Below are 71,552 nucleotides of genomic sequence, written 5' to 3'. Positions count from 1 at the left end.
AGAGTCGCTAACAGCTGAATGTGGCTAACAGTGATTAGCTCGGGGCAGCACGGTGAACGCATTAAAATGGCAACAAAGGATCAATGGGCTCCTTCCTTTTGGATTGACTTTGGTAGTCGACTTGAATGGACTTTACTATGAGAGGAGCTGGTACCGAGGCCAGTTGGTAAGTCTTTAAAACACTCTTTTGATAAACTCCGAGTTTGAAAAAACAATGTGACTTTCAGTCTTTGTTGGAAAATTTGAGATATTTGCTGGATTTTAAAATACGATTTTTTTGTTTGATGTGTTTCCTGCTACATCGACTGGTGAGGCTTAAGAAGTTAGAGGATTACACGATTTTTGTTTACAATTATAAAATGATTTATGAAGGAACTCTTGGTGGAGTTCCACACGGTTCCTTGTTTGAGCCCTTTTGTGTTATGAGTGCCAACCTGATATGGATTTTTACTGCAAGGAAACTTTAACACAATAAACACAAACTGTGGTTTTGTAAGTGTTCCTCTAACCTTAATTTATACCCTTTCTTTGAAAGCCATTAACTCACAGTTCAACAAGAAACAGAACATCAGCGGTTAGGGTCGACTCGTATATTTAGAAAGCGCATTCTCAGATGTCAAAACAAGTAGAAATATAGACGGAATCATCAAAAGCCTTCAGATTTGTGCACCGTTGTATTTGATTCTTCTCATATTTTCCACTAGCAAGACCAAACATTATGATATATACATTATTTGCCGATGTGACACCACTGATGTTCCTCAGGGAGGCAGTTAAGGTGATGTAATCCAAACAAAACCTTGTTGCATAAGGAGAATGTCTCCCATAAATTTACAGTTCACAAGCTTCTTTACAAGACTGTTTTGGTTGTTTGTGCTCCATCAGACTGGATGGATTCATTGGAGACTGACAGTTTCAGTATGTGTTAGAGCAGCTGCAGGCAGGACTTTTATTGTCCTTTAATGTTTCACATATACGTTTTTAAAGAGTCGTTAAATAGCTGGTGGGTACCAGACACGAGCCACCCCAACACCTCCTGACTCCATTACATGGAATTGACAAACAACATTTTTCCAGGGAAACATTGAAATGTTGAGGGATCTTGATTTCTTGTTCCTGTAGCATCAGCCTTTATCACAATGACGTTGAATGGAATAAAGATGTTGAAGGTGAGAGCTCAGAAAGCAGCTGGTAAAGCAATGTGTGGTACTGACTGTCCCTGTCAACCTCCTCTAGATGTATGCTGGGTGATATGTGCGAAGAGGCAAAATATGTGAATTTTTTTATCGTGAAGTTGCCTAAATACAAGAATGAATAAATGCGCTATAATTAGTTGTATATTGTAGGAAATGTTGAGCAGTAGAGTAGGATTTGAATGACCCTGACAGCAAAATGAATAACAATGAAATTACCAACAACATACACCAGCGTCAGCATCACCATGACCAACGGAGAGGCATATGCAACCATAGCAACAGGTGCCAGACAACATTACACCCCATTGAAAGGTCAAGAACCTCATAAACCTGGTACTGCCCCCACTGAGGAGAAGGACCTGGGACTTATTATGTAAAGAATGCAGAGTTGGTCGAAGATATATCCAGAGCTTTCTGTGTAGCTGTAACTCGATACAAGTGACAAAAGTCTTATTTTAGAGGAAGGACGTTAAAAACCTTCGACCACCTTTTCATTTTCTGAAACAAATGACTTCTGATCAGTGGATGTGACTGCAGACTGTGAGGATTTACAGACCCTAAATGTAATCAAACACACAGCAGTCAACTATAGGCTACGGTGAAAAAATATTTTGTTGTCAGTGATAACTGGAGTTTATCAGTCTTTTTATAGACTGTTTAAAACATGGACATATGCTCTGTGATGTCGTATGAAGCCTGGTTGCTAAAACACGCATTGGTGACGCCGCCCACTTGTCAGTCAAAGCAGCCACATGATTAATTATTCCTTATTTTAAGCCTTATATTAGTTTAATTGTATGTTGTCATGGACAAGGAAATTAGCTCGATAGAGACCACAATCATTTTTGTTCCAGGCTGTAAACACGTTTACTTCTGCTGTAAAGTTGGCCATTTTAACATGGAGGTCTATGGGGATGGACTTGCTTTAAAACCTCAAGTGGCAATTCAAGGAACTGCAGTTTTTTCCACATTTGCAGCCCTGGAGGTTTCCGCTTGTCTTTTTGTTGTGTGTGTTTTTATTTAAGTGGAAAGGCCCAGCCTAACAAGAACATATATATATCTTGCAGACAGGAGCAAGAATCTAATAAAAGTATGGGTCGTTATGGGTTAGGGTTAAGATTAGTATGATGAAAATGCAATTGGAAAAAAGAAGCTTGCATCTCCCTTAATCACTGATTTTATGCACCACATGTCACATTTTGTCCCTCTCTTCAGCCACATTTTCCACTTCCTGACCCTCACATTGATCCACTCCCACTCTCACCCACCTGCTCACCTGTTTCCACTTTCCCTCATCAGCCCTGCAGCCTTTAAAGCAGCCTCTTTTTTTCCTCACTCAGTTGCCAGCTTGTCAATGTTGCTCTGTGCCATTGCTTTTGAGCCTCTGTTATCTCTTACCTGTTACCTGTCTCATTCCTGCCATCCCATGCACATATTCCTACTTCAAAACCAGCTGTGTTGCCTAGAAACACAGTGTTGTTGTGCACTACACAGAGCTACTCTAGTACTCTCTTATCATCCCTTCATGTAGGTCTATTAAGCTGTAGCTGATGTAGTCTGGCTGCGCTACGTGGAGTCAAGGTTTTGGCACTTAACAACTGGCTGTTAAACAGGATTGATGGAGCTGTCATCACATCACAACAGGAATTTCTCTGAAAGGAACTGTACTGTACAGACGTCAAGATGTCTTGTGAATTATTTTCGGCTGACAATCAGTAATGATAGAGTGACTTTCTCTGTGTCCTCTGGGACGTGGAGGTGATGTAAGCAGGGAGGGGAACTTTCACTTGGAATTTATAGCTCAACATACCTGGTCGTTTACCTGCTCCACCACATTGTGAACCCTACGGATGGGTTCATGATGTAGTATGGGGTCATAGTAGTTTAGACGTAATGTCCGTATTACCAAATGTCTTGGGGCTCTTGGGATATATTTCATGTAATATGTATGTACAATTTTAAATAAATAGTCTTTGTTTTATATATTTTGTATTTCACCTTATTTCACCTCTTACACACTTCGTAAAAGCTGCTCTGTAGTAATGGTATGGGTCCGTTCTCATTAATCAACTTGATGTGTCGAGTTCAAAACTATCAGACTTAAAACAAGCATAAAGGTCAGAAATCAAGATAAAAGAAATTAACTGGAAAGTGATTCACATGTAATTTATGACTTTGAAAGAGAGTTTTAAAAACATAAAAGCAAGTCTGTAATAAAAGAAAATCTTACGTGAGGATCTTTATATCAGCCAAATGGCAGGTATGCACATCCTGTCCAGATCTGTGTGTGTGGAGCCAACCGGCTCCTGAATCCCTCTGTTTCACACCGATCCACAGGGACAACTCACATCTGCAGCAGGCTCCCATATACAGCTTTAGGATCTGCCAGGTTTCTACTCTGGTTCCCATTCTGTGCTGGTCCAGCAGAAAGCAGAGCAAATCACACCAGGGTGAGGGGTTCAGTTCCCACTGGGGCAACTCAAACCAAAGACACCCGCACTGTACATGAATACCATGTGCTTCTGATAAATTGTTCGATACAAACATTCCCGTGTCTCTTGTGCGTAGTTTTGGAGTAGGTCAACAGTTGAACCTTCGACCTCACAATGATCCACAATGCACCTCCGAGAAGTGAAATCTGGAGCAGCCTGCTTTGTGTTTCTTCTCTGCATCCACACCACAATGTTAAATATCAACCTATCAGCCATTACAGGCTCTTTTTTTCCATTGTGAAACTGGTTGCAGTTTTTAGTAACTGGCCACATTCCCCAAAAGAATAGGGGGCAGTAATTCACCTTGTGTGCAGTTAAACATGCAATAAACCTCACAATGTCCTCAAAAATGTAACTGAGATTCTGCGGTTAAGTGACCGTTGCAGTGAATGGGACCCAGCAGAGCCTAGCTCCATCTATCAAACCAGCAAGAAATCCTCCCCGACTTAGCTGTGGAGCCAGTAGGCTGCATCTTCATCATTACACCCGACATTTCATTACATTGTGCATCTTCTCTGCTGAGCTGTTGGAGACTGTGCGCTCCGGCTGAATGAGTAATCTCCGCCAAGAAGGACTCTCCAGGGACCCGCCTAATGAATACAGAATCTCAGTTTGGATGTCCGGTCCTGCATTTGTGCCATGTTGTCCTCTCATGTTGGACTGACGGCAGACTGCACGCTTTAGTCACTCACTACCGCCTCCTGAGGCACGAGTGGTATTACAAGACAGACTGCATCAAAACAGTTACGTCTTCACATTCTGTTGGTAATGTTAATTCATTCATCTTAAACCACTTGTCCCTTTCAGGGTCGCAGGGGGCTGGAGCCGATCCCAGCTGACATCGGGCATGACGCGGGGTACACCCTGGACAGGACGCCAGTCACATAGAGACGAACAGAGACAGACATCCATTCACACCTACGGGCAATTTAGAGTCATCCATTAATCTAACACGTGCACGTCTTTTGGATTGTGGGAGGAAACCGGAGAACCCGGAGAAAACCCACGCAGACATGGGGAGAACATGCAAGCTCCACACAGAAGGGCCCCAGCCGGGATCCGAACCAGGAACGCTCTCGCTGTGAGGCGACAGTGCTGAAAGATTTTAAACTAAAAATCCATCCATATCTTACACTTTACCCCGTTAAAAGCATGGATTGATCTGGATAGAGTCCACTTTCAGGCATCTACGCAGTGTCAAAACATAGGTTTCTGATGTAGTATTTCTTAATGTTGGTTTTCTTGTCAGCCCTTTTCTGTCTAAAGACTTGTTGCTGGCTTCGTAGGTGCAGCTCACACTCTTAGACTCTCAGCTGCCCTCCTGGCAACAGTAAAGTTTGCTTTTGTTTTCAGAAGGATGATAAGGGTATTTTAGGGCAGCCTAGCTTCTCGGCGAGATTCCCCTGCCAGCTCATAGCTCTCTGTGTAGTGAGGTCACGCTTGATACGATCTATCCCTCTCGCGAATTTCAGTCAAAACAGCAATTAGCCGTGTTTTTACTCCCTACGCTACACTGTTGACTTACCGCGAAAGCATGTGCCTCCCCGCACAGGAACCCTGGTAACGTTCACATGTAATGTTTTTCTGACACACATTCTGCAGCTTTGGTGAAGCAGTTATGTTGCAATGAAAAGCAGGCACGTGTATACTCCCCCTCTAAGCCCTCATGAGACCCTACATCTGATGTTGATTAGGTTCGTACGTGCAAAATATCACAATGTAATGGCACCTACAGAGAAATATCTCCGTGCCAACTCGCATCCAACAGTATTTTACAATCCTGTCCCTTGTGATCTAAGTGACTGATGTGAAAGAACGGAGCATATTATAGCATTGTTTCCTCCAAACTGAAAGCCACAAAATATAATTGTGCGGTGATTTAGGGGACTCTTAGGTACAGAGCCATTTGAAGAAAAACATGTCAGTTCTTTGTTTTGACATTTTTACATCTAAATACCGCAAATTGCAGGAGCAGCTCAGACCTCCAGGAAAGTTCACTTGCATAATAGGAGAAAAGATTTATATTTACCGTGTGTGTTGGGACACAGAGGACTGTAGGAAATGTGACACAGAGAGACAAAGACACCTGTTAGAAAGACAGCACACTTAATATGGCACGGGTCACTTAAGCAGCATGTTCCATATGGATATTTCAGGTCTTATTTTGCATTTTTCGATTAAGACGTGTGATATACGGATATCATTCGTTTTTAGAGCATTCTTTGAACATTCATTATGGCCGACAGCGCGTTCTAAATATGTGTCTCACTTGGGGTTTTGACTTCATGGCATGACAATGCAAGGCTGAGGTGTAGATTAAAGTTTTTGTGCAAAAATCAAAACGCTGACCTTTTCAAGAGGGTTGTTGAAAGAGGGCGGAGATTTCCTTTCAACATGGGGAGGGGCTTCTGTGTTGCGTTTTGTTTTTTATGTCATGTGCTGTATATGTAAATGTGTATTGCACATTTCTGTAAGTGTATAAGTGCGTGCATGTGTGTGCGTGTGTGCGTATGTGTGTGGGTGTGGGTGTGTGTGTGTGTGTGTTTGTGTATGTGTGTGGGAGTGTGTGTGTGTGTGTGTGTGTGTATGTGTTTACACCATGTTCCCTCCATTGAATACATCATTTGGGTGTGAACTTGAACTTCACTGTGCATGCATATGGACAAAAGCCATGTGTGTCACCCCAAGGCTACACAGGTAAAAAGAAAAAAAAGAAGAAGAAAAAAGATGTGCAATCACAGTTTGTTTGTCCACTCTGAGGCGTTGAGGATGGTGGTGATGATTATCAGAGTCAACTGATGCTGATTAGTTAACAGTTTGCATGATTTCATGGCTCTGCCAGAACTAATGCACCACTTCATTGAGAGTGAATCCAGAAAACCAGACGCCAACGATCAATGAATGCACATTCAAATAAGAGAGCAGTCTTTCTTTACCTTTCTTTCTGCATGTTGCTTCACTGCTGTTAGTGAGTACACTGATAAAGCCCAATGATAAAACAACAACTATCAATGTTTTTTCCCTTTAGGCCTGTGCACACACAAGCGTGCTTTTATGAGTCACCTCGGGTTAAAGCTTACTACATCAGATAGGTAAAAATGCAGACTTTTCTTCTCATCAACAAAGGCTGGAGTCTCTATCAGATTCCTGCCTTTAGCACCCTTTTGAACACTTATTCCCATCCTCTCTGATCAGCTTACACACACTGTGCATGCATCGATAATATGCCCACAGAAATGATGGCACACACACACACATTTAGTCGATGTTTCCCTCAAACAAATCATTAACATGCAAATGTGCAGACGCAGGGACGCACAGAGATACATCCAGTCTCTTCTCTGCATCATGGGGTGAACTCAGGACGGCTTCCCTGCTGGTTTCCACATGCTGGTTTGCATGCTTTTGTATTTTTGTCCCTTTCATGTGTGGTGGAGGTGGGTGGGAGGGCACACAAGGCTGACCTTTGCTGGCATTAAAAGAAACGGTTTAGGCCAAACTTTCATCTAACCCTTTGTTATCAGCACCAACGCTCTCTCATCCATGTTCCCCATGAAATAGATGCCAGAATGCTTTGAAGATCCTTTTTTCCCCACTCTAACAGGGGAACCCCAGAAGATCCCTCGGGGAATCCCTTGATAAAAGGATCTTGAATTGTAAGGAACCTTTAAAAGGGTTAAGGTCCTCTGTTGCAGATCGAGATAAGGGGGATAGTGTTTATCTTTGTGTCTTTGGTCGGCTGTAAAGGGCGGGGGGCATAACGAAGTAAAAAAATGAGTTCTAACAGGACATAACATACTTTGAGTAGGATATCCTGCATTTGTATATATTTAAATCCAGTGCTTTTGGTAAATGGACTTGTACATATATACCGCCTTTCTAGTCTTCTGACTGCTCAAGGCGCCTTCACAGTGTTTGTCACATTCACCCGTTCACACAGACATTCACACTGATGGCAGTGGACATCTACAGACCATCTAATCTAATCATTCACACCACATTTACACACCCATGCACAGCATGAGGAGCATTTCGGGGTTCAGTGTCTTGCCCAAGGACACTTCGACATGTGGACCGGGGGAGGCGGGGATCAAACTGCCAATCTCTCACCTGTAAATAATCAGAATTTATGCATTTTCCCTGAATTTTTTACCTGCCATGCCGTACCAAACAGGTGTGTTGCTTCAGGTACCAGTGAAGTGATGAAATATGATCCAGGAGGTCCAGTTTGAGTGACAGATCTATAACTTACAGTACTTTAGAATACTATGAGACAGGATTGATTTGGCATGTAAGTTGTTGATAGACAGATTTTTTTATCCAATCACCAACCAGTATTTTCGACCCTTCCCAAAAGATCTCCAAACGAGAGTTCCCAGATGGATATGCTGAACAAATGAGAATCAATCCATCTGGCGGAGTCAGGTTCTAACCTCACTTTGCCTTTGTTAGTGGAAAAAGTGAAAGAGTTTAACCAGATTTAGGATGCACTGTGCAGCTTGCAACAGGTAGGAAGCATGAGGGGGGGGAGGAAATGGCGGGTTGGGGGGCTGCCATGACCTATGAGTAAAACTGAAGACATCAAGAACCACTGCTACCCCCGTTTCCAACATCAAGGCTTCAAAAGCACATCGTTCCCCTCCCGTCAACAACTACACCCCATGTCCCTCTCTGATGCTTCACATGTGAGACATGTTTGGTGGCAGGTCAAAGTTTTTTGCGTTGAAGAGATAAAGTGTTCACTTTTGTTCCTATTTATAGTTCACCGCATGTGTTCCTGTGGTCATTTTGATCAGAATGCAACACACCACGGACTGTTTCTTCTTCTTAAAAAGGTACTGCACATGACAGCTGTGTACATTTCCGGGGTAGATCTGTTGGGAGATCTGCTGTTTGTATGTACAGTATATACACCATTGGTTCGGACTGTCCTCCTGTGTGGGAGTCCGAATGCTTACAAGCGTGTGAAAGCATGTTTGTGTATGTTGTGCATCAGCAACATCTGGTGAGGTAACCAAGGACATCGCAGGGTTTAGAGTGCTCCAGGTACATTTCTGTGTCAGAAATAGACACTAAACTACAAACTGACAGGCGTGTCGTAATGCCTGATGTAACTCATTCTTGGACAGGCTAAGGGTGCAACAGAGTGGGACAGTCGGTAACTGCCCTGTTCAGTCAGTGTGTAATTTACACCACAAAAGCCATCCATCTCTCTTATTACCCCTTATTACCAACAAGACCGTTTGATGTGACACACACACACACACACACACACACACACACACACACACGCATACACACACACACACACACACACGCACACACACACACACACACACACACACACACACACACACACACACACACACACACACACACACACACACACACACACACACACACACACACACACACACACAATGTTATATAATAACAAAAAACCCAACCTATTTTACAGTGGAACCTCTGCACATATGCCAACACTTGAGGGTGAGAGTTTGCATTGATAGCAATTAAATAGATTACAGTATAAAGAGTCGTCTCTAATATGAGAAAGTATCAAATAACGAGGTAAACTATAGGCCGCAATTTCAGAATTTAAACTAAATAGAAATAGACAGGTTAATGATTCGAAAGCTTTATTTGCTATATGCTGCATTGACTATAAAGGCGTGTTTGTGTGTGCTCGAGTCCAAGGAGATGTGATTCAACAGCATGACCTCAGAGGAAGAACTTGGCAGGCATGTGGGGTATAATCGAAACTGTAGCGCGTGTGTGTGTGTGTGTGTGTGTGTGTGTGTGTTTTCCTTCTTATTACATGGTCATGGGTGGCCATTATATTCATGACCTTCAACCCCTTACGTAAGCTTCCTTGTTTACCCCACTCAGACCTTTTTTTTTTTACAGTTCCCTAGCACGGGTTTCCACTTTTGATTTGGCCAAAATAAAAGTGCACCTTTTGAACTGCTTCCCAAGAACTGACTCAGAGCTGGCTCTCAGGTGATACAACGCACCGTCTGGTAGCCATATTGGAGGTCACAGCTCTCGTGAAACAGTGGCTTTGTACAGCTACAGTATTTTGAGTTTTATAATGCACACATACCTATTGTTATGGGCTCTCAGCTCTGGGTATTAACCAAATGGTACAAGAATCTGATAAGGAGCACTCTTGAAAGTGGACAAATCCAGCTGGGAGGAAACCAGAGACCAATAATACATTGGGAGGATAATGCAGTATATCCCATGTGGCCTGGGAACGTCTTGGGATTTTCCAGGAGGACCTTGGGGATGTGACTTACTGTATTTGTGCCAAAAAAGACTCCTTAACAAAACATGTGAGCAGAGCATGAGGATTTTTGATGGAGCCGTGAACAGATTTTGCCTTGTTTCCTATTCCAATTTCCCTCCAAATTTTTGCTGGCACCTCTCACACCATGACTTGAAAGCCCGACCCAGAACACATCTATGTTCTGAACACCCACACTATATATTTTCCGTCGAAAATCGACTGTTGCATAAGGCTCGACACTAGAGTTCACAGCTCAAGTACTTTGAGAAGTTTAGTTCTTGGAGTGAGTGCTGCTGAGTTGGGCAGGGAGTGATACTGAGCGGAGCGGCCTACAGGCTCCCAAACAGCTCCGGGAGAGAGGAGCACAAAGTCTCACTCTTCCACTCCGCTCACAGACTCTGCTCCTCAATTATCTGTCTGCCTGATTTTTCTTTAAGTAAATGTTAACAAACTGAGAGTAGCACTGTTTAGCTAATGTAAATCTTTCTGAAATATGAGAAATTAAAAGAATAAAGTTTTATTTCCATGGTTTAACCGTTCTAATTTGTTAAGATAATTATATAATGAGAGTATTCTGCCTTTTTCTCACTCATTTCTTATGAGTTTGCATATAAAATCTACATCACGAGGTTAGCTCCAAATAAGGGAACTATTAATGCTACAGCATACAAAAACAGTTTAGATTAATAGTGTATAAGACACAATAATAATGGGTTGCTGAGCTGAGTTTAAACCGCTTCAGAATGACGCTGAGTCAAATTTCATGCCTGTTTTTCATTGCCTGAATTTGTCACGAGACCCGCTGCCAGGATTTCATTGACACTCGATCCGGCATGTTGTCATCATAGCCTTAAGGGTGATTTGGATATAAATACTGTATGTTATGTAATTTGTAATGTAACCCACCTGGAAGATTACAATTCATCCATATTATTAAGAAGACCCACGACCTTAAGGTCCCCCAGCTGGCTCTTATATTCAACATTGTGGATGACATCATGGTTGCATAACACTCATCAGTTTGGCTCAATGGCAACAAATGGGGGAAGGTGACTGGGTGACCAGCATCTCTGGGTTGGTTTGGACTGTTGATCCAGCACAATCAGAAAAAGGTTTCTGATCCAGGACTGTTGTTATACACACAAATGATACAAATAAATATATTTACATGAATCTAATATATGAACACGTTCTCACCTCCGACTCGTCATTTTTCAGTGTGCAGGGTTGTAGCAGTTATGGTAAGGCAACAAAACTGCTTGGTTAGGTTACTGAAAAGACTGTGGTGTTGGTTTAAATGAGCGACACAACTTAGATTCATGACGTTAATGAAGTTACATAACTTATGTAGGTACATATAATTTTGCCTAGTGAGGAGGGTTACTGGTAGCCTCGCGAGACCGTCCCGTGTGTGACTCAACGAGAAGCGACCGTTCAGTGATGAGCGCAGTTATCGAGCAAACCGCTCACTAATGCTTTTTTCTCTTGGATCCGTCTGTTGGAATATGGAGCTTTAGTTCGATGCAGTTAGCAAGTGGTACGCTTTGTTGATCTGATAAGTTGATTTGGCCCGTTTGTTGGTGATAAATGGTTTATCGGTAACCACTATTTTCGCCCCTCATCAAAAGATCTCCAAACGAGAGTTCCCAGATGGATATGCTGAGCAAATGCTAATCAATCCATCTGGCAGAGTCAGGTTAGGTTAATGGATGCATGTGGAAGAAAGTCTATATGAGTCTCGAGACAGCATGTGAGCTGTAGCTCACATACAAAGCGCTGCTGTTTGGATGTTGAAAGAATAAATGAAAGTGGAAGAAAGAGGTTTAAAATATCAGCTTAAATCACTGCAATGTAATTAACATATCTGTGAATTAATTCACTTTTTACAACTTTGACCCCTTTATATGCAGACTCTACTCTATGTGAATAACAGTTAACACATTATCAGATATGTTCAGCAGCTACCACAGTGAGGTGAACAATTTCCAGTTTTCATGGGCTTAATTTATCTCCCCAAACGATTTGATTTACAAATACCCTCAAATCTGATTATTATAATCATTGTAAGTGGCCGTAAGAGGCTTTGGCCCAATTCATTCCATATCTGACTGACAACAACAGAAAGAAAAAACGACTATTCAGAAGTATAATCTACCACGCTGACCCACTTTCTACTTTGTATTAGCTCATGCCCAGTGATTGTGGGGGCTGACAGAGTTCACCAGCTGTCATTCACCAGCCTATTTGATGGGATGCAGTTAAGATTATCAGCATGCTTGTGTGTGTGTGTGTGTGTGTGTGTGTGTGTGTGTGTGTGTGTGTGTGTGTGTGTGTGTGTGTGACTGTTTAATTATCACACACAAAATGTTTAAAACGTCCAAGGACTAAGCCGGAGGTTTTCAGAGCATGAGGCTCTAAACTGTTTCAGGGGACGCTCAGTGAATGTAATTGAAAATATTTTACATTTTCATTGTCAAACAAGCGACACGGTGATACGGTGGTTAGCGCTGTCGCCTCACAGCGAGAGGGTTCCAGGTTCGAATCCCGGCTGGGGCCCTTCTGTGTGGAGTCTGCATGTTCTCACCTGTGTCTACATGGGTTCTCCGGTTTCCTCCCACAGTCCAAAGACGTGCAGGTGTTCGGTTCATTGATGACTCTAAAATCACCCGTAGGTGTGAATGGTTGTCTGTCTCTGTTCGTCTCTATGTGCCCTGTGATAGACTGGCGTCCTGTCCAGGGTGTACCCCACCTCACGCTCGATGTCAGCTGCGATCAGCTCCAGCCCCCCGCGACCCCGACAGGGACAAGTGGTTGAAGATGAATGAATTAATTAATTATCAAACAAATCATATAGACAGTTTTTTCTAGAGTCAGAAACCAATAAATGCTTTAGGACATACATTTTTACGTTTTTGTTGTAGATTGAAGTTATGTCAATCAGCAATATTAAGCCATCTCGCCTCAAATAACATAATCAGGAAGTGTCCCTTCTGTACGTTTCTGTTTGCATTTCTAGCACATCTCAAGATCTATGCGTATGAAGCAAATTTGACCAATAATGGATAAAACAACAACAACACAGAGTCATCATTTTGTTGCTTGTAGTTGCCTGATGTTTGAGGAAATGAGGAAATGAATAATACGGAGATATGTAGTGGAGTCCATGTCCCCACAACTAACTTGGTTCACAACATGGATAAATATCAAGAAACACACATCTTTGACACTGGACTCACCAGAACTTCCTCATTTTCTGAATGACGCAATACCCAAGTTGAAGCAGCTGCAGGCCTTTTTTGTTTTTTAACACCTGGGACTAATACAGGAACACTTGTAAGAATGATTCTCACAGGGTGATACTGAGTCATCTATTACGGGGCCTCCACATGTGTGTCAGAGCTGAGTCACATCAGTCATAAGGATTTCAGAAACGCCTTGCAGTGTGTTGATGTTTATTTGAGGTGCCCTCAGCACTAAGTCTACTTTAAGGCTGCAGGAATGAAGGGAGGTTTCATGAAGGGAATCGACTGCAATCAGTGAGGTGTTTGTGCATCAAAATCACCTAAACTGTACTCTATTTTTTGTTTTTTGGTTCCTAGACCCTGCACCAAGTGAGAACCATGAATCAAGTAGGAGAAACATGCATGCAGAGAGGTCATCCAGGAACCAAGCCACCCACTTATCTGACCAGAGCACTCCCGCTTTGGTCCGACAAACCCAACATTCCTCTCACAACTTCCTCCCTTCGTCTGACAAAAACGAGACAAGTCCTGTCTGAATGTGGTGACGGTCAAAAACAAACCGTTCATTTGGTAAGCAGAGAAAAAGATGGATAGCAGAGCAAGAGAAACATGAAAATTCTATATATCTAGTATGAGGAAATTATCACTTCACACATACATTTGGGTATCTGGAGTGCCCACAGACTGTGTAACAAGACAACCCAGTCAGTTTTTAGTTTGGAACAGGCTCTGAGGTATGTTTTCTCTCATTTGGTCGGTGTGTCGAAGGTGTTACCTAATCAGCAGAGACATGCATGTGAATTTGTGGTTTTAAAAAGTAGAGATGCACTGATCCAATACCCTGATCCAATATTGGCTCCGATATTGACTAATTAGCTGGATCGGATATCGAATGGCTGAGGCCGATCCAGCATTCCGATCTGGTCATTTCTCTTTTATTAATATTAAACACAGCAATACGGTTACGGCGATCTAGTCACTTCAGTTCTATGTTTGGAACACTATGTCATCAAGCAGAGCATGCACAGCACGCACAGCACGCACAGCACGCACAGCACGCACAGCACGCACAGCACGCACAGCACGCACAGCAGCTAGTGATGAGCAAACACAGAGCAACATGGAACAAGTGGCGGACTGAGCCAGGTCTGCTATTTGGAAACATTTCAAACTTGATACACCAACAAGTCCTGCATGACTGCAACATGCGAGGGGTGGTGATAAAGTTGATTCAACGCCACCTATATAAGCACCTCCAAAAGCACCATGCTAAAGAGCACGCGGAGCCTGATGCTTTCACTCACATGGTAAGGTATACGGTTCATTCATTTAACGGTAGTATCGGATTGGTATCGGGTATCGGCCGATACGCTCAGCCCAGGTATCGGTATCAGATTGTATCAGAAAAAAACTGGATCGCATCTCTATAAAAAAGGCAATGCGCTTGCATAAACAACAGTCAGTTCAACGCACCGCCGCTTCAGTTTAAATGAATGTTTTGCTTCGTTATGTCCTGAACGCACCTCAGAAAACAGGAAAACATTCAGACATGGCATCTCTTCCTATGTCACACGCAGGCTCATTAGAATATATCCCACCCCATCTGAACATCCCCTCCCACGGCTTTGAGAACTACCTTTGCAAAGGTGCACCTTCTTTTTCTTGCCAAGCAATCTTATCAGCTTTTCAGAAGGGGGGGTAAAGAAACAGGAGGATGAATACAGGTATATTCAGACAGGAAGTATGAGAAACAACAACCTGGAAATGAGCATAAATAAACATCTTAGTCCGGAGAGGAACTGAGGAATGTAAACATGTGCACAGATGGCCTAGTTATGTTTCCAGGTATTGGGCCTTTGGGAAAGTTTTGAACATCGGTGTAGTGCGACTGATTGCAGATATTTCCTCATGAGCATTAAGCCAAGACCTCACCTGGCAAGTTGTGCCTGGACATGCAGCAGCCAATCAGCACCAGGGGACAAATCGCCGTTCCAGTGATGTAATTCTCCACGGCCCGTGGCTAGAATGTACGTAACTGCCGCACGGCTCGTTTTTTTTCCATCCAGCTCACGTGTGGCTGTGATGAGGCTCTCTGACAGCATCGCTTCCAGTTCAACATCTGCCATGTTGGATGTGATAGAAGCACATGCTGCGTGCATCAACTCCTGCTGCTTCCACATGAAATCAAATTGTGTTACAAAATGGAAAAATAAGAAAAAGATGACCCGATTCAGCATTCCGTGAAATAAATTAGAGAATATAAATATTCCGAAATAATAGCGCCACCTGTTTCCTCTCGGGGGAAAGAGCGGGAGAGTTGAGGAATGTTTTTCGAATACGAATCGAGGACCATTTGAAACAAGCAAAAACAAAATGCGAGGAGGAGAGCAAACCAGATGGAAAGGAAGACGTAGAGTGAAAGAGCTGTCAAGTTCAAAAAGCAATCCTGTCCAAGTTAAAAGCATCAAAGCGTCAAGTCCTGGCTGGGTTGAGGAAAGGTCGTCCTGTGAGGGGAGGCTGCCAACAAAGTCATAGGTTAAAGTTTGAAGTTTGGTGGAACAAGACAGCCCTGTCTCCTAAAATGATGTTCCCATAAACCAAAACTGTATTCTCAATCATGTTTCACAGGAACTGTATTTTGTCCCAGATTACGTTTGTCTAGAAAAACTTTGCCCCGGGAAACCACTGTTCATGTCCTGTGTGAAAAATTCAACAGTGACCTCTTTACGTAACATATTTAACCTACGTGTGTTACGTATCGTTGCAGTTGGGCAGAAACCTGGTGTGTCCAAATCTGTCTTTGTTCAGGAATGTGATGTTTTGCTGACAGTTGGTGGATCCAGTGGTGTTACAAGAGTCAGTCACAAGCTCTTTTTAATACGTTTCATTGTTTATAAAACCCACATACAAAGTGACCAATAGCACTTATCTACTGTATAAAGAAAAATACAAATATGGAGATACAAGGTTTCCGTCAGACAGCGATGATATGCTACTTAAATGACCTAAAAATGTACTTTTTTTCACCCAAACATCATCTTTTGCTAAACCTAATCAGGTAGTTGCCTAAACCTAACCACATGTTGTTTCCCTCGAAACATGATTGAGAAAGCGCTGCTGTGTGGGAATGTAATTAACTAAAGAAAAATTGTAACTGTGGACATTAAGCCCTTCTTAATTTAACTGATTTCGAAATGGAAAACTACTCCACCGTGTCGCCCTGGTTCGCGTCCCGGCTGGGCCCTTCTGTGTGGAGTTTGCATGTTGTCCCCGTGTCTGTGTGGGTTTTCTCCGGGTTCTCCGGTTTCCTCCCACGGTCCAAAGACGTGCAGGTGTTCGGTTAATGGATGACTCTAAAATTGCCCGTAGGTGTGAATGGTTGTCTGTCTCTGTTCGTCTCTATGTGTCCTGCGATAGACTGGCGTCCTGTCCAGGGTGTACCCCGTCTCACGCCCGATGTCAGCAGGGATCGGCTCCAGCCCCCCGCGACCCCGACAGGGACAAGCAGTTGAAGGTGAATGAATGAATGTATGAAATGGAAAAACTACATTATGAACTTCAGAGGAAGATTCATTCCAAAAACTGTATATTGAGTGCTCTTGAGGTGGACTGCTCGGTTGTAGAGCTTTTAGTGATGACACAAAGTGATGGGACGAGACAAAGAAAAACAGAGACAATAGAGTAAATGTTTTAAGTAACAGGCCTGGTTGTGCACCTGTTTAGCCTCAGAGCCAGAAGAGGGAATCAGTGGAGCTGAGATCAAGTGACTTTTATTTCTCCAGCAGCTGAACAAATGTAGCTTTTGGCTGAAAAGTTTCTAAACTTCCAACGTTTTTTGTTTTAATTTCTGTTTTCATTTAAATATAGAAAAGCAGATGTACAATCAACATAAGATAAGATCATCCTTTATTAGACAAACAGCAGAGGTGATAGTGCAAAAAGAAGTGAAAAGTAGTAAAGAGTTCAAATACAATAAGCGCACAGACGGCACAGTTGAATTCACAGTGTTACACATAGGAAATATTGATATTGCACAGGAGAGAGTTGTCAGTTTCAGTATGTGCTGTCTACTGTGAGCACTGTTGAGTCAAAGGGCAGGTGGGTGTCTGTATGTGCACAGACAGGGACTCACACACTTGGCAGCAAGCCTAGCTTTAAACATGGACTATAGAGAAAAAAAAGAAATGAAAACACAGTACAGACAATACACACACAAAGGTCTGCAGGGTCAATGCGGTTGCCAAGTCAAATATAGAAATGGCATTTAAATAATAAACCCTCTTCTTAAAAGCGTGGCTGAATGAAACATTAGCGGGGTTTCCTGCAGAGGGATAATTAAGATAAATGAGATCGATAGAGAAGCATTAGCCTCTACACACTGCTGTCTGTTTATTTCTCACAATTTGTGAATTCAACCTGTTGCTCAGGTCTCAGGTCTAATACAAACATGGGAACAACAGGCAGACATTTGTCATTGCAACACGTTTTCACTCCGCACTTGTCAGATACAGAGGCCTGGACCCTTTGTCCTCACGCTTCTTTAATGCTCTGGGTAGATCATTTTTCAACGTGCAGACCAGGATTAGGTTTAGGCGACAAAATGACTCGTTTTGGGTTCAAATAAGTATGTAACGTCCACCCTGACCTCCTCCCTATGCAGACATTTTCTGTTTCTCATACACAATGACTCTCATTGTCTGATTAATCCAAGTTAACAAGATCTAAAACAAACATCACACCCCCTCTTCGACTCACTGGAGGGTGATATGTCTCTTATATTTCAACACAAACGATCTTGGCTCAGAGTAACGCCATATTCTTTAAAGGAGCTGCACTTGAAATGCTGGCAGAATAAAGTGGGCTGGCAAACAATTTCCAAATAGATGAGATACCAATGTTTTTTTCAGCGGCACGTGCGCTAACATGCACGTGGCTATCAAAAAGAAATAACAGAGAATCTCAGATTACAACACACAGAGGGAGAGTGAGTGATACTACTACGACAACAACAAGTGTGGGCACAGGTCTTATACATGTAATAGCTGCTAACTCAACATGGTGGACACAGACGGTTGTTGGTAAAACTCATACAATAAACAACTAGTAAATTAAAATGAGCATATTTCTCTGGGTTCTCCGGTTTCCTCCCACAGTCCAAAGACGTGCAGGTGTTAGGTTCATTGATGACTCTAAATTTCCCGTAGGTGTGAATGTGAGTGTGAATGGTTGTCTGTCTCTGTTCGTCTCTATGTGCCCTGTGATAAACTGGCGTCCTGTCCAGGGTGGACCCCGCCTCACGCCGATGTCAGCTGGGATCAGCTCCAGCCCCCCCGCGACCCCGATAGGGACAAGCGGTTGAAGATGGATGAATATATAACCCAAAAGAAAGTTGCAGGCATTTTAATGGGACACGTGAGCCTGCTGTTGCTGCTGAGAGACCACAACCTTCAGGCCTGACTCAACCGGCAGCCAGTTTCCTGTTTTTCTTACATGTATACAGCGAGGCTATATGATGGGTTTTCACAACACAACAGGGATTGCACTATGGAAAAATGATGGATGCGTTTCTTGACAAGCGGCCAAACCTATCCGTTAAGTTGTTTGGGTAGTGTTCAGTCTGATTTTAGGGAACGGGGAAAATGTCCGACCAGACTTTGTCAATCTCGCCGTCCTTCACTAATATTTACACCGTGATACCATTTTTAAACAACTCTAAACAATCTGTGTTTACATGTGCAGTCACGTTTCCTGATGGCGTTTACTGGCAGCTCTGAGCTCACATTTACTGTATCTTTCATGTTTACCAGGATGCAATATTATCTTCTAAGCTGCGTACATCCACAAAGTTTACATCTCCATACTGTGCGCACGAGTATCCCTGTAACAGAACGTTTTCAGTGTCAACGAATACAATGACCTCATCGAAATGGAAACACAAGGAGAAAAAAGCAAATGTAGCCAAAACGTACTGATCGTCAAAATTGTATTAGAAAACCTTACGTTATGTTATCTTTTACGATCAGCTCTACAGGTGTTTCACAGGGGAGGGGGTGTAACATTAAAACAGCTGCTGGGATAGACACACTCACGGGGAAAGTGAGTTCAAATGAAGTGCTGACTTTGACTTTGGAGGGAAACAAGGTCCTCTCTCTCTCTCTCTCTCTCTCTCTCTCTCTCTCTCTCTCTCTCTCTCTCTCTCTCTCTCTCTCTCTCTCTCTGAGGATCCACAGGAAAGAAGATGTTATCATCCCATTACCAAAACAGGACAGTAGTGAGGGAGAGTGGAGGGTGAGGACATGTCAAGCAGGCGATCTTGCTAACATCAACAGGGGACATGTTTTTGAAGGCCAATAGTGATATTTCCATAACTGAATTTACCAGCAGCTAAAGTCTAAATCTTAGAAACGATTTTAATGTCTGCAAATTCAAATTATTCTAGCATTTTGACCATCACGGCTCTCTAAAACTACTGAAACTTGGATCTTATTTTTGTAGTTTTGCCCATCATTTCCATCGATAGTGATATTGTTGAGATCGTCCTATTGTTGAGATCCAGGGTTCAATAAGTAAAGAAACACAAGCGGTCGAGATCTCTGCTATTAACGTGAGAACAATCCTCGGCCAAAATTATGACACAAGTCGTACTAAACCAGAAGACCTCACAACCTATAAAATCTTTTCATACATCTCACAAACACATCTCTAAAAGTGACAGGAGTTTAGGAGACTTACTTTTCTCCTGCTGTTTTCTCTCTCGCTCACTCACCCCGTGTTTTCCTCCGCCTCCTCTGCTGCTTCTTGTCACACTAAGTCCCCATTTAACCCCCCCTTCACTTCACTTCTGTGTTTCGGCCCTGGGCTCTTTGATGTTGTGATTCCTCCATATAAAGCCATGGAGACACTGAGGGTCCTGGGTTGCAGGCAACACGTGCCACATGACACTGTTAGTGAGTGGGCTGCATGTGAAAGTGCCTCTGTGCGTAGAACTGTGATAATAATCCAACCTAATATGGAGAACTAATAAACAAAGGTGCAAAGATCTTGATTAGAACCTGCGAGTCCTAATAAAACATCTTTGATTGTTTGTTTTTTTAACACCCGTTGCAAGTGACGTGCATGGTTCATCTTAACGCTGGTGTTAGGGGCCCCCTGTGAATTTCTTCCTAGGGCCCAAACAGACTCTAGCTTTGCCTCTGCAAATGTGCGTTAGCGTGTTGAATCCGTTTACATCACCTACAATGGTTGGTGCAACACTGCCACACCATCCTCATGTTAAAAAAAGTTACCAGTGTGCCAGTGGTCTCCTAAATTTATACAATTCATTCAACCGAACTCCATTCTCTATTATGTTTCAGGGAAAACTTTCTCCCAAATCCTGCAAACAGGTCTTCCAGCTCCATGTTTAATTTGCATTAGAAAGTAGTGCAACTGGGGCGGCACAGTGGTATGGTGGTTAGCACTGTCGCCTCACAGCAAGAGGGTTCCTGGTTAAAATCTCAGCTTGGGCCCTTGCATGTTCTCCGTGGGTTTTCTCCGGGTTCTCCGTTTGCCTCCCACAGTCCAAAGATGTGCACATGTTATCCAAAGATGTGCACGTGTTAGGTTAACTCTAAATGAAGTGAATGGTTGTCTGTCTCAGTTTGTCTCTATGTGCCCTACGATAAACTAGCGTCCTGTCCAGGGTGTACCCCGCCTGGGATCGGCTCCAGCCCCAGCAACCCCCTAAAGTACAAGTTTGAGGCTCTTGTCCTTTACTTGAGTATTGTCTTTTCATGCTACTTCTACTCCACTATAAATCAGTAGGAAATATTCTACTTTTTACTCCACTACATTTATCTGATTACTTCAGTTACTAGTTACTTTACCGGGATTTGTCTACATAGAATCCTGACTTCCCTATAAGTCCTGCTGCTACAAACAGGCTCAAACTGTAAGCTGTGAGTTCAGCCACTTTTATGCTGTTTTGGTGTTTATTTCGGAAGTTAACCTGCTAAAGCTAACGTTCACATATTGCTTGGCTAACGTGGCTAGCTTCTATATAGACGGTGTTTACTGCTGCTGAGGTAACTGATTCTGTATATCGTAAGGGGCATAACAATTCCCGGTACACAGCATAAAGATTGACCAATCACAGCAGAGCAGACCAGCCGACCAATCAGAGCACACTGGGCTTTTTGGTGTGGGCTAAGCTTTCAATGCGCCGATTACTGAGCAACACAGTGAACTTCTTATAATGCCACTTTGATTTCTGTCCCCATTTTACATCATAATATGCGTCATTACAAGTAATACCAATAACAAGAATTACAATTACCATTCTTATCACAATTGGAGCCATAATTTTATATATTCAGCACTTTTCCAGCCAGCAGCACATTGTTCCACCGGAATAATATTTAATTTGGCATTCAGGAGCACTCATGGCTGCTTTCCCTGTTTCTTCTCTACGCTGCTGAAAACATCACGTCACCTCGCAGGCAAAGCCAAACTCTATGTTGACTATCCCAAGTGTGTGCCAGAGTTTCGACACCCAAACAAAGCTCACGTAACTGACATTTAGAATATCTGAACTGTGTCCAGATGTATATATATATATATATATATATGTAGCGGTGGATATCAGATGAGAGTTAAACTTGCATGTCTAAAAATATCTAGTTGAGGGAAATTAAGAGAAGCAGAGCCTGTGAATGTTCTCATTTGTCCAGGTCATCGTTATCCCCAAAGCAATTTCAGTCAAAAGCAACTGGTCCTGGTCCAGTCCCAGCCTGGTTCTGGTCCTGGCCCTGGACCAGTCCCAGCCTGGTCAGATGTGTACATGAACTGATGAAGCCTCTTGGATGAGAGGTGAAAAGTCTACCTAGACAAATAACCAAGTCCAGTTGCTTTTGACTGTAATTGCTTTGGGGATAAGAAAAGCAGATTTATTTTCTTGGCCTGTGCTCCGTGAGGTGGTGGGAGCAGCATTAAAGTCTACAATAATCAACAACTGAAACATTATAAACACCAGAACTGTAGTTATGAGGTTGGAGGAATAGCTTTTGACAAAGTGGGCCGTCTTTGGATAATAAAAAGCAGAGAAATCCTGTACTTTCATTTAATCTATTTTACAAGCACCAACGACAAGAATACGTGTCAGAGCAGCAATTCACACTTTCATATGTAAGACAACAGGGATCCTACTCACTGTATATTAAAGGATAGTGCTACTGTTATTCTACACGTCAACTAAGACCATGAACAAAATAAAACCAACAATTTCTCAGGCTGTCTCTCAGACTTTCAGACGTCTCTGTCCTGTCTGTGGCTCTTGGTCCCAAAATGTGTTCCTACTGAATACATACATCTTTATTAGTTCACAAATACATGGCTGAATTTAAAAAATAGTAATCTCCTTAAATGGGTGGGCACTGTAATATTTATCAAATGTAACAAACAGTTCATTTTTTCAACACTCTGTTTCCCTCTCTGCCCAAAAATAAGTGATGTGTTAAGTGTTTGCTGCAGTTTTGAGATTTTATTTTACTTTTTATATAGCATGAGTAGATTTGGCTATCACAGCTGAGGAAAGATGAAAGTGCCACCAACAGAAACTATGGAAAAGGCAAACAGAGATAATGTCACAGTACTGCCAAGTGATCTGAGAGAAAATAAAGAAAAGAAACACATAAATCTTATGGATTAGAAGAAGAAGAAGAATTCCTTTATTAGTCCTGCAACGGGGAAATTTGATTTTTTTCACTCTATTATTATTATTCATGTTACACACACACAGGCCCGACATACACACACATGCACAAACAGGACCTACTGTATATACATGCAATTAATGGAGAGATCGTCACAGCGAGGGGGGCTGTCAGTGACCAGCAGCCTGAGCAGTTGGGGGTTCGGTGCCTTGCTCAACAGCATCTCCGCAGTGCCCAGGAGATGAACTGGCACCTCTCCAGCCACCAGTCCACGCTCCATTTATGGTTCACACAGGGACTCAAACCGGCAATCCTCCGGTTCCCAGCCAAGTCACCTATGGACTGAGCTACTGCTGCCCAGATGTAAATGTGTTGGCTGGTTGCTGCAGCAGAGCAGAATGAAAAAGAGTTGATTGCATGTTTGAAAAACCTTGATTGACAAAGTAATCAATATGTCGACATGTTGTTCTAGTAAGTTAAGGTTACCGAATAGAGAAAAATGAACATATGAAAACAGGTGTAGCAGATATTATAAGAGCATTGTTTTTAAAAGATTCATACTAAGGAAACTTTTTCTAAAGGTGTTCTGAGGTGAGATCGAGCTGCACTATAAATCATTCTCAGTGTCTCGGTTTGTGGCCCTTTTCCTGTCGTTTTAATGCCAGAAAGTTCAACTGCGGTCAGAGAACGTTTGGTCACATCGACTCATAATGTCAAACCACCTCCATGTGCAAACACCTCGGCTATTGTGAGCTGTACTGTACAGAAAAGGAACTCATAATGGGGACAGCGTGCGGTGTTGACTCTCCTATCAAACAAAGACAAACCTACATGTTTGCTTTAATCTTCACAAACTTAAACTTAACAAGCAATCAATAGACAAAGAATGCCACATGGAAAAAATCAAGACACAACTGTTTGTTTTATATTTGAGGTGACAAAGGGACCCAGAGAGGGTGTGCGTAACACCAGGTGGGGATCTGCTGTCCTCCTGTGGCCACAAAGGAAACTTCTAGTCAGATTTTGAACCACCGTTTCCATAATGTTCACCTTTTGCAGCTCACCTGTACACAGAATGTAAGAATTTACCTCAATACTTGTGAGCATTTTGTAATGAGTTATCCTGTTATACACAGTTCTCAGGGGTATTTATATACAGTAGTTCTACTTGTTATGGGAAAAAAAGCATGCCACGAATTCATAAGTGACTTCAACCTGCTCTCATTTGCAAAAAAGGACAATATGAATCAAACAATCCAAAGGCAGTATGGAACAAAAAACAAATTTAAATTGTATTGTTGATGGAATATTAATTTGTCTAAGCCATGTGATATCAAAGCAACCAAATGCAACACTGTCAAATGTGTTTCCTTGGCCGCGGGGTGTTGTTATAAACCAAACCTCTCAAAAAGAAAAACAGCCACCCAAACTGACAGCATGAGCAGTGACGTTATAAGGAAAATGGAGGAGAACAGGTATGTCACGTGTACGGTCTGATTATCACCTGTGTGTCAATTAGTGCATTGTTCCAAATTGTGAAACTTTCTCTTGTTGAATCTGTTCATGTGTCCTTGTTGCTCCACCATTTTTTTTCATCTAAAAACGCCACTGTGCATTGTTTCAATGACTGTTGGATGGTAATTGTACTTATATAGCCCCTTTCTAGTCTTCTGACTACTCAAGGCGCTTTCAAACTTGTCACATTCACAGACATTCACACTGATGGCACTGGACATCTACAAACCATCTAATCTAACTATTCACACCACATTCACACACCCATGCGCAGCACAGGGAGCAATTCAGGGTTCAGTGTCTTGCCCAAGGACACTTCGACATGTGGACCGGGGGAGCTGGGGATCGAATCGTCGATCTCTCGAATGGAGGACAACCCACTCTCCACTGATCCACAGCCACCCCTGTAGACTATTAAAAGAACGAGAATAGTGAAAATGCTGACTGACAATCAAAACTGCTCGTTTCGATTGCCCACCAGTCCCAAAACCAAATCTATTCATTATTATCTAGGACAAGACAGATATGGGATTTTTGAGGCCGATACCAATACCGATTTTAGGGGTAAAATTTACCAATATGGCGACCAATATATTAGTCTGGCTCTATTTTAAACACATTTCTTGCATCTAAGGCGCTAATATGAACAGTTGTGCTGTAATATCATCTGTGCGATAGCATTTGAGCAGCCGGAGTGAGGTCCAGTGAGGTCAAATCATACTCCACGGTCCTGTTTCTCCTTTTGTTGTGGTCGTCTCCATGGACGTATAAAGAGAACTGGATACAGCGTTCCCGACAGAGCCCTGTTCATTCCTATGAAAGCTGCTCAGAGGTGCACCAGGCCAAAAAAGTTTTACTGCCCTGTCTAAAAATAACCTGATAACTGGCATCTCTTTCACCACGTAAAGCTCCTTTCGGATGAGATCAGTTTAGGACGTGGGGTAAAATAGTCTTACCTCAGGACGACTATAATATAAATGGCCAATTCGCACGGGATCAAGAAATCCCTGTATTCTATCAGAGACAGGAGGGGTTACTCGATTTACGCACTACGTCACCTCCCTGTCGCCAAGTGGTTGCTACGTAGCTTCCTGATATCACAAAATTAAGCAAACACAAAATGTATTAGCTTAAAAAAGTGATAAGAGTGCTCCTTCAAGCTCCATGCTCAAAAATGTGTGGAAACTACGTAGTGATATATCACCGAATATCAAAATATGTTTTACATAGCTCCCATGATGCTACTGTGTTGATCAAATGTGTTTTGAAAATGTAATTTCAAGTATCAGCTGGAGTCAAATAGAGTTTGAGCAGAATGTAAGCTTTGCTCATTTGTAATAATGTTATAAACACAGAGGGAGCGGAGGTGAATGAGTGCCTGCAGGAACACACAAGACCTGCACACCAGCAACAGAACTCATCACACGGGAAGATGAGTGTTTCAGATTCAGAGAAAATGACATACGATACATTATAATTCAGTTATACAGAACAGTCCTGGTTAAGAGTGAGGTTCCATAAGTGGCCAGAAGGTGTCAGTGTTGCACAACAAAAAACAGTTAAAATACCAGTGACACAACCAGCACCAAGAAGCATTAAAATCTCTCAGGCTCTAACAATCTAATGTCAAGCACAATGAAGTCATTTTGTCAGTCAGTTGTATAAAATATTATTTGTATAGCACATTTCATACATAAGATACAGGGGCTTTATATGAAATTGCAAAACTCAAAGAGATTTTAAAATGTGACAAACAAACCAAGTAAAGCTAAAAACAAAATCAAAAGTAATTAATAAGAAATTACTTATAGCCAGATAAAAGGTGAGTCTTAAACTAACTGAAACTAATTTCATCATACGTCAGATATTTTCATATTTCATATTTCAGCGTTTTGGTCCATAATAACATAAATGCACTTTTAAGGTTTCATGAACTGGCTTTCAGAATCATTCGTTAAATGCTTAAAGGACTTAAAGACTTCAATTCCCCCGGGTTACAGGAAGAGAGCTACGGTACAAGATGTGTCATTGGAGTGCACCTGTGAGATTACTGTAATCCCGTTTTAATGCACTGAAACTGCCGTCTGAAAACACTCTGCTGAGTGAAAAATGGAGAGGACACGGCCTTGAAGAGGCGAGAGAGAAAAGGAGCCCAATGTGGGAGGAATGTGGATGATTAGCAAACGTGTGAGGCGCTGAGCTGGCGTTTTCCCACAGAACTGAACATGTGCAGTGGTCAACTCAGAGAAACTGAAGATGTCATCAACATCAGCTGTTGCTGAGCAGCCTGCTCCGTGGACTAAGATGAATTAACAAGGATCTAAATCCTTTGTCCTTGGCTGTGTCCTTTCTGTCGCAGCGACACACTGACACTGCGAGGGTTTGAACCTGCTCTAATACTGTTTTAGAAACACAGTGTATCTGATCCATTTCACATAATCACCATGCAGCGTTTCCATTCTCCTCAGTGTTCCACATTGATGTCAGTGATGTTCTTTAAAATGGGACAGAGATGAATACTGATGAATCAGTCTCCCAGGAGAGCTTTCATTATAATCTGGCCTCCATTTTCAGCTGACTTCTCTCTCCCTCTCCTTGTGATGAAGCGGCCGGCATCAGTGCAGGTCCACACACTGATTAGGATTGCTGTAGCCTGTATTCAGAGCTAACATCTGACACACACTCTGGACAGTCTCTCTGGTCTGGAAACACTTCAGACGTGTCCTATTTAATCAGCGCTGAGGGATAAAAATGGTAAACATACTGTTGTACATGGTGTCAGGTGACAGGAAGATGACCAAGGGAATATATTCTAATGTCCTTATGCTAACATGCAGGTGTTAGGTTCATTGATGACTCTAAATTGCCCGTAGGTGTGAATGGTTGTCTGTCTCTGTTCGTCTCTATGTGTCCTGTGATAGACTGGCGTCCTGTCCAGGGTGGACCCCGCCTCACGCCCGATGTCAGCTGGGATCGGCTCCAGCACCCCGCGACCCCGACCCCGACAGGGACAAGCGGTTGAAGATGAATGAATGAATGAATAATTAATGTTGAATGTTGAGCTTGAATTGTATAGGAGCAAATAAAATCAACAATGGCTCATGACATACTATATTGTTACTGGTGAATTAAAATAAATCTTAAAGAGGCAAATTTCAGTAAAAGTTAGTGCAACAATTAAAATGTCAATACATAATATGTAGTAGGGAAAAGGATATTTTAATAGAATGGTATCAGACTGTTATTGCTTTTAAATATTGACTTAAGGATGGGAATTAAAACGATTTTATGGATACCAATGCCCGTATCTGTCCAATTCCTTATCGATTCCCTCCTTATCAGGTTTTTAACATCAATGCAACCCTTTTATTATCCAAGTCCAAAACACAGCGTAGCATGTTACTAATTCAACTTCTTCTCCGGAGTTTGTGCTTTGTCGTCTCGCAGGTCTCTGCTGATGGTGGTGGTGCCTGCTGCCGTGGTCCTGCATGAAGCTTCCTGCTGCTATTATAATCTATCACCTTAGCTGTGCTTGTTTCTACTATTCTTCTGTATTAACTGCCATAACATATAAGTCATATTCACATTACTATAGATATTATTATAGTTACTGGAAGTGTGTCTGTCTCTGTCCATATGTCCGTCTCTCTCTCTCCTTTTCTTCCTCTCTCCGGTGCAGACAGATGTCCGTCCTCCACAGAGCTGGGTCTGTCCCACGTCCCTGCTTGTTATAGTGAAGGTTTTTGTTGCCACCGTACTCTACGGGGGAATTGTTGGGTCTCTGTAAATCATAAATAAGTCATAGAGTGTGGTCTTTACCTACTCTGTAAAGTGTCCTGAGATAACTTTTGTTATGATTTGGCACTATAAATAAAATTGAATTGAATTGAATTGAATTGAATTGAATTGAATTGAATTGAATAGATGAAATGGTAGAATACCATAATCATTTTCATTTCGGCTTGCATGACGACTTCAGGTTGAGGCAGGATCCATGCCAGTGACTCACAGCTCAAAGATGACACATCTCTCCTCCTCACAACCACATGGGCTCTGTTTCACAACACGGCTATTTTCATCAAGCCTTCGTTTACAGGCGCTGATGAATGGAGAGCTTTTTTTCTTTAAGGAGATGGAGACGGGCAAGTACAGCATGGTGAGGGGCAAAAAAGAGTGTTGGGAATATATGTGTTCACCCAACACATATATTCCGGTGAAATGACACAAGAAGTGTGACTGATGACAATTTATTTTACATGTACAACTATCTCCGTCTCCACCTATCTCTTCCTGCTGGGAATGATCACAGGCAACACAATTATTTGTAACCGTAGTTCATAGTTATGAAAACAGAGTTCGTGGTGCCATTGGCACACTTATTGTTTTGGCACATTAATGCATTACTTCCATTGTTCCAAAACCACCCGTCACAACAAGGAAGGAAAACAAATACATGCAAATACACGCCACATTGATATTATCATGGTCCCTTTTTGACCAATACTTTTGGCTGGTACTGTAAATGTTGACCTAGGCCAAGAGTCACACTTGGGGCACAGAATCATCATATAAGGTGCAAAGAAATTCAATTTAATTCAATTCAATTTAATTTATAGTGCCAAATCATAACAAAAGTGATCTCAGGACACTTTACAGAGTAGGTAAAGACCACACTCTATGACTTATTTATGATTTACACAGACCCAACAATTCCCCTGTAGAGTACGGTGGCGTTGAAAACCTTCACTATAACAGACAGGAACGTTGTGGTTCTTTGAGGTTATTCCTTTTTTTTCAACCATATTTTGGGGCTTTTAAATGTGTTCTGTAGAAAGTTGGATGGATTTTATTCTTGCTCAGATACTGAAGTGGATTTTTGATTGTTTGCTGATTTTGATTGGTTGTGTGACTGATCAGTAAATGAATGTAATGTGTGTACAGACAGACAGATATCTTCTGTGAAGATGAGAGGAAAACTTGGAGGATGGCAAGAATCCATCCATGCCCATCGCTCTCATCCTGTATCCCCCTACTCCCCTGCAACATGATGACTGATGATGAGGTATGCCCTAATGTTCACTTGACTTGCACACTTCACCACAGAGATATACTTTGGTTTGAGGTTTCTCTGCAGTTAGTTAGTAACAATCTTTGAGCCCTTTGTGTTTTACCTGGACACCTTTACATTCAATGCTCACACAGTTTACTGGCACATTACAGGCAGTTTAGTATCAGAGACCTACTCTAAATAAAGTGTGATCTCACATTTACCAGAAGCACCTCTGCTGCATAAACGTCTCCGTTTTAGGTGTGATAAGTTTGGGACCCCTGGTCCACAGCCCACGGCAGGCTGCTCTGCAGAGTTTCTGTCACGGGGTGAGGGAGGGGAGGAGGGGGTGGATCTGCAGGACTCCTGCTCACCACGCCTCGGTACGGTAAGTTCGTCAGCCATATTGACTGTCTGTACCTCTTCTCCGGTTGTGGGAGCCTGGCGGACACAAGAAGTGTGACTGATGACAATTTATTTGACATGTACAACTCTCTTCCTGGTGGGAATGATCACAGGCAACACAATTATTTGTGTGTACAAGGAAGGAAAACAAATACATGCAAATACACGTCACATTGATATTATCATGGTCTCTTTTTGACCAATACTTTTGGCTGGTAATGTAAATGTTGACTTAGGCCAATAGTCACACTTGGGGCACGGAATCATTTATATTGCATATAAGGTGCAAAGAAATTCAATTCAATTCAAATGAAATTTTATTTACAGTGCCAAATCATAACAACAGTTATCTCAAGACACTTTACAGAGTAGGTAAAGACCACACACTATGACTTATTTATGATTTACACAGACCCAACAATTCCCCCGTAGAGTACGGTGGCGTTGAAAACCGTCACTATAACAGACAGGAACGTTGTGGTTCATTAAGGTTATTCCTTTTTTTCAACCATATTTTGGGGCTTTTAAATGTGTTCTGTAGAAAGTTGGGTGGATTTTTTTCTTGCTCAGATACTGAAGTGGATTTTTGATTGTTTGCTGATTTTGATTGGTTGTGTGACTGATCAGTAAATGAATGTAATGTGTGTACAGACAGACAGATATTTTCTGTGAAGATGAGAGGAAAACTTGGAGGATGGCAAGAATCCATCCATGCCCATCGCTCTCATCCTGTATCCCCCCTACTCCCCTGCAACATGATGACTCTGAGGTATGCCCTAATGTTCACGTGACAGGACTTGCATACTTTACCACAGAGATATACTTTGGTTTGAGGTTTCTCTGCAGTTAGTTAGTAACAATTTGAGTGCTTTGTGTCTTACCTGGACACCTTTACACCCAATGCTCACACAGTTTACTGACACAGTTTACTGGCACATTACAGGCAGTTTAGTATCAGAGACTTACTCTAAATAAAGTGTGATCTCACATTTACCAGAAGCACCTCTGCTGCATAAACGTCTCCGTTTTGGTTGTGATAAGTTTGGGACCCCTGGTCCACAGCCCACAGCCGGCTGCTCTGCAGAGTTTCTGTCACGGGGTGAGGGAGGGGAGGAGGGGGTGGATCTGCAGGACTCCTGCTCACCACGCCTCGGTACGGTAAGTTCGTCAGCCATATTGACTGTCTGTACCTCTTCTCCGGTTGTGGGAGCCTGGCGGAGGAGTCTCTCCAGCACTGAAGCCCGTATCGCAGTACACTCTCGGTATATACGCCACCACCGTGTCCGGGAAACAGCGCAGAGGACGGGAGGGCGAAGCGCTCTATTTTTACTCTGCTGTGGATATATAAAGTGCTGGTGCCAGCTGGAGGGGGTGACAGTCGGACACATCCTCAGCGCAGCCAGGAGGTGAGTTTGGTCGCCTGCGCTCCTTTAAGCCCTTCAAACGAGGGGGATTTTCTTCTCCGGGCTGGAGAGCGGGTGGAGGTGTTTTTACGCGGGCCCGTTATAACCAGCACTGGCGCTTATAACTTCATTTACCAGCCTCTCTAACGGGCAGGTTAAACACAGCGGGGTACGACTGCGTGGATCACATTTTCCCCCCGGTTTCTAACCGGCGTCTTGCACGTTTTCGGAGCGGTGACGGGTGAGTGGAGTGGTGTCACTTTGCACCGAGGTGCTGTGTGTCACTTAAATGTTACGCAACAGAACGGAGCTTATTAGCAGTCAGGGTCATTAGATGCGTGTCCTGTGTTTTTCTTAGAATGACCTGTTCGCACGCAGACCACCCGTCAGGTATCATTCACACCGAGCGCTGACGTTTCTGCAGCCGTGCCGGTGTTGGGTCATTATTTCCCCACTGACCCCGGGACTGGCACGGTCGTGTCCGGCTCTGCTGTTGGGATCCAGCAGCTTTACCGTTTCTGTCGCAGGGCTCTGCTGCTCCGTTTGTAAAGCTCACAGCGGGAACAATGTTTTTCTTGCGCCGTTTGCAACTTTTGAAGCGCGTCCCGCCGCCGCTGACGCGCCTTTCTCTCCGCGGCAACGTCGCAAACAACAGCTGCTTAAACATAATTAACACGGTGTCACGTCCAAGCTGTAAATATACGGTCTGGTTTATTGTGCTGTTAAATACTTGTGCTCCATTCAAATCCCGCTATTTTCTCTTATTTAGTCGCTCCAGCCTCCAAAGCTGCGTCTCTAACTTTAAACCAAACCACATCATGTAAATAACAACAGTCTGACACCTGCGCACACGTTTGCTTAAGAGGTGTCGACGCTTCCTCGTGAATGATATGGAAACTTTGTTCCTCACAGTAGTTTGTTTGTCAGCTCGCGTGAGTTTACCCCCTCCGCCCTGGAAACCACGCAGAATCCCACCGCGCGTAACACGGACTACTTTAGCTCCCGCGCGTAAACAGCGGTCGTGAATACGGTCCCATCAGCGCGCCCACACATGATGCTAGCGGCCCGTCTGGCACAAACAGATGCTCCGCCGGCCTCAGGGAAGTCGGGAGTCTCTGATTGGCCTAATCGCAGCCGGGGGAAGTGAGTTCATTGGCCGTTAGCCCCGTCGCTCAGATCCTCCTGTTGCTCTTGGCTCCGCCTCCTCTGGGGACCAAATTACAACTCATTTGAGAGAGAGGCTCACTCCATCATGACATGAGATACCTTTGACTGCTGGTTTTAGATTACTCTCTCTGGTCTGCACCACGATTATGTGTAACCTGGTGAATAATCTCACGGCTCGAGATGAGAGTAGGAGAATGTTGTCTGAAAAAAACGAGGTTGGACCTAGTTTCTGTGTCGTTATAACAACAACATTAAAGCCTTAAGTGCAGGTTTGAATGCAGTTAAAGGCACCCCTGTTGGCTACTAAAAAGGCCCAGATTATTATTCATATCTATTTTGAATCACGAGATAAGATGGTCATTTTTTTTAATACCTGCAATGTGTTCAGTCGCCATTTGAAAAACCAAAGTTTAAGGTCATGTGGTGTCCCCGTACATCAGCGGTGTCAAACTCCAATTCACAGTGGGCACAATTTAAAAACTGGGATAAAGTAGCGGGCCAAACTCAATATCTAATAAAACATTTTTTTTAAATAATGCAAATGTGCATGTTTTCCCTTCTCTCCAGATATGTAACTTTGAACCTTTCCAGTGCAGGTCCTTGTTCTTGTCGTGGTGTTTCTTCTGTTTGATTCTTTGGTTACAGCCACGGTGGCTCATCTCAACTCATCTTTAAGTTTGGAATTTGGATTTTGGTGGGGGAGTGTAGAGTTGCTAGAGCGTGCATGGGAAACAGGCACAGGTAACCTTGACCTTTGACCCTTAACAAAGCAACACCTACAGCAGTTGGGGTGTTCTAAGGCAAGGCATTAACACTTTACGTAGACCGTAAACAAACAGACCCATAAATCAAGACAGCAAATCACTTAATTGTCCTTAGATTCGGCACGTGAAGCTGGAGGAATCTTAGCGATTTCTTCACACGGCAGCTGCTGCTGGTCGACAATATTACTGTTGGTTGTGATAATGAATGGTTGGAGATTTGGCGCCTTGAGCTTGTTGGAGGTGTCTTGCATCTTTCTTTCTCCGTTGAGTTTTTGCCATTTGTTATTTCTAGTTTTCCCTAGTTTACATATGCGCTTTTCATTCTTAGCGTCATTTTTTTTTTATTTCTCCTTGATTTTTCACACTTCTGTGGTTCCATGACTTGTCATTTAAAGCCCCAAAAAAAGGATGAAATACAAGCGATTGCACCAGAAATTCATTTTTATCATTCGCTGTGTTGTTAAAGTGTATGCATGCATTGGTAATAAGTACAGTAGGTTGAACCAGGAAGTTGAATGTAGAGTTTAAGTCGTAATTTGAACGCTCAATTCGGTTATTTCCAAATCAGCGGTTGAGATAATTGAATTACAGTGGCTTTTAAAACCGAATTCTGTTTGAGGGGAAACTATATTATATCCAATAAAAGTAATGATAAATCTTTTAATATACAACCCAGGCTGTAAAAAAAAGCAAGAGAAAATCAATTTTAAACTCATTAACAGTTTTATGCTGCTGACTTATCCTAATATGAAATATTCACTGGTTCCTGCTTCTCAACTGTAAAGATTGTCTGCTTTCTGTGTCACTTTTGACCCAAACGATCGATCGAGAAAATAATCTAATAACTGAGAATAAGAATAATCCTTAATACTATCCCTAAAAGATACAATGTGGGTGTTTTACTTGGTTAGTCACAGCTGGTGACTGGGAGCAAACACAGCCCTCATCACAGCCAGGTTCACTGATAGACGATACCTAGTTTCTCTTTCTGTCCCTCACTCTTAGCATCGCACGATCACATCTTCTCGTTTGAATTCTTTCACCTTCTTTGTCTATATCTGTCATTCATGCGCTGCTTTTCTGAAATGCATAAATGACAATGCCACATGTTAAGTCACTTAAGATATGAGAGCGCAAAGGAAAGTTATTCTTAAGTTTTAGGATTCATATTTTGTTCCTGACCTTCACAGTTACAGTAGATCCTCCGCTCGTCTCCATATGCAGAGTATCTGGTGGTCTCAGATTTAACCTGTGCAACAGATGGATATAACCGACTGAATAGTTTAAATTTAGCCTGGATGAGTGCCTGTGCAGGAGCAAACAGAAGTGATGATGCCATTCATCTCAGATTCACATCGATTTACCCCGTTCACTTGTCTTTGCACTGACTCTTTAGCCAAGTCAGTATTTATTACAGTAAATATTGATCTAATTAATATGAATAATGCTGAAAACACTGCCCTGTTGTTAGACTCATGAGTAGATTATTAAAGAGAAAGCATCATTTGTCACGTAGTTGTCTGTATTTACCGTCCAGACCCAGACTGATGCTCTGTGTGTCTCTTTCTTTTCCTCAGGGCTGTTCTTGTTCCTCTTTTTGTTATTAAACTAACATGTTCAACCTGTTCAGAAGGTATACTAAGACAATAGTCACTGTCTACAGCAGTACATTTGCTAGCCTCATTTGCTGGTCACATTTTGTTGTGTGCTGATGTTTGTGGGATCACAGGTCACACCCTGAACGGGCCATTTGGGCTGTTTCACACAACGCTCCTTACACTCAATAAGGAATCAGGCGGCTCTGCTGTTGTACAAGTAACGCCTTGTTATCGAGCGAAGCAGTTGGTATGGTTTCCTGCTGTTACAACAGCTGTTGGAAGCCACTGTGTGTGTGTGTGTGTTTGTGTGTTTGTGTTGTCTCTGGCGCTTGGAGCAGAACGATTTCTTTAGCGTCTGCAGAGACACATGTAATGACAGACGCAACACAAACAAATGGACAGCTTCATTGTTCGCCTTTAGAACATTGCTGTGCAGATATATGGACCCCACAGTGATTCAACAAACTCACAAGAACACACACACACACACACACACACACACACACACACACACACACACACACACACACGCAGGAGCTAAACCCGTCAACCAAAACAGCCACTAAGCTTTCACTTGCTCAGTGAAAGTGAAAGTGAGTTGTTAAACATTTCCAAGTAAAGAAGCAAATTATTATTTGTGCAAAGATTAAAAATCCATAAAATAAGCCAAGCAAAATTAATCAAAATGTAAGATGACAAAGAAATGGACCTGGTTCTGTAAGACGTTTCAATTTTGCCAATCACTGATCGAAATAAACATGATTCAGTTTCATCCTGTTGAACGTGACGGTGTGTTTCTTGGAGCCGTGTGTAAGAACTTTGTGGATGTCCCCAGCTGTTGTCATAATATCCAAGAATCCGCTAATGCTAGTTTATCTAACTCCAGCACAAACAAACAGACTGACAGCGGGCAAGGTTGAGAATTTGTTCCTCTATTTGTTCTTCTATTTCACATTTGAATCATCCCAGTCACAGAATTGCTTTTGTTATTGACAAATACTGTTTCTGACAGGAAATAATGTGGTTGTAATTAGAGATGCACGATCCAGTTTTTTCCGATCCAGTCCGATACCTGGGCTGAGCGTATCGGCTGATACTCGATACCGATCAGATCCTAATGTTTATGAATGAACCGTATACCTTGCCGTGTTAATGAAGGCACCAGGCTTGACAGAAACATTTAGCCTTGTTAAAAAAGGTGAAAAATTAACACTATTTGTATAAATGTACTTCATATTATTTATTAACAAATAACAAAGTGTACATTAGCAGCAAAAATTAGTAACACTTCCATGTAAAGTGCACTGCAAACAGATATTTTAATATGTAATAAAGTAGATTAAATAAAACAGATCAAATAAAATAGCTGCCTGAAACCCAACAAACAATGGCTTAATTAACTTTAATTAACTGTGTATGATATTAATAAAAAAGAAATGACTGGTTCAGCCTCATTCATCCGATATCCGATCCCGGCATCGTAACGGTGCATCTCTTGTTGTAATTTTGTCGATTTCCATCAAAACCAGACTCAGAATAGCATTTAATCAACTCTGGGTGATAACCCAACTCCACTTGCAGTGTTGTTAAAGGAGGATGAATGCGAGGAGGAGCAGAAGCAGGAATCTGTAAAGCAGGCGTACAGGACCCTGTAAATGGGAGTAAAGTACGACAGTGTGTTGAGATTGATTTGGACAAAAGAAAAGAGGGAGACATGAATGAGTGTAAGAGGGCAGAGTTTCTTTCTGCATGAATGGTGACCTGGAAGCTGTATCCGCTTGTATCCACTGAATGAATGAAGGGACACACACCCTGGAGGCCTATAGATCCAGGTTTATACGAGGTATTGGGCTGTTAAACAGAGCAGACCTGTTCATTTGGAAAACTCTGGATGCTTTCAGCTAAAGCACGCACTAAAGGTCAACCCTTGGGTGTGTGTGTCTGTTTTTGTGTGTGTGTGTGTGTGTGTGCATGCGTACGTGTGTGTGTGTGCGTGCATGCGAGGGGGTTTGTCTATTTCCATAAAAGCTTAAAGCATTTAAATGTATTAAGGTTTGTAGATGGTAATCACTTTAACTTTGCCAAATGGACAACAGAGCTGATGTTTTCATTCTAGCGGCTGTTTCGACCTGAAGAAAAACATAAAAACATCAAGTTAAAAGAGGTTTTTGGTCAATAATATATTCATCTTGCTTTGAATATCATTCGACCTGCAGCGTGTTTTAATAAAAACCCTAAATACTCGGTTCTCTCAAAGTGAAAGCCATCATGTCTAACATTCTCCACCAGTGAGCCAGCTTTAAGTCTTAGTTATTTTAGTATTCAGTGTCTTTACTTATCTCCTGGCTGCAGGTAAATGGGTCAAGGCAAGCTTTGAATTCTTATGTGTCTCTCCCCTCGCTGATGAGTGCACTATCAATGCACTATTCTACTCCTCGCTCTCAGCGCTGATGAGGTGGAACATAAAGACGTACTGCAAGAAAAGGAGATACAGAGGTGGAGGGAAATTGCACCGGAAGACCCAGCTAATCAGACCGTATTGTGCAGATCTTATTAAGTCCACCCACTTTATATTTTAGTTGAAGGTTGTTGGTAGAAGTGCCAACAGCACATTTAGCATGTGCGTTGTGCTTTTTCTCTTCCCAGGCTGCAAGGAACCATCGAACTTAGATGTGTAACAGTTGATTAATAGTTCATAAACTATTGTTGTTGTTGTTCTACATTGTTATATTGACCTCCCAGGAGATAATCTAATCCGACTGCACTGGCTTCAGCAGTAATCAATATAGAAAAAAACTATGATGCTAAAACTGATTCTGTCACTACAAGAGGGTTTGGGCTATTTAACAAAAACTTCAGCTTGGGGCAGGTTTGCAGGGTTTTTTTGATGAAATTTATTAAGAATCAGTCGTCTGTGAACATGCATGTGATGTGTTGCAAGTAGATATGCAATGCCCAGTGGAGGAGTCAATGTGTTATATAAGCCTGGCTAATTAAAGGTACATAAATTACATGTACTGTCATGTTCAGGCTAAAACAAGCTAAAAGTACTCCGGCTGTCCCCGAGGAAGAAATTCTCAGTCGACTAACACAATAAGATTTTCTTGACTGATCGATTAGTTGATTTAATTGACAGATCTGTAAAACTGAGATTCAACTCAAGGAATCATCCAAAAGCACCACGTTAAGGCTTGTGTTTACCAGAGATGATAAATACGTCGTTCAGCATAAAAAGAGCATAAAAAAAATGAAGTAAAGACCAAAACGACCGGTTATTTGACTCAGTCGGGTTCAGCACAGGGCGTGGTCTTTAATAGGTCGAGGTCAGGTTTGAGTCTCAGTATTAGGTCTGCTTCCTATTTTAAAGCGAATAGACGATTCTGCTGTCTTTCACCTTGTATTAGAGCTATTTCGATTGTAACTAGTGGTAGAGGGGACAGTTAAATGAGAACACAGGGTTAGTTGGTTGAGAATGAGGTCGCTTTGATTGCCCTTGCTCACTTTGAACAAGGGCATATTCCGGGCCTGGTATACCTTCAGGATTTGACCCCAAAAGGCTGTGATGATGGCAGGTCTGACTGAGCTCAGCATTGATTCGCAGGACATGGCCCACAGCTATGTGCTACATCAAAGTGAATTTTCTCAACACAAAAGAGAGAATTAGGGCTGAATTAGGTCACAAGTCTATTCATAATGCTCTCTGATGTGAATATTACATTTGCAGTTTGCCTTTAGAATATTATATTATATTAATATTATATTCAATGCATTTCAAATATGTAGACATTTCTTTTTATGAGACAGGAATTGGATTCTAAGGGAAGTGGAAACATTTAGGACGGTTACAGAGGCATTTAGATGATGAACTATATCACTATTTGGAGACAGTGCTGAGACAAGGCACTTTGGAAAACATACTGATAAAAGCTAAATAAAGAAAAGAATACTGTGATTTTTTTTCATGACCTAAAACTCACAACATTCATTCATTCATTCATCTTCAACCGCTTGTCCCTGTCGGGGTCGCAGGGGGGGCTGGAGCCGATCCCTGCTGACATCGAGCGTGAGGCGGGGTACACCCTGGACAGGACGCCAGTCTATCATACCCTACTAAATATTTCTGTGTCCACAAATCTAGACCAGAACACATAAAATGTTTTTTAACTTTAGAAATAAAAATATATATTGAAGGAATACTTTAAATCCGACCCACTTGGCTGGTATCTTATGGTCATAATGCGCAGGGCAAACCTTTCTCACACCAAGTAAATAACTCAATTTAGATTCAGAAATCTTCCAGCGTTACTTTGTTCCGAGTTCGTTTCTGTTCTCAGACTGATCTTTTGATGGAGCCTCCTTCTCTGTGCTGACACTTGAGAAAGGTCTATTTCCAGCCTGACGCATCACAAAGATGTGGCACCTATGGGACACCTTCCAACCGCTCTCCCTGTTTCAGATTCTAGTCATTTAGCTGACAAGAAGTTCAAGATGAACCCACACTAGTGTCCAGATAACCATCACTTCAGAAAACTAACAGTAAGGAGGTCAAAGGCACCTTAAACAGATCGTGAAACAATTTTTTCTCTCTATCTACGTATGTTTCTATATGTCTCTATTTTTGTATTTCAGCATTTGCCCAGTTGACTCTAGGTAACTGCCTGTTCCTCCTTCTGTCTCTTCTTTTCCACACACTCTTCATTTCTCCAAACTGGTAAAATACACTCCTGCCATTGGAACTTCAGTCGGGCTCATTTTGAGCTGTAGCCAAAGTAGAGGAGCTCAGCAGCAGCTGTTTAAATGAGCTGAGTGTTTCTGTTTGTGCTGCTGTGGTTGACTTTCAGAAACAGATTCACTTTTGGGAAGAGAGGAGGATTGTATTGGATTCCAGGCCAGTTAAATGTATTCTTCTCAGTGATGCAGCATGTAACTTCGTATACAGTAGCTACTAGTGCAGAAACATTAATAAGATACAGCCTATTCAAAATGAATCTGAATTTTGTTTGTACTTGATTTTTACGTCTGATGTGTTCATATGCAGGTTAATGTTTGAGAGGGGGAATATTTCACTCTTATTGATCAACGTCGTTGATGCATCCGTCTTGTCTGCATCATCTTCAGTCAACATAAACATGGTTGGGTGGGGGGGGGGGGTTGCTAAGAGTGGCAAAATTAATATTTGTGTCAATTTAAGACTTTACCTTCCCAACTTCTATCCCATTCACACCTGTTTTCATTTTCGATGGTCAGTTCTCTGCGTCCATTCGTTCTTCTGGATCCAGCACAGGAACAAGACCTTCTCCTTCTTATTCCCACCTACAAAGCTGCGATTGGCTCAGTTGTTTTTTTTTGTTGTTGTGGGGAAACAACCATGATTGAGCACACTTCACCTACGTATTTGAAACACCGACAAGATCTGACGTGGATAACAATTCAGAGATAATTTGTTGAGCACAATCGCTCATTGCTAGGGGCTTTTGATTGGACTAATAATGCACTTTGTAGACATTTCGTAGACAAAATGATTCATTGACGGCTGAAATAGATTATTTATTAATAAAGATGATCATCAGCTATGACTCTTAAATTAACTACAGCATTGTAGGATCTTTTTTTGAAAAATGTTGTGCTTTTTTTAAGACTTAACATTTAGACTTAACACTTGGTATCAGCAGTACTTGAGCCCTCTTTATGGATGTGGAAATTGCCAAAATTATACTTTTCTGGTGTTTGCGACGTAGTGTCTTAATATTCTTATTACTAATCTTCTTATTTCTGTGTCTATTTTGCTTCGTCCTAATCACTCTCTCTTCTCCATTGTTATTTTTTCCTTTTCTTCCTCTGACCTTTGAATCTTGTCTTTGATTGGTTCCTGTCATTGTCTCATTTAATAGTGACAGATGTAGAGAGATAAACAAAAAATAGAAGAGAGATACAGAAAGGTACAATGCATGACAGTCTGAAGGGTGCCCTGAATGTGACGTTTATGTTACGTGTCAGTTGACATTGATGCATTTGCTTTTGTCGTTGCTGTGTCCCAGGAGCTGGTGCCCCGTAGTGAGGCAGGAAGACGGAGGACAACTTCTTTCTGTCTTCTCAGCAACAGGGGACGGGCGGAGAGAGGAGAAAGATGCCCAAACCTGTGAGTACCCAACATGCTGGAGTTTAGTGGTTGATGTACAGCACCACCGTACTGCTTTAATCCCACTTATCTGATGCATTCCTCTGTATCAGATTGCACAATTTCTTGGAGTTGTTGCCATTCATTCATTCACAGCTCTTAATGTCTCTGCAGCATCTGTGGCTCCTGTGAGTTTAGATGATCCTTTTGGTGCACAATGAGAGACAAAATGACTTCTGTGATAATAACATCATAAATCTGCAATCCATGACCTTTTGGAGTTAATAGATCTCATTGTTATGGCATCTACTTGGTTGAGGATTGTTAAAAAATAACACACACATTTACCACAGTGTTGGTCTACTTGGTTTTTGCCGCCCTCCAGTCTCTTTGCTCTGGGTCACAGGTAGCTTCCTACCATTCCTACTGACTGTCAATAAAGTCCGTTCAAAATGTCCACAGTCTGTCCTGGAAAGCAGCATAATGCGATCAGTAGATAACATTCTTCTTCTCCAATAAGTGATGATCAAAATTTAAATTAAAATGCGCTTCCCTGCATGCACAGAGGCCAAGAGCGAGACATGGAAAGAGCTTATAGAAGGGGTTAAATATTGGCGCAGAAGTCTTCGCATGGTTGAAACAAAGGAACAGAAAGAGATAAAACATAACACGCAGAAGTGGCATCACTTTGATGACCAAGCACTTAACCGTTGGGGGAGATAGGAGGACATGTCCCTAAGGCAGGTCCACCCACTCGCTAACCCACATCATCCAGTATGTGACCCCATTATGTGGATTTACAATATATTTTGTCTTTGATGAACTCAAATGTATTATCACACTAATTAGAGGAGTGTTAAGTAAAAATTGATCATTGGCAACCAGAGCAGAAAGCTGAAATGAGCTAAACTACGTTCAACACTGCTGCTCAGGGTTGTTGCACAATCAGAGTCGGTTCATTTGATTCTGCTTTTGGAGTTTCTGCTGTTAAAATGGAGGCTCACAACACAAACCAAGGCTTATATAATCACTCTTTTTCTGATCGTCAGTTCAGTTAAGACAGGTACAATAAGTGTTGAGCTCGGCTCGAACAATGCTCTCTGTTTGCCCTCATTGAATAGTACTCAGGAGGTTAAAGTTCCTGGCTTGGAAGAGAGGGTAATTACAAGTGCAGGATGGGTTTCAGGAGCTGATAAGAAATAGGTATGAAGCAAATAGAAATAAGCCATTGTTCTTTATTCCTGAAGTGCAGCGCGTGGTGCTGTTGTGGTGCCATTCATACCTGCTCTATAACCCAGAGTCTGTCATCGGCTCTCCCAGGCACAAGTAATGTCTTACAGGAGTGTTGGGAAAACATGCACACACGCACTCACACAGAAGCACAACAGTCGGTCACTTTATGGAACTGTCCCGTCCATTGAAGAGAGCAAACACAAAGAGGGCTTTCTCTGCTCTATTTTCAGACCGAGGGACAGTGGGAGCTTTCATGTTGCTCTGACACAAACACATACAGGCCGAGTTCGCACCGCGGCTTCAATAACAGGGTTAGAGTCTGAGGGATGTGGAGCCATTTATTACATTACCGTTGTTGTTGTTGTTTTTACTTTGAAAGCAGAAACATAAGCACCAGTAACCTTCTCAGGGATGGAGCTCTTTGAAACTGAAGTAGTTTTAAGGCTCAATATGAAATCATATTGTTATGATTGTCAGTAAATTTGTCAAAACTTGTATTGAGGTTTTGAAATGTTCAATTCTTATGTTTTAACTGAATGCATACATAGGTGATCAGTGCAGCATGAGCTAGAAAGAGAAGATAATCAATTGAAGACCCCTTAACTATGAAACAGAGTTTTCCCCGCTTTTCAAAGGTATAAAATAATAACATTCAGAATTTAGTATTACAACCCATATCAAGAACAGCCAGTTTTAAATAGATTTTTACTCCAACCCAAACTAGGATCATTTCAATTAATATAAGTTTAATATCTCTGTTTTGTTATTTAGCCTTATCTGTAAACCTATACCAAATTCTAATACACCCATCAACTAAAAATAGACTGAGAGAGGTCAGTGAAAACTACAGCAGGGGCAGGAAGCTTGAGTGTTTACAAACCTCCTGGCTGCTTACACAGTTATCTACAGCCAGCCAGCCAGCGATTGCACCGATCCCCTGCTCCATCAATCTCAGTAATGGGGAATTAGGCCAGGCCCAATTCCTGGAAAGAGACCAGGGACATGTGATGGAACAGAAGTAACGTGAGGACGGGAGGTGAAGAGAGAGATGAGAGAAATGGAGAGAGGAAGATGAAAATGAAAGGTCACGAGGTCAATGTCGTAAAATATGATTTCCCGTGAAGGCGTTAACAAATATAAAACAGGAATATCATTTAAACTGGTGTTTACAGTGTGCAAAGGGCTTAAGCTGTATTCACTCTGAGAAACATCGATCCAAAGAAGTCCGTTGAACCGTAGAGGAACCATTGGGAGAAAAGGACGCTGTGGAAGATAAGAGACGAGGGCCATGGGGACGGACAGAGGGAGGGAAAATGTAAAAGGTTAAAGAGAAAGAGAAAGTTGGAACGAATGAGTACAGCTCCGATTATCGAAACACACCGCGGGGAAGAAAAAAGGGCACGCACAAAGGGATCAAGAGGATTTGCGAGAGGACTGAGTGACAGGCACTTTGTTCATATCCAGTCCAGAAAAACGACACCCAAGCCGCCCTCGAGGGGAACTCCCACTCCAGTTACATTAGGCTATGCTTTGACGTTAAGCCCAGCAGTTGGACAGTAAACACATCAGCCCTTTCACTGCTTCATCTGTGCATTCTCTGCTTGTTTTCGCCATGAAGACGCTCAAATGTCACATTGGATTATAAACTAAAGCTAAGTGGCCCCTGCAGGCTTTGTGAGCATTGAACAAGTTATCGAGCTCCATTAGCTCATAGCTCGTGAAGAACAACAAAAGAGCAAAAATATAGAGATCACCCACAAGAGCTATGAAGAGTCCCTGTTCTGTTGAGACTCTTAGAAACAGTCTGTCTCCCTCAAAGGCGAGACAGGCTACAAGCTAGTTAGCCTCGGGCATGCCATTAGAAACTGAATTTGGTCTGGACCATGACCCTCTTCAAGGCTGTGTTTTTAATGGTGTTTTTGTGTGTACATGCACCCACGAACACAACACGGGTGTCCCCTGGTATTCAGGTCTTTCATGTTTCATATACAAAGGGGTCTCTGTGTCAGCACCCTAAGCAGAACGAGCATGCTAGTCAAACAGGAGGTTCCATGGTGTAATGGTTAGCACTCTGGACTCTGAATCCAGCAATCCGAGTTCAAGTCTCGGTGGAACCTGTCTTTTTCGGGCGGCAGTAGCTCAGTCCATAGGTGATCATCTCCTGGGCACTGCCGAGGTGCTGTTGAGCAAGGCACCGGATCCCCAACTCCTCTGGGCGCCCGTCACTGGCAGCTTCGCTCTAACATCCCTCCGTTAATTGTATGTATATAGGTCTTGAGGTCTTGTCTGTACGTGTGTGTGTATTTCGTGCCCATGTCCCATTGCGGGACTAATAAAGGAATTATTCTTCTTCTTCTTATCGACCAGCTGTGATAGCTGACTCTCCCCTTCTTCCATTTATGTATTAATTAGTTTATTTGTCAGGAACAATGAAAAAAACAAACCCATCGTAATAGATCATAAAAGCATGATACAGATGTGTCGCATATAAGCTAATTTACGACCCCTGACCCTGGTTAGGCTTTCTGTCTAAAAACATCACATCATCATGACCCAGAATACATACAATAATAATACAAGATGTACATTTAATCTCTCACTCTCTCTCTGCATTTATCACTTGGCGTTATTCAGCCCTTTATTTCGACTCGTGGCGTGTTGAAAGTGATGCAGAAACGTGTCTACAGCTGACCTCATCTGGCCAGGGTGCTTGTTCAGACGCGATGAGACCAAATTGGAGTGCATGTCTGAAAAGGGCTTTAGTTGGAAGCAGACTGACCCCCTTTTGCAATTGTAAATAATGCCTTTGAGATGGGGAAGGACAAAGAGAAGAAGAGCAAATATGGAGACAATACGGGGGGGGGGGGGGGGGGGTCCTCATCCAACATCACACAACCTCAGGGGTTAAATGCTGCTGGAGATTCCCATTGATTTCCCATATGTTTTGGTCAGTGCATGCGTTTCCTTGAGGGCTGTGTGTGTGTGTGTGTGTGTGTGTGTGTGTGTGTGTGTGTGTGTGTGTGTGTGTGTGTGTGTGTGTGTGTGTGTGTGTGTGTGTGTGTGTGTGTGTGTGTGTGTGTGTGTGTGTGTGTGTGTGTGTGTGTGTGAATACTCTATGTGTAAATGTGTTGATACATATCTATTTGAATCAATATACCTGCCTGCTTGAGGGGAAAGCATGTTGTTCAGGCACTTTCAGTTTTTGTTTGTGTGTGAGTCGCCGTGCATCGTGTTAATCCAGGGTGTGAGATGTGGTGGGACGTCGTACATTATTGATTTATCGCTGCGTTTTGCACATGTCGCCCCTTCTAGTGATGGAGTCCCTTGGGGCTGATGAGCTGGTGGAGGAGGGGAGGGGCCAGAGGCTTTAAATATTTCAGAGGGCCATTTTCATTTATATAATGGAAATTATCCAAGTCACTAAATCTAATTAGAGGGAGGGTGTGAAGTTCACCGCTCTCCCCACCTCCTCTCCCTGACCTCGACTCAATTCAGTCACTGCTTTATTGGAATGCACTAAAGCAATCTTTATTGCTAAATCATCATCATACAACTTGAACATTAACATCTAAAGCTGCACTTAGTATGATTTATAGTATAGTGATTTACAGCAATACACTATATGGCCACTATAAGCCTGAAATCAAAAGAGCGCAGGCTGTTATCACAGCAAGTTAATGCTCATAATGCAGTCACGCATGGTTGCAGTGTTTGAGTGTCTCCGTGCTTTAGACCATGTAGTGTGCATCCTTTGGTTTTGGACTGTTGATTGTGTTTATTGTTATTGTTTGAGACCCGGACCCTGTGGTGGGCTCTTCGCACTACACTGTAGAAAATAAACAATTATTCATTCATTCATTCATCTTCAACTGCTTTTCCCTGTCGGGGTCGCGGGGTTGCTGGAGCCGATCTCAGCTGACATCGGGCGTGAGGTGGGGTATACCCTGGACAGGAAGCCAGTCTATCGCGGGGCACAAAATAAACAATGAATCAGTTATTATTAAAAATCAATAATGGAAATAATTATAAGCTATGTTGCCCCTGCAAATGGTGGATGAATCAAAATATTACAATCGTACTGCCTTTCATTCTTTGTATTTATTTTTTTATCCACAGCTGAAGGCAAATCTGTGTCTGCCATGCTAACCCTTCCTCCACCTCCTCCTCCAACTTTGAGTTTGAAAATACAGCTGTTATAAACAAGCTTAAAACACAACTGAAAGATACACATTCACATTATTGCCACGAATAAAACACATTAGAATAGAGGAGCAGAGTGGAAAAGGGGTTGAGGAGAGGGACAGAGGAGCGGTAGAGAGCGAAAAATGTTTTGAAGAGGAAAAATCCGAGCGCAAAAGAGGAGAGTTGAAGAATAGAAGCGTGTCGGAGAGGAACTGTTGAGTGGGTGATGATGGAAAAACAGAATAGAAAAGGTGAAGACGGCAGCGTGGCCCTGGTTGCCTTTAAAGCCTCTATTAATCAGCTTAGCTACCAACAGCTTTCAATTATGGCTGTCTGAGTCTCTGTCACACACACAAACACAGTCAACAGGTGGGCCGTGTTGCGTGGGAGGCCTCTGCCTGTACACACTCGTCTACTATTTAGCTGTCACTACTGGTTATGAATTACATGGACGATGGTGGTAAACACAGGCAGCTAAACGGAGACACCTATGCACACTCTGTTTTCCCCAGAGCCTCGTAAGCAAAGATTTGTCTAGAAAATGACAAGTTACACGGCTAGAATTTGTATATAATAGTGTAATTATAAGTGAAATCCCAATATATCTCATTTCTCTAAAATAATATTCTGCAACATCTACTCCTGCACCTGTAGATTATAGCTGTGAAACGTTTCCATTTATATTTCCTCGTGTCGCTTGAAATATAAAACTCAAGAAGGAGAGTTACCTTATTTTTTTCCCTGATAACAAAAACCCCCCATGTCAAGCAAGTGTAAAATAGCAACAAAAAGAGCGTGATTTACAACATGCTATATTAGAGAAAGTATTGTTTTTACAATATAGCTTTGGTTTTGCATGGTTTGTTTTGACTTTACACCAGCCCTGAATCATATTAGGACAAGAGCAGAAGTCGACACCACAGGTAAATATCATAATCAGATCAATACTGGATTTTTTTGGTCAATATAATATAAATAAAAGGTTGTTATTTTATAGTATAGTAGTTACTCTCACTACTCGTCACGTAACATCAAAACAACATAAACATTTTTGATAATGCTCCATTTAAAATGGGTTATTAAAGAAGCGTAGCTACTATATACGACAGAGTAGGACAATTTACAGTTATACTATAAGTTCTTATGACTTATCCGCCGACATATGCTGACGTGAATGTATCTAATATAAACAGATATCAGCTGTGTGGCCAGATTATTGGTCAGGCTCTAGGGAACATTCAAAGAGAAGAGCACCCGCCCTATCATTGTTATTCATGTTACACACACACGGCCCGAAATACACACACGCACAGACAGGACCTTTTATACATGCAATTAATGGAGAGATGTTAGAGCGAGGGGGCTGCCTGTGACCAGCGCAGTTGGGGGTTCTTTGCCTTGCTCAACAGCACCTCGGCAGTGCCCAGGAGATGAACTGGCACCTCTCCAGCCACCAGTATACGCTCCATTCATGGTCCACACAGGGACTCGAACCGGCAATTCTCCAGTTCCCAGCCAAGTCACCTATGGACTGAGCTACTGCCGCCACAAAAAATAAGGAGGTTCATCCACCACAGTTGAAGATTTAATATTGCATTTAGTGGTCATTGAATGTTGCATAATGATGAACCGTGCTCATTGGCTCTAACTCCATCTCCGTAGTAGGTGCTAATAGGTTCTTAGTGTCAGTGTAACATGCCGTGTGGTAGTAATGGTCAATGTTGTTGTTGTTTTTTGAATGGATTTGTTGTATGCTTATTTCTACAATGTCCTTCTAATTTGTGCCAGAGCCTCGTCAGTGTTTAAAACACCCAACCTTCCCTTACTTGTGTGAGGTTGTCGCCCCGCTGCACATGCACAAGATTTGCTTAACTGTGTTTAGTTTAAAACAACCCAACAGTGCTTCTGTAAACATGAGCTGAAGTGGAAAATTATTTGCTCTGGAAACCTTCCAACCGGCCGCTCGCAGCGTTTTTATCCACACATGTACATTTTTATGATGCACATTTCATAATTCAGAACTCGCAGCTCTCTGCACTAAGCTGTCTGAGCTTTGCTTCAACAGGGTCAATTTATTTCTCGGTGTGGGCTGTGATTCCTCTTTAATTATAAACACACTTTGCTCTGGATCTGCCAGGCTCCATTTACCACCACTGTGGAGAAGTAGCTGATATATTTCTGCCAGTGGCTGAAGTTTTATGTTTTGTCTCAGCAGTAATAGCTGCACACATGGGAGAAGGACTGATGAAAGTAGTACTAGTAGAGGCAGTGGGGATTTTTCATGTTGTCTCGTGTGTTTCTGACAGATTTCAGCATGAGTGGGTCAACGGTAACAGGAGGGATTGTGGTCAGTGCACAGGCTGAGACCGCCTGATGCTTTATCTGCTAACGTTTTATAGCTATCAGCTACGAGACATGTTGCCCCGTTTCTGTATCTGTCTCACACTCACACACACGCACACGCACACACACACACACACACACACACACACACACGCACACACACACACACACACACACACACACACACACACGCACACACTTATTAAGACAGCTCATGTCCAAATATCTCTTATATTATACTCATTCACACTCCCCTCACAGACCATAGTGGAATATATTAGAGGGACACAAAGGAAACGGACGTTATTCCTGACTGTCCCCACAGTATATTTTTCCTTTCATCCTCATCTATTGTGTTTTTTGCTGAGGCCACCCTTTTATAAAAAAGCACCTCTACATTTTGGTAGATTCTTATTTAATCATTTTAGCATGTTTTGATTTTAAATGACATTAAAAAACAAAAACACACGTTTTAGCTCCATATCAGAAATAATCTCTGTCTATATTAACGCGCCTGAGAATGCATATTGTGGAAGCGGGTTGTCTAACGTCATTTTACGGTGGAAGATTATGGATGTAGACAATTAAAATACATTGTATTTGCTATAAGGTGGTAATGGAGGTGGAAAACGCAGATTGAAAGTCGTTGCAAAGCAAATCTAGTGACATATTAAAGCAGTATTAGCGGGGGCTTTAGCCACTGATGGAGGAAACCATGTCGAACTGAAAGCAGCACCCACACAAAAAGGTTGAAATTAAAAAAAAGGTATATCAGCTTATCTAACTGATAAAACTGACTGATGTGGGTATTTGTGTCAACCTTTCCAAAGGTCTCCACGTCTGAAACGCAACCCCGGAGTTTTCAAGCTGAACGGGCTCAGCAACGTCTCTAAACGTCTCGGTTTTAGGGAATCAGAAATGGCAGAATAGTTTGGACGCCAGGCATAAATGTAGCAAAATAAATGCTTTTTTAAGAAAAATGTATTAGCGTGTGTGTTAAAATCCGTCTTTAGGACGCCACAAGGTTTTTTTTAAAAGAAAATAACATTAAAATCAGCTTCTAGGGCGTTGCTATGGAAACCTTATCAGCCAGAACACAGGGACACATGACATGCAATGATATGTACACAAAAATATGTGTGCGCATATTGTACATGCCTGTAAAGCCACCATATGGCTGCGCTCCCATACTCTACATACACACAGATCTCTAGCTCGCTATGACACATGCACACACACACACACACACGCATGCACTCACACATGCATGCACACACGCACGCACACACACCATATGGTTTTGTTATCATACTTTCCCAACATCCAGTGTCACTATTTCGTCCTCATATGGAGCTGAACAAATTCAAAACACTCACTTAACCAAATCTTTCTCCCTCATTGGACAGTTAGAGTCACACACTCATACACACACAAACACACACACACACTTACAATTGTCTATTTTTCATCTTTAAGGACGGTTAAACTATGTATGCATCTCTCTGTCCGCTGTGATATTTAGTGAACTCAATTACAGTGATAGGATTTCTCTAATACCACAGTTTCATGGATTTATTTATTAATCTAAAATAAAGGAATTTGGAGGAGATGTCCTCTCACTTTTGTGTGTGTGTGTGTGTGTGTGTGTGTGTGTGTGTGTGTGGGGGGGGGGGGTCAGTTGAGTCGTATTTCCTGACTGCTGTTTTTTGTGATTGATGCACTCTGTTCTCCTCAGGCGTTATCTGTCTTTGTCTTTGTCTCTCTCACTGTCTCTCTTAAACACACACACACAGCACACGCAGGCACGCACACACACACACACACACACACACACACACACCCCACTGATGCAGCAGTTTAATCCCTGAGGCAGGTTACAAGTTTTTTACTTTACCATTGCTACCTCTTACTCCTCTCCTCTGTATCACTCTCTCAGCTCTCTTTCTCTCTTTCTCCCCCTCTCTCTCTCTGGGTGTCTCGCTTTCTTTCAGGGTTACTTGAGGACAGCCTCAGTTCCTTTCACTGCGGCTGGGTTTGCTTACTGCAGCACAGAACACCACAGCGCAGTATAATGTATTACACCAATGGGACAGGGATACACACACACACAGACAAATGTGGGACTGCATACTTATCTGCAGAGTGTGTACCCTGAACAGGTCCCAGAGGGAATAATGTAAGACACTGGGTCAGTTCTCACCAGCTCTGCCGCTGGTTCAAAGTTTTGAATTCATGCTGTTACATCATAGACATGAACACACACACACATAAAAGCACACACACACATTTCATTACTCAGTTAAAACCTGTTAATGTTGTTCAAGTTTCCCTCTTAGCTTACGCAGATGATGTAGCAGTGGCCCTGATTCAAGTCTCCACATACTCATATTTGGATCTGAAAGTCACACCTTACTGCAGAACTCCCAGAATCCCTTTGAGCTTTCTTCTTGTGACTGTTTTCGTATTTTTAATGCAGCCGAGCAGCGCTCCACGGCACCTCACTGCTGCCTCCCCAGTGGCAAATATCAACATGAATAATTCAGAATGATGTTCCTATATTTGACTTTTGCTCCAAATCAAAGGATATAGAAATAGAGCGCTTAAAGAGGCGAAAAAGCCTAAAATAAATCTTTATCTTTATCTCTAAATCTGTAAATTATATTTGAAATAACACATGAGAGGTTTGAAAACCACATCCTAAGTTGAATATAAATTGAAGTTTCTGGAATGGCAGCAGATGGGGCGCGTTGATATAATTGGGCTGTGATTTTCACCATATTGTAGTACTCGTTGATTCATCATGTTTCCATATCCATATGTCCATCATTTATTCGTAATAGTCGTTTGGGTACAAAAGTTCACTCTTCCATGCTTAAGAGCAGATGGCCTGAGGACCCTGAAAAGACAGAATTTCCTTTCTCTCATCTCTCAGATTTTTAGTGCATCGTTTATTTTTCCATGAAAAATTCATGCATGGGAATGTCATTATAATTCACGGGGGTTAGAGTGGGGCTGCAGGAGCTGCTAAGTGGAGTTTCCCTAATAAGTTTCCCTCATTAGAGTGAAGTGAAAGCAGCTTCCTCTCTGCAGCTTCCTGGCAGAACGATGAGTGCCGTAAAACAGCAGGTGCCTTATATGGACTCTGGCTTTAACACAGGGAGTGTGTGTAAGTGTGTGTGTCAAGAATATTTTTAGAAGCCTGATAGGAGAACACACACACACACACACACACACACACACACACACACACACACACACACACAAAACTGGCACAGGCTGTCCCACCAGCAGAAAGTAGTTCATTGGCTTTGCTTCTTTCTCAGTTTGTTCTGTATTTGCTAAATCTTCCAATTTTGTTATGGGCCTTTCTGTAACACTTGTTTTGCAATATTTCACACTTTAGTTAGTCCTTAGACACTGTCTTAAGCACTTTCATGTCCTTTACTTTGCACATTTTGTTCACTTTCTATCATCCCTTTCACACTTTTTTAACATCTCCCCGTTTTGTTTCACCTGCTATTCAGCATTTTTATTATTTCTTTATTCTTTTTAACTTAATCTCCTTCTTTCACTTGTATATTACATTTCTTTTAAAAGAAGACACTAGACTGTGGTGTGACATTTCAAGATGTTCTACCATTTTGAAATTTTCCCCCCAATTCAAGTTCAGGTGTCATGCATCAGACTCATTCTCTACACAAAGCCGGAATATTTCAGGATCCGCTGACTCTCCGATACTGTGTCAGCTCTTTGTAATGTATACAGGTTCACTAGGTTCATAACGTGGATCATCACACATACACCTTTTTGACCAACCCAGACCTAGTTCTAGTGCTGGGCTGGTGCTGGTGCTGGGCTGGTGCTGGTGCTGGTGCTGGTGCTGGTGCTGGTGCTGGTGCTGGTGCTAGTGCTAGTGCTGGTGCTGGTGCTGGTGCTGGTGCTAGTGCTGGTGCTAGTGCTGGTGCTGGTGCTGGTGCTAGTGCTGGTGCTGGTTCACCGTTGGTTTAACTTGGGAACCATCTTTTAGAACCACAGGCTAGAGAGCCCAGAGAGGAATAAAGGAATAAAGCTTCACCTTTTCTTTTCTTTTTTTACTCTATTACTACTATAAATATAGCTACGCAGTTTTGTTTTTAATGCCATTTTCTCTTCCTGCAGCCAAGATGTGCAGTTATATGACTGAACAATTTTCCTTTAAGGCCACTTCAAGCGTAACAACAACAACAACAACAACACCAATGGTGGACTACAACACACTTGTACTGCTTGTCTTCAATACTATGGATGGAGATTTTGTTTCGAGAAGAAGAATTATCTATCTTAGCTAACCTTATCTAGCACAGACTACCTGCAATTGATGACATTGCAGTTAAAATTAACGATCCACTAATTTATGTTTTTACAGATGTCACAATCAAATGACTGCAAGCTGGAGCTGTGTGATTGGACATATTTATGTTTGTTTGCCGAGTTCTGAAAGGAACTGTGTATAATTATCCTGCATAACTGTGAATAAACATTTTAAAAAAACTTAACTTAAACCGTGCTTCTCCTTTGATTAAGCATACTACAGAAGACATGTCTCTTTAGAAAAGTTCTTAATTTGGACAAAAAACAACCATAAAATGCACTAATTCTTAAATTACAACATTTTTTAAAGCATGCAAGAAGTAGGGCCGGTTCTAGACCAGCAAAGAGTCGGTGCCGCTCTGGAACCAGCTTTCCTTTTTTTAAAATAATTGAATCTAACGCGTGTATTATTTACTGGTCCATTCATTCAGTCATGCTTTCTTCTTTTCTTCAGATCAATGTGCGCGTCACCACCATGGACGCTGAGCTGGAGTTTGCCATCCAGCCCAACACGACAGGCAAACAGCTCTTTGACCAGGTAAGAGACACATACACACATAATACTTACATGTTTGACTTCATGTCAAGGACCATGATCCCTGAGCAGGTTATGAGGACAGACCTTTCTGCAGCAGCCGGAAGGGCGAAAAAAGGTCCCTGAGCATATGTCTTTTGGAGACACCACCCCGACCCCCACTTCATTTTTGATTCTCTGTGATGTCAAAAAAATCTCAATGCTGATAGGCTTTTACAGACGCGTATTGCATCTAGATTACTGCTGTATTTGGCCTCATATTTATTCTTTACAACATTGCAATGTAGCTGTAACCATGTGTTGAATCATGTGTTATGCTTTCACAGTTTCGTACGGTGAAACTGGTCAACACATTCTAGCATCTACCAGGGATAAAGGGGCAGCTAGCTAAAATAAAGGGATAGCCAACCAATTGCCTTGCTGGTGAAAATTGTATCATACTCGTCAACTCACATAAGTGTGTCATTAACAAGCCAGTTTATAAGGCTACCCACAATCTTTACTCCACCTGTTCTGCTGACTTTAGCAGTTTAGATAAAAAACATTTGACTGTCCTGCAGTCCTTCCAGACGCTTGAACTAACCATCAATAACAGGCGTTGCATGTTTGAATATTTTTCTTTTATAGTGAACACATGATGACCATTATCAGGGGCCAACCAATATCCCGATGAATGATATTCCCATCCTATCGCCCGAGCCTAGTCTGGGGGGGCCTATTGATGATCTTGTGCTATAATCTCGCGGCCTGTAGCTTGGAGGACCCCGGGCAGTCCAAGGCTCTGAGGGGAACTGGTCGTACTGGCCCGGTACATAATAATGCAGCCATAAGAAAATACATCTATCACTAGATGGGAGTAGACAGTAACTGGTTTTGTTTTTTCAAAGTGAACTCTGTGACCTGCCGGAAGAATCACATTGTTTGTTATACAATACTGAAAGTGAACGTGTGTGTGTGTGTGTGTGTGTGTGTGTGTGTGTGTGTGTGTGTGTGTGTGTGTGTGTGTGTGTGTGTGTGTGTGTGTGTGTGTGTGTGTGTGTGTGTGTGTGTGTGTGTGTGTGTGTGTGTGTGTGTGTGTGACTGGGTTTGAGTTGGTACTGGTTCTGCTCAAAGATGACACACAAAGTGCTCTTTGTCTAAACCGGGAGCTTTTATAAGACAGTGGATGTAAGTGTTGGGTGGACGGTGTGGGTCTGTGTGTGAGTGTGTGTCTGGAAAGTAAAAGGGCAGCTTTCAGCATTGTTTCATGTCAGGCTCTAAAGGTCTGTTGGGGTCGTGGTGATGTAGAGGGAGGAAGACAGAATGAATGAGAGGAGCTTTGTTTTTTTGTTGCTCTTTTATCTTTGTTCTCAGATCAAAACCAAAAAAAGCTTCTAAGGCTGCACCAGACAGGTTTATGGACCTTGCATCTGCCCAGAAAGCTCAGACCAAACACATAATAATACCTACAATACAAGGGTTTGTACATTCTACCGTTGTGTGTTTTTCTTCCTGGCTGGCCAAACATTACCAGAGCAGTGTCACATCATGTTTCCAGCCGGGACAATCGGGGCCCAATAATAGCTTTTCCCAGAACAGTCCTGGAACATTGTGTCCATACTTTCAAAAATGTAATAGAGATGCTTTAAAATTGGTGCAGATGGGGTCTGTGTCTCCTGGATTCGTCCAGATTTGGGTCTGACATTTCTTGGTTCTGCATGGGTCCAGATCACACCTTTCTAAATAACAGATGGGTCCAGTTTGGTTCAATTAGAACATTTCTTGGTCTTTTGGGGTTTGGGGCCAGGCACGAATTCTCTGAAGACCTCTAATTTTAACTTTTACTGGGTGGAGTGTTGTGAAATTAGGTACAAACATTCATGTTCACCTCAGGATGAATTATAATAATGTTGGTGATTCTCTGACAGTCCATCTAGCACCATCGTCAGGTCTAAATTTAAATTTGTCCAAGGCTTTGGTTGGTCATAATACTTTGTGTTTAGTGCTAATTAGTGAATATTATCATGCTAAGTAGTTGAACTGAGATAACGAACGTGGTAAATCTTCTATATGCTTAACATCAGCATGTTGTCATAACACATGACAGCTTGTTAAAGGCACATGAAGAAACATCCAGGGTCCTTCATTGGTGATGTTTTTTTGTAGAACCATGAAGCTTTTGGAGGATCATTATCATTCGGTTTGTAGTTCCAGGCACAAGTTCTAGCTAAAATGTAGGGATTTTCTTTGTTTTTCTGTTTTATATCATTTGTTGTTAGCAGACAAGGTGAACTGTGAATGAGCTGACAGGTGTAGAGGTAATGATAGACCATCGTCAGCTAAAAATAGATGGAGATAGAATAGATTCTCCCTCTTTGAAGACAGAATATTTACCAGCACGACCAAAGAAATGATGGTATACATCAAAGGAATATACCAAGTTTTTTGAGAGTTTGTAGCTCATGAGTTGATGAGGACAGGCTGATTGCAGCATAAAAAAGTGAGATGATGATAGACTGATGCTGAACGTGATGCCAATGCCTCTGCATACCAAACTGATCAGCATCAACTAGCAGGATTTCTTTGGCGTTGCGCCTTTTAGTGTTGTGGTATGAAAACATCACATCTCCCTGTGATCATTTAACTGTGTGTGTGTTTCTGTGTGTGTGTGTGTGTGTGTGGCTACATATAGTACAGGAAATCCCATGTGCAGCAGTGAATGGTGAGCTCTGTGATAATGCATCCTGCAGGAAGCAGCCCTCGGTCGGCCCTGAACGCTGTTTCATTTTCATATGGTTCAGAGTCACATGAATGGAGAGAGGGCTCCATTGATAAAGAGGCTGTCGAGCTAAATATAAACGCCCATAAGCTCACTCAAACACACACACACACACACACACACACACACACACACACACACAGACACACACACACACACAAAGTGATAAAAGGCCTTAGCGAGATAGGAAAGCTTTTTAATCAAACTCACCCAAACACCAGCATGTAAGCCTCTGAACACTTTGATGGGCTACACACGCACACTTGTAAAGTTGTCTGTGTGGACAAGTGCTTTCATCTAATATGAAAGTAAGTATTCAGTCGTCCAATCAGATTGATTCTCCGTCCCTTTTATGTTGCCTGTCTTTTCTCTCTTCCTTCTCTCTCAACCCGAATCATTCATCCACATTCTGAGGCTCCGCTTCTAATGCTGCGCGCTGAGCTCTCAGCATCCGCAAAGCTGCATACCGCAATCCCAGCCCCACTGTGTGTGTGTGTGTGTGTGTGTGTGTGTGTGTGTGTGTGTGTGTGTGTGTGTGTGTGTGTGTGTGTGTGTGTGTGTGTGTGTGTGTGTGTGTGTGTGTGTGTGTGTGTGTGTGTGTGTGTGTGTGTGTGTGTGTGTGTGTGTGTGTCTGTGTCTGTGTGTATGTGTGTGTGTGTGTGTGTGTATTTAAATGTGACTGATTGTACAGTTATCACAGCATGTTTTGGATGGGTGCCTCAGTGTGTGTCTTGCATCTCTTCATACCTGTGATTATTTGACACACGTGTATTTAATGTGTTTATTATGAGCATGTCTTTCTGTGTCTGAGCGTGTGAGAGAGTTATTTAAATGGTAGTGAGTGCTGTCGTATTGACTGTGCAAATCACATTAGAGTCTGACTAAGCGTCCGCATCCCCCCTAATACTCTGACTCTCTCTCTCTCTCTCTCTGTCTCTCTGTCTCTCTCTCTCTCTCTCTCTCTCCCTCTCTCTCTCTCTCTCTCTGGGACAACAGTTTGTGAATGACAGAGCATTTGAGAGAGTAGGGAGGGACGACAAAGTTGGGAAAGAGTGAGAAGGGAAAATACTCAAAGAAGGAAGAGGAGGAATGGAGGAAAATTCAGAGTGAGGCCGGTTGAGCACCACAAAACAGTTTTGTTAGCAGGTGTGTGTGAAGTCTTTATGACTCCAAAGAGTGAAACAACACCACCTTGGTGCAATAAATAGATGTGATAATATGAGCCCTGTAGTGTGCAAGCTATTATTATCTGTTCAGCACCTGCACTCTTTGACGTGGATGCGTGTGTGTTTCAGTTTTTATGGCAACATCAATTAATCATAGATGGCTAAGTCTTAATTTGAATATACTGACAAAAGTAAGTTCCCTTGCGATTGTGTGTACGTTTGGGTTAAACTCCTCATTCCATTGAAGCTGATTCTTAATGCTCATCTCATCTCATCTCATCCGCTCATCCGGGGTCGGGTCGCGGGGGCAGCAGCTTTAGCAGGGGACCCCAAACTTCCCTTTCCCGGGCCACATTAACCAGCTCTAACTGGGGGATCCTGAGGCGTTCCCAGGCCAGTGTGGAGATCTAATCTCTCCACCTGGTCCTGGGTCTTCCCCGAGGCCTCCTCCCAGCTGGACGTGCCTGGAACACCTCCCTAGGAAGGCGCCCAGGGTTCATCCTTACCAGATGATCCTGAACCACCTCAACTGGCTCCTTTCAACGCAAAGGAGCAGCGGCTCTACTCCGAGTTCCTCACGGATGGCTGAACTTCTCACCCACAATTCTTAATGCTACAGCAGACAATGCTATTTTTGATAAAAGTCTGCTTCCAAATTTGGGGCAACAGTTTGGGCAAGTTCGGTCTGCTCTTTCAACATGACCATGCCCCCGTGCACAGAGCCAGGTCCATAAAGAAATGTGATTGGGGAGGAAGAACTCGACTGGCCTGCACAGAGCCCTGACCTCCACCCACAGCACCTTTGGGATGAACCGGAGTTTCCCTCACAGCCAGACCTTCATCAGGGTTGGACCTTGCTAAAGCTAAATAAGAATAAATAGACCCTTACCCTGCAGCCAGGTTTCTAAGTATTGTGGAAGGTCTTCCCAGAACAGTGGTAGTTGTTGTAACATGTTGGCCAGTGTATTTGATGTACATTTTCTTTAATTTGGTGTAATATTCAGCCTGTGTCTGCGTGTAAAACCAATGACAATCCGTCCCTTAACGTATGACACATGCAGAGTTTAATCATCAGTGTTTAATAGTGAAGTGATGCCTCAACATGTTTACCGTCAATAAACAACACTGAGATGATGCAGAGCTTTTGTCTCATGCCACAGGTATTGAGCATTACAACTTGTTATATGCAGTAAATATTTATATGTCTATGTTATGCAGAATTTGTGATTCACAAAAGCTGAAAAATGTAATATATAAAGGGAAGTTTCGGGGTCCCCTGCTAAAGCTGCTGCCCCCACGACCCGACCCCGGATAAGCGGTTGAAGATGGGATGAGATATTTAATATTTCAACTACAAGTTTTTAAGTATACAATGTTAGCCTTCTGTTTATATTAATTGCACTTGTGGTTGAAAAACTGCAAAAGAAATTGTAAATACTAATAAAACATGTAAGTATTGTTTTTTTGCCTGCAGAAGTTATTGATTTGAATAATCAAAAACCCTATTCCAATCTGCCATGGGAGCCTTGAGCAAAGCTTGTTATATAGGCTGGATTGACTTGTCTTGTACCCAGTGCACGTGACAGGAACATTTCCATCATATCCTGTTAAAAAAAACATTTGTGTTTCAGGTGGTGAAGACAGTGGGCCTGAGGGAGGTCTGGTTCTTCGGCCTGCAGTACACAGACAGTAAAGGCTACGTCACGTGGCTCAAGCTCAACAAGAAGGTGAGACTCTACGCCCATGTGTCCACTTCTAGTCTATGTATTTATTTCTGTTTTTACGCCTCTGTAACTCCAGAATTACTACGCTAACTATGACAACGCTTAATACAAATGTCTTATAGGATAACAATTATGAAGTGATGGCATTTACTATACAAAAGGTCAAAGTTCAACTTCGCTGTGACATCGTAATGTTCTACAAATATGCTTTTCTGACCATTACTCAACGGCATAACTCAGGAACACAAGGGGGGACATTTGTCAGATACTGAACTGGTTACTAATGTTGAAACTGGCGATTGTTTAGATCATCTGTGCTGCCAGGTTGAAGATGTGTGTGAAGCATCCATGTTTTATACAAAAAATCACATGATACCTTTCGTTCAATTCCTTCAGACACTCCACTACATATATTATATCAATCCAGAAAGTTCAGAATCAGAATCAGAATCAGAAAACCTTTAATGTCCCGCAGACAGGGAAATTATTATGACAAAATAAGATAAAAACATAGCAAAAATAAACAATAAAGTTAAATTTAAAAAGGGAAGAAATGGAAAACAGACATATATATATATTGACATGATATAGTGGAGTTGTTTGGATATAAACTCCAAGTTGACTGGCTGTGTAATTCTACTGTAGTTATCGTCCATGCAGATCAATTATTCCCCCCAACTTGAAAACATGCTATCAACGTTATGAAAGCCAGTTAACGGTAATTCTCCTGTGGTAAAGACTTCATCCTGCTGGAAATCCTTCGAAGCAGACTTGTGTGTATAATCTTACTTTAACATTCTGTTTGGCAGAAGCTTTAATCCAAAGCATCAGTGGAAATATATCTAGTTTAAATTAATGTATCTTTAATGTCGCTTTGAATAAATACACAGATTCAATTTCCCCCAGACGTATTCATATATTTACATACTGTAAAGACATGTGGAGGGGGAAAGATGAAATGTGTGTGTGTGTGTGTGTGTGTGTGTGTGTGTGTGTGTGTGTGTGTGTGTGTGTGTGTGTGTGTGTGTGTGTGTGTGTGTGTGTGTGTGTGTGTGTGTGTGTGTGTGTGTGTGTGTGTGTGTGTGTGTGTGTGTGTGTGTGTGTGTGTGTGACTTGTTTGGACGTTATTCTCTGCTTTTGTTTTTAATCTATAATCAGATAATTGATTTTAAATAGGAAAAACTAATACAAAATAAATAAAAACTGGTAACAAATCTCCTTATGAGTCCCGCATCGATGACACCAACTTGGCCAGTGTGTGTGTGTGTTCTCTCCAGGTGACCCAGCAGGATGTGAAGAAGGAGAATCCTCTGCAGTTCAAGTTTAGAGCAAAGTTCTTCCCAGAAGATGTTTCTGAGGAACTCATCCAGGAGATCACGCAGAAGCTCTTCTTCCTGCAGGTACTGTGCAGCCGATAGGTTACTGTGCAGCCGATAGGTTACTGTGCAGCCGATAGGGTACTGTGCAGCCGATAGGTTATAGTGCAGCCGATAGGGTACTGTGCAGCCGGTAGGTTACTGTGCAGCCGATAGGGTACTGTGCAGCCGATAGGTTACTGTGCAGCCGATAGGTTATAGTGCAGCCGATAGGGTACTGTGCAGCCGATAGGTTATAGTGCAGCCGATAGGGTACTGTGCAGCCGATAGGTTATAGTGCAGCCGATAGGGTACTGTGCAGCCGGTAGGTTACTGTGCAGCCGATAGGGTACTGTGCAGCCGATAGGTTATAGTGCAGCCGATAGGGTACTGTGCAGCCGGTAGGTTACTGTGCAGCCGATAGGGTACTGTGCAGCCGATAGGTTATAGTGCAGCCGATAGGGTACTGTGCAGCCGGTAGGTTACTGTGCCTGACGATAGGTTACTGTGCAGCCGGTAGGTTACAGTGCAGCCGATAGGTTACAGTGCCTGACGAGAGACTGTGACGATACCGTCAACAAAGATGATAACTTACATGAGGTGACATGTGCCAGAAATTCGATCTGTGATTTACAGCCGTGGTCTTTGTGTGAGAGCAGGATTTTGGGTAAGAATTTTTCAGCTGTCAAGTAAATAATAATTAACGTTGGCATTACATTTCCGGTCAGCTTGTGTTTAGCATTAAACTTTGGGGAAAGTTGTCTTTGTAAAAAGTTAGAAAACTATATTTTAGTGTAGATTAATCAAAGTAAGGTGTCTACAAAAGTATCAGGACTGACACTCAGGTATTGTCTCCGTATTCTATCAATGACATAACGATGACCGGCTCTACTCAGCTGGGCTGGAAAAGTGAAAATCCATGCCTATTAGTCATGAAGCCAGGGACTCTCCACATGTTCTACTGATGTCTGCAGCAAATTCCACAGTTATCCCTCCGAAAACACCAAATATAAATATTTCTCTCCAGACTGACACACTGACAGACGTGACTGCTGCTTTTTATATTATCTCTTTATTTACGCGCGCGCGCGCGTGTGTGTGTGCATCCTCCCTGCAGGTGAAGGAGGCCATCCTGAACGATGAGAATTACTGTCCCCCAGAGACGGCCGTGCTGCTGGCCTCCTACGCCGTCCAGGCAAAGTACGGAGATTACAACAAAGACCTTAACAAGCCTGGCTACCTGGCCTCCGACCGGCTTCTGCCACAACGGTACAGTATATACACACACACACACACACACTATAGTACCCTATACCTGTGAGGACCCACATTGAAATAATCGATTCTCTGGCCCCTGAGTAATGTTCGGACCAAATGTGTGGAAACAGCAGTTATTTACATAAATGCTAAATGGACTGCTCTTATACAGCACTTTTGTGCCTTCGCTGACTTTAGGGCTTTAGAGTTTGCCTCTCATTCATCTTCTCACACACACACACACACGTCACCAGCTCTACCAGCCTCTAATAAATACAAATATTGTGATGTATCATGGATGGCTTTGTTATCATTGAGTTTCCTGTATGGGGATCCCATCATTGTCCTGTGCAAAACATTGTTAGCGCAGTATTATGAGTTAAATCTGTGACTCTCCGCCTGCTCCTGATGAAGTTGAGCAGAGTAGCTACTGGTTGTTAGAGAGAACAAACTGTATTTGTAATTTTTCTGACATATATTTGTTGTGTGCCCTGCAGAGTTCTGGAGCAACACAAGCTGACAAAGGAACAATGGGAGGACAGAATACAGACCTGGCACGAGGAACACAGAAGCATGCTCAGGTACATTCATCAAAGTCGGGGATTTTTTTGAGGCAATGACGCCTACATGCCCTCGTGTATCTGTGTGTCAAACATTGTGTGTGTGTGTGTGTGTGTGTGTGTGTGTGTGTGTGTGTGTGTGTGTGTGTGTGTGTGTGTGTGTGTGTGTGTGTGTGTGTGTGTGTGTGTGTGTGTGTGTGTGTGTGTGTGTGCAGGGAGGATGCGATGATGGAGTATCTGAAGATTGCTCAGGACTTGGAGATGTACGGCGTCAACTACTTTGAAATCAAAAACAAGAAAGGCACAGAACTGTGGCTCGGGGTCGACGCCCTGGGACTCAACATCTACGAGCACGATGACAAGTAACCATCTCACACACACATGCACACACACACATAGTCGGTGTCCAAGTGTGGGTTTAGGATCCCTCAAAGGGTCACAAGATAAAGCTGAAGGGTCCGAAGATGATTAGCAGTAAGAATAACTGTCGCGCTGCACAAAATGATGTAATATTTTCTGATTTTACTTCATTCTTGTTCGCTAATTTTCCTCCTTGAAAAATACGTATTTCGATTTGACAAAATGACCACTCTTTGTCAGACATTGCTTCATTTTAAGAGATCGTGAGACCAAATGCTTGGGTGTAGTTGATAAAATCAGCATCTCATCAAACCTGAAAACTTAAATAAAGAGGAAGAAAATGAAAGCACAGCACCCACTCTCACAATTTATGTTAGGAAGACTCTCCGCTACAGTGAATGGAAACACATCTGCAACACATTTGGAGGAATAAATCTCTTAACCACATTATATGAAGTGGCAAAATGTCTTTACATCTAGGGTTGCACTTTTCCTTATGGGAATATTATCTGTTGATATTAATGTAGATATTCCTATATCACCAGAGATTTAATGCATTTAAAAGTGGACTTCTACCTCAGCTGCCACTGAAGCTTTAGTATCACAGGTTAAAGAATATGACGTGAAGGCTTCCTCAGATCGCTTGAGGATCAGATTGCATTGCTTGGACAACAGCGCCCTCTTTTGGTGTTGAACAGCACAACTGATGAACAACCTTTCTTTGGAACTTTCAAAGCATGCACATGTTTAGAAACTTTCAGTGAAAGAGTGTGGAAGTAAATCATTCATTCCTCTTTAATTCATTTAAAATCTCTTCCTCAGGTTGTCACCAAAGATCGGCTTCCCCTGGAGTGAGATCAGAAACATTTCCTTCAACGACAAGAAGTTTGTCATCAAGCCCATCGATAAGAAAGCTCCAGTAAGCGTCGGGATTATGTTCTTATTGATGATAAATGTTTTAAATATGTTTTAACACCGTCACGTCCATCCTTTGTATCTCCTCAAGGACTTTGTGTTCTACGCCCCTCGGTTGCGGATCAACAAGCGCATCTTGGCGTTGTGTATGGGAAACCATGAGCTGTACATGAGGAGGAGGAAGCCCGACACCATCGAGGTGCAGCAGATGAAGGCCCAGGCCAGAGAGGAGAAGCACCACAAACAGATGGAGAGGTACAGGACACACGTCTGAGAGCACCAGCTTTCATTTAAAACTGTTGGAAAATTAGGATTTTCCTGCCCTTCCAGGATTCCACTGGGCTTTTTTGGTCTACTCTTAATTTGTTAAACACACTGGCACAAACACGTTCTTGTGTAACTGCCCTGACGTGTACATATTTGCCTATTTTTTTTTAATTTAATTTACGAGATGAAACATTTAAATAAAATGCAACCAGTGCAGTGTACAGTATATAAGGCTTATAGCCATAGCTACAAGGATATTCATTTTTCAACGTAGCAAATAGTCACACAGTGAGAAAACATAAATCATGTATGAAAATAAATATATTTGATGCACTGATAATCATTTTAAAATCGCATCGTAGCCCTCTGAATCGTAATTGAATCGAGATTCACAGCGCTAGTCCCCTGGCTGGGCGTGATGGTTGCCTTCTTTGTTATTTTGACAGAGCGCAGCTGGAGAACGAGAAGAAGAAGCGCGAACATGCGGAGAAGGAGAAGGAGCGGATAGAGCGAGAGAAGGACGAGCTGATGGAGAGGCTGAGGCAGATTGAAATGCAGACACACAGAGCACAGAAAGGTACGACTGCACCAACATCAAGCAAACTGAGTTTTACACACTGAGACCAGAGGTTCTTGGAAAGTATCCTCATTTCTTCAAAAAGCTTTCAAAAGGATAAAGGCTCAGGTTAATTACAGTTCAACCAGGTCATTTTGAGCTATGATCATCATTTCACACTGATTATACACGTTTACACAAGTTTCAGACGTTCTGTGCCTCACATATTTAAATGTGCGTGCAGAGCTGGAGGAGCAGACGCGCAAGGCACTGGAGTTGGAGCAGGAGAGGAAGCGGGCGAAGGAGGAGGCAGAGCGGCTGGAGAGGGAGAGGCAGGCGGCAGAGGAGGCCAAGGCAGCGCTGGCTCAGCAGGCTGCAGACCAGATGAAGAACCAGGAGCAACTGGTACCTGCAATCACACATCAGTCACACATCAATCACAGCCACCGCTCCCTCAGCTTTTACTCCTTTAGTTTTGCACTTTTGCACTCAGGCGGCAGCAATGAACCTTGATATATATAAATTAAATAGTATCAATTTATTATTCTTTTACCTTGTATTTAACATGTGGCATTCTTGTTTTTATACCTTCAAAACCAGTTTATACTCTGCATTAAGTATATTATTAAACATTAATTAAAAAGTCTCTTCGAATCATAAACCATTACACCTAAACTGCCAGTTTCTCAAATGTGAGTAAATGCTAATTCATTCATATTGTGTCGTTTGCAAGTACCTTTGAGTTGTTGAGCTGTTGGCTCGACACCGCACGTGTGAGTTCATGTTGGGTAAGTTTTTAACGACGTTATTATTTTCAACAGGCTGCTGAGTTAGCGGAGTTCACTGCCAAAATCGCTCTGCTCGAGGAAGCCAAGAGGAAAAAAGAAGACGAAGCAACAGAATGGCAACATAAAGTAACGTAACCTGTGTGTGTGTGTGTGTGTGTGTGTGTGTGTGTGTGTGTGTGTGTGTGTGTGTGTGTGTGTGTGTGTGTGTGTGTGTGTGTCATGTTTGGACTCATTATTCTCTGCTTTTGTTTTTAATACATAATCAGATAATTGATTTTAAATAGGAAAAAATAATACAAATTAAATAAAAACTGGTAAGAAATCTCCTTACGAGTCTAGCATCAATGACACCAACTTGGCCAGCATCTCCACTGGTAAGTTTGGATGGGATTTTTGGATTTGTGACTGCACTAGTGACTCTTCCTGATTGGTCGAGACACCTGCATATGGACCAGGGAGTTTACCTTCAAACTGTCCCCCTCAGTTTGCAGTCACAAGGACTGTTGTGGAGAGGAAACTGGAGTTTCAGGGCAGAACAACAGATTATAATAGTATGTGCAAATTACTGTAGTTTGACCTTTTAGAAATATAGACACTGATTTCTTTGCCACTTTTTATTGCCCATGAGCTGCACTGTCTTCACCACCAGAGGACCCTGTTCACTACGACATACAGCAAACTGTGTCCAGTGTCCAGTGGGGTAAAAAATATAAATTGTTAACCAATATACTCCTTTGACTGTAAAACAAATAATGTGGTTTTGTTTTAGTTGAAAATATGAAAAAAATGTATGATATTTATGTTTTACTAGGTCTTTTTTTCCAAATTAGATAACAACAAATTATGCAAAATCATCACTCTGCAACCACAGTATCAATATGAGCACATCCCTCACCCACTCACCTTTCATGCCTCATGTTTGTTCAACAGACTGGCGGTTGTGTGAATGTACACATACAGTAGGCGTGTATGTGCATGTGTATGTAATGCTGTCTGTGGATTTTGAGTTAGACATTTGAAGGTGTATTCGACTCCGTGTGTGTTTCACATGTGAAGCGTGGCGATCATTGTTTAATTTTCCCTTTCAACACTTGCTAATATGCAAATGTTTGAACTATAATTTCGGCTCGAAATCCGTTTGGGCATTTGGCTCCATATCAAAGCTAATAGTGTGTAGTCACATGACATCGTATCGGTAGCTGCAGACATAAGTTGTTGACATTAGCAACAGTCTGTTGCACAAAACACTTACTAGCGCACGTCTGCCACTAAATGAATGTCTGTTAAAGGTGTCAGCGACCTCGGCTCTTTCAGTTGATGTTGATTCTGAAGCTTTGTTTACAACTAAAAGTGCTGACAGAAGCCCAAACGGCCTCCCAGCATAGAGTTGTCTGTATGTACAGAATGTGGAAAAATACTGTTTACCTCCCACCTGATGTTTGTCATAGGAACCACGTATTGAGACTGTAAACCGTCGGATGTGCTGTTTTACAGGCTTTGTCGGCTCAAGACGACCTGGAGAAGACCAGGGAGGAGCTGAAGACGGTCATGACGTCTCCGCCAGCGCCGGAACACGACGAGGAGGATGAGACGAGCGCCGAAGCGAGCGCCGAGCTCCACAGTGACGGCGTCTCCAGCCACCGCAGTGAAGAGGAACGCATCACCGAGGCGCAGAAGAACGAACGTGTCAAGAAACAGTTACAGGTACAGTTTAATGTTATTCATTTACAAAAAAAAGTTTTACAGACAATAACAACAAGCTGTAGCCAAAATTTAAAAATGAATATAAAATATAAAACTGCATATTAGAGCTGCAACAATTAACCAACACATCCATTAGTCAATTGACTCTTTTGATAATCGATAAATTAGATTAATTTTTGTACTCACACTACCTGGGCCTCGGCGAATGCTTCTTGCTGCCTATACGTCATCACGCATAACACGTCACAGGCATTGATTGACGTCATCGCGATGCGTCGCTTTGTTTACAAAAGCGCACAGTCTTTTGGCCTCTTTTTTTTGGACTCATTGTGATGCACCACGACCCCGTTTAGCCGACGTTGCATGGTCCGTCCTTCTTTTTTCTATGTCTGAACAGGCACACATAAAATTATGTCAGAACCGCTGTAGGCCTTGTGCTTGTGCTCGAACACGTGCGCACGCTCGTGCTCGTACATGTGCAAACGGGCTTTACAAAAGCCCACGTCTCCCAAACGGCCATGGCCTAGGCACAGGTATGGTTGCACTCACACTGGTCAAACAAACTAGACTTTAGCCGTGAAACGTGTTTGGGCACGGTACAGATGGACAGCGTTAGTGCGCCCTCATCTGGACTAAACTGGGAGGATGATGCCTTGTAGCCTGATGAGCCCAAGATAATAGACAAGGTTACACACCACTGATCACCTCTCTTTCTCTCTCTCATCCTCTCTCTCCCTCTCTCTCTCTCTCTCTCTCTCTCTCCCTCTCTCTCTCTCTCTCTCTCTCTCTCTCTCCCTCTCCCTCTCTCTCTCCCTCTCCCTCTCTCTCTCCCTCTCCCTCTCTCCCTCTCTCTCTCCCCCTCCCCCTTCCATCCAGGCTCTGAGTTCAGAGTTGGCCGAGGCTCGGGATGACACCAAGAAAACACAGAACGACATGCTGCACGCCGAGAACGTCAGGGCGGGCAGAGACAAGTACAAAACCCTGCGCCAGATCCGCCAGGGCAACACCAAGCAGCGTATCGACGAGTTTGAGTCCATGTGAGCCGGAAAGAGGGGTTGGACACGACAATGAAAAGAGACAGTTAGTCTCGTTGCCATGTCAACGCCTCACTTTCCTTGTAAGCCCAAATCCTGCTGCTGCCCTCCCCCCCAGGAACTCCTGATGTTTTTTTCTATCCAGGAGAAAGACCGGCCAATGGGCTTCGTAGCTTCAGCCTCGCCAAAGCTCTGCCTGGCAGCGGTTGGCCAATCACACTGCTACCTGCTTTTTAGAGCTCCCCGCCCCCCCCCCGACCCAACTAAGCACACGTCCTTTAATTTGACAGAAAAATAGCAAGCAACATATCCTGTCATCAACCTGGACTTCTCCCTTCTTACAATACTGACAGTTTTAACGCTTGCATGTATGATAATGAAACAACAACAGGACTGTTAGACAAAATGAGAGAATTGGTTGATATTGTGCTTTTACTCCACAAAATAAAACGCCCATTCGTAGCTCGTTGTTGCTGGCACGTTCGTCCGTGACACTTTAATATCTGTACCTTACTTTTGCGTCTTATGTCAGTTGAAGAATTTAAATAATTTGTTTTTTTAAAACGCCTTATTCGTCTCTTCCCGTCTAGTATTACTTTTGGTCATTTTGTGTTGGGAAAGTTAGCCTGTTAAGTTTTGCTGTCAGTGTCATTGATCTGTTAATGTTGCATCAGCTAACTTGTGTCTCCTTGAATCGCTGTCGCGGTTTGCAAATGCTCACTGGGAGTCGTGAGTTAAACAGACAACGCAAACTAGATTTGCTTCCTTTAAATTCTCACTGTGCTGAAGTTCTCCACAAGTTGACATTTGTTCAAATATATATTTTGCCCCACAATAAAGAATGCATTTATATTTCCAACTATGCAGCTACAGTGTAATCATAAGAGTCCTGACTGAGAGCCAGTGGAGTGGAATTCATTCACAAAGGATGATGTGTCAGATATACAGTACATGTTTGAAACCTGACGCACAATGTTATAAAATTCAATGAAAGCCTGACTTTGTCATGAATTACTTTCTCTGTGGGTAAACTGTCTTGACTTTGCACAGACAGCAATATAACAACACAATAAAGTATAATATCAATAGCATGGTAACCATCATTTTGGATCACTTATTTGATCTAAAGGGATGATTCAGATTTTTGAAGTGGAGTTGATGAGGCACTTATCCAGAGTGAGTGTCTCAGCTAAATCTCTTCAAAGCCACCAGACTCCATTGACAAAAACAATAATATTACCTTGCAGAACACAGGAGTTGCTGGTCTACCACTGCCTCAATTGGTTAGCTGACTTTGGTTAATCTGAACTCACTCTTTAAAACACCACGTCACACAATAATACGAACTAACGAACGCAGCGGTGTAGACCAGGTAGAGTCAGACCAGCAACTAAAATAGCAAATTGCTATTTTTTGTCAATGGAGTCTGATGGCTTTGAAGAGATTTATCTGAAAGTTCAGCTGTTGCCCCAGTCCCCAGCAGTATATAGTACGTCATCCACCCCTACTTCCAAACGATCAAAATATCCCTTTAACACACACACAGACGGTCTTCACTGCTAACAGTTACAGCAGAAGAATCACTGACTAACACGGTTTGTGTAACTTAAAAAAAAAAAATGTAATAATTATTTGGTCTGTACAATGAATGTTTTGTTCTGAAGTATGAATCCACATAACTATCTCATTATGTAGGTTTTTATATTGAAGTTTATCCATTCATTCATCTTCAACCGCTTGTTCCTGTCGGGGTCGCGTGGGGCTGGAGCCGATCTCAGCTGACATCGGGCGTGAGGCTGGTTACACCCATGACAGGACGCCCGTCTATCACAGGGCACATAGAGACAAACAGAGACAGACAAACATTGACACCTACGGGTGATTTAGAGTCATCAATGAACCGAACACCTGCACGTCTTTGGACTGTGGGAGGAAACGGGAGAACCTGGAGAAAACCCACGCAGACACGGGGAGATCATGCAAACTCCACACAGAAGGACCCCAGCCTGTGCTAACCACCACACCACCGTGTCGCCCCATCAAAGTTTAGTGTCAATAACTTATGTTATCTACACTACTTCAATACAAATACACCATGTTTGACCAAATACAGAAAATCTTTTGAGCTCTGCAGATGTGATGAGTTTTAACCAGACAAGCAAACTCTTAGAAATCCACCAATAAAAGTAAATCATGTCAATGTTTTAATAATATGAAAAATATCTGTAATTTCCATATATCTATGACCAAACACAGTTCCTTCCATCAGTGCTTCCACCATACTGAATGACAGATATACAGTATATGTACTGTTCCCCCCAACCCAATAAGGACACACATGAAAGCTTGAGTAGGGCTTTTATTGCTCACTTTTACATCACACACGAGAACAGTCAACATGTCTCATTTGGCCACAGTTTCCCAGATTTCCGTTGGGTATGACAGGTTTGTTTTGTGTGCTTTTGTTTAGGGTTTCATTTTCCAAAAGCTCAGTTGAGTTCGTCGGACCTGTAGCACAAACGTCTGGAGAGACCCACTCCAAAAGACATAAAATAAAAAAAAAGACAAATTGACATGAAGGTAAAAGCATTTCAGGTAATTTCAGTTGAATCTCAAGTTTGTTTTCTTTTTGCTAAAATGGATAATCTTTCAGATCCATACGTTTAAAGCAATGCACTAGAAAGTCGGTTCTTTCTAAATACTATTTGACTGGGCTTAATTAATATACCTCATGAATCAGCACAGTTACAGTACGTGACAGCTTTGCACCGTCTTTTGGAAAGAAACTCTTCATTTGCCATCGGGACACAGTGAAACAGCAGCAACGGTCAAACACTTTTATGTCTTCTTCTCATTTGGTTTAATATAACCACCATTGACCTGAGCAAAGGGGAAACATTAAAAAAAGCAATAAACAACCTTTGGTCCCTGAAAAGACGGCCCTCGATGAAGTATTTCGGTTGCAGAACTGAAGCTGTATTAAAGCACATTAGAAAGGTCAGAATTAACTGATAAACAGGGACATTGTTGACATTTTTCTTTCCTATTGGGTAAAATAGCTGGATTTGAGGACATTTTAGTCAAAAGAGCAACAAATAACAAAGCCCGCACATAAATTCTTAAAGGTGTGTTCAGACTGAGCGCGAGGCAGATTTTTTGAGATCACATGATGAGACGCAAGAGGATGTGCACGGTGCAAAACAACAATATCACCCCTATTCAGTTTCTATGAGACTTATAAGCTTTTCATGTGGGTACTGTGGGTTGGACGGCAGCATTACCTAAAGATGTTTTTACATGAAACGCAAATGATGGTGAAATTTCTCCGAATCCTGCATTATTATTTGCCAAAAGGAGAACATGGAAAGAACGACCTTATAGGACTTTGCGATGGTATTACAAAACATTTAAATAGCTAAAGAAAGTCTGTCCTTGCCTGGTTTCCCTGAATCTTAGTCCCACCTGAGATGCAAGCGGAGGTGTCGTGGCAACAGGCATTTAAAAAAAATTAGGCATCTGTGCATTGGACGTGATCTAAAT

General features: G+C 42.4%; 1 protein-coding gene across 1 annotated transcript; it reads left to right on the top strand.

Annotated features, from left to right (window-relative positions):
* Window positions 1–31,143: 31,143 nt before the first annotated feature.
* LOC310952916 (radixin) lies at window positions 31,144–69,008 on the top strand. Its single transcript, XM_083921759.1, has 15 exons — window positions 31,144–31,281; window positions 40,846–40,946; window positions 53,488–53,571; window positions 59,124–59,219; window positions 60,494–60,616; window positions 61,689–61,840; window positions 62,326–62,409; window positions 62,604–62,750; window positions 63,571–63,667; window positions 63,755–63,918; window positions 64,377–64,507; window positions 64,731–64,891; window positions 65,308–65,400; window positions 66,769–66,978; window positions 67,855–69,008. Exons 2-15 carry the CDS (start codon window positions 40,935–40,937, stop codon window positions 68,017–68,019), a joined length of 1,719 nt encoding a protein of 572 aa, XP_083777885.1. The 5' UTR covers window positions 31,144–31,281; window positions 40,846–40,934; the 3' UTR covers window positions 68,020–69,008.
* Window positions 69,009–71,552: the final 2,544 nt, after the last annotated feature.

The sequence above is a fragment of the Echiichthys vipera genome (assembly GCF_963691815.1).
Source record: "Echiichthys vipera genome assembly, chromosome: 10".
NCBI classification, from domain to species: Eukaryota; Metazoa; Chordata; class Actinopteri; order Perciformes; family Trachinidae; genus Echiichthys; species Echiichthys vipera.
This window is presented reverse-complemented; position numbering and strand designations above follow the sequence as displayed.

Excerpts from the sequence above, each read along its gene's own strand:
- LOC310952916 (XM_083921759.1), top strand. Across the intron at positions 60,617-61,688 it reads AGAAGCTCTTCTTCCTGCAG|GTGAAGGAGGCCATCCTGAA; the intron begins GTACTGTGCAGC and ends TCCTCCCTGCAG. Across the intron at positions 62,410-62,603 it reads GAACACAGAAGCATGCTCAG|GGAGGATGCGATGATGGAGT; the intron begins GTACATTCATCA and ends GTGTGTGTGCAG.